General features: G+C 42.3%; 7 protein-coding genes across 10 annotated transcripts in view; 1 reads left to right on the top strand and 6 right to left on the bottom strand.

Annotated features, from left to right (window-relative positions):
• LOC105006587 (protein FAM181B) overlaps nucleotides 1-602 on the bottom strand; it is a 3,758-nt gene extending 3,156 nt beyond the window's left edge. Inside the window, exon 1 of the mRNA XM_010865204.5 lies at nucleotides 1-602. This exon is cut by the window's left edge and continues 3,156 nt beyond it. The gene's annotated coding sequence lies outside the window, so the exon portion shown is untranslated.
• A 6,838-nt stretch (nucleotides 603-7,440) lies between these two features.
• Nucleotides 7,441-20,167, bottom strand: prcp (prolylcarboxypeptidase (angiotensinase C)). 2 transcript variants are annotated; one of them, XM_010865206.3, is made up of 10 exons: nucleotides 19,989-20,167; nucleotides 19,648-19,855; nucleotides 16,586-16,726; nucleotides 15,792-15,893; nucleotides 15,464-15,645; nucleotides 15,062-15,219; nucleotides 14,621-14,790; nucleotides 9,820-9,990; nucleotides 8,943-9,130; nucleotides 7,441-8,522 (listed from the first exon to the last, which is right to left on the bottom strand). In XM_010865206.3, the coding sequence occupies exons 2-10, from the start codon at nucleotides 19,828-19,830 to the stop codon at nucleotides 8,318-8,320; spliced, it is 1,500 nt and encodes a 499-aa protein (XP_010863508.2). In that variant the 5' UTR covers nucleotides 19,831-19,855; nucleotides 19,989-20,167; the 3' UTR covers nucleotides 7,441-8,317. The 2 variants fall into 2 exon arrangements, with proteins under 2 accessions (XP_010863508.2, XP_019906271.2); XM_020050712.2 differs by lacking the exon at nucleotides 19,989-20,167 and having other exon boundaries at nucleotides 19,648-19,977.
• Nucleotides 20,168-21,463: 1,296 nt separating this feature from the next.
• Nucleotides 21,464-30,080, bottom strand: rab30 (RAB30, member RAS oncogene family). Of its 3 annotated transcripts, none has more exons than XM_020045975.2 (6): nucleotides 29,922-30,080; nucleotides 29,368-29,412; nucleotides 28,443-28,541; nucleotides 28,270-28,353; nucleotides 27,772-27,955; nucleotides 21,464-23,896 (listed from the first exon to the last, which is right to left on the bottom strand). In XM_020045975.2, exons 2-6 carry the CDS (start codon nucleotides 29,404-29,406, stop codon nucleotides 23,643-23,645), a joined length of 660 nt encoding a protein of 219 aa, XP_019901534.1. In that variant the 5' UTR covers nucleotides 29,407-29,412; nucleotides 29,922-30,080; the 3' UTR covers nucleotides 21,464-23,642. The 3 variants fall into 3 exon arrangements, with proteins under 3 accessions (XP_019901534.1, XP_019901588.1, XP_010863509.1); XM_020046029.2 differs by lacking the exon at nucleotides 29,368-29,412 and adding an exon at nucleotides 29,062-29,229; XM_010865207.4 differs by lacking the exon at nucleotides 29,368-29,412 and having other exon boundaries at nucleotides 29,922-30,079.
• Nucleotides 30,081-32,286: 2,206 nt separating this feature from the next.
• Nucleotides 32,287-34,858, top strand: ndufc2 (NADH:ubiquinone oxidoreductase subunit C2). Its single transcript, NM_001304251.1, is given in 3 exon segments — nucleotides 32,287-32,545; nucleotides 33,460-33,603; nucleotides 34,658-34,858. Coding segments are annotated over 3 exon segments (330 nt in total). The 5' UTR covers nucleotides 32,287-32,409; the 3' UTR covers nucleotides 34,708-34,858.
• Nucleotides 34,859-35,305: 447 nt separating this feature from the next.
• thrsp (thyroid hormone responsive) lies at nucleotides 35,306-35,966 on the bottom strand. The gene has a single exon (XM_010865211.4). It carries the CDS (start codon nucleotides 35,874-35,876, stop codon nucleotides 35,436-35,438), a length of 441 nt encoding a protein of 146 aa, XP_010863513.1. The 5' UTR covers nucleotides 35,877-35,966; the 3' UTR covers nucleotides 35,306-35,435.
• A 3,489-nt stretch (nucleotides 35,967-39,455) lies between these two features.
• On the bottom strand, nucleotides 39,456-44,899 carry guca1c (guanylate cyclase activator 1C). Its single transcript, XM_034292616.1, has 4 exons — nucleotides 44,472-44,899; nucleotides 43,881-44,030; nucleotides 42,301-42,388; nucleotides 39,456-41,778 (listed from the first exon to the last, which is right to left on the bottom strand). Exons 1-4 carry the CDS (start codon nucleotides 44,664-44,666, stop codon nucleotides 41,636-41,638), a joined length of 576 nt encoding a protein of 191 aa, XP_034148507.1. The 5' UTR covers nucleotides 44,667-44,899; the 3' UTR covers nucleotides 39,456-41,635.
• Nucleotides 44,900-46,703: 1,804 nt separating this feature from the next.
• LOC105006593 (TPA-induced transmembrane protein) lies at nucleotides 46,704-66,130 on the bottom strand. The gene is made up of 9 exons (XM_029122326.2): nucleotides 65,759-66,130; nucleotides 64,846-64,926; nucleotides 64,552-64,641; nucleotides 59,825-59,957; nucleotides 57,839-57,999; nucleotides 56,170-56,240; nucleotides 51,331-51,512; nucleotides 51,127-51,187; nucleotides 46,704-50,750 (listed from the first exon to the last, which is right to left on the bottom strand). Exons 1-8 carry the CDS (start codon nucleotides 65,837-65,839, stop codon nucleotides 51,144-51,146), a joined length of 843 nt encoding a protein of 280 aa, XP_028978159.1. The 5' UTR covers nucleotides 65,840-66,130; the 3' UTR covers nucleotides 46,704-50,750; nucleotides 51,127-51,143.
• Between the last annotated feature and the right edge of the window lie 1,250 nt (nucleotides 66,131-67,380).

Raw genomic sequence — 67,380 nt, 5'->3', positions numbered from 1 at the left:
CCACCTGCAACTAAGAGGGATTTGTCTGAGCTTCCACGCTGTGTCCCAAGACAATAGCCAGTGGTAGGATCACTGCCTTCCTCCCCCACTCTTCAAATCAACTGTTCATGGGTGCAGTGAACCTAAACCTTTCTAATGAAACGGGAAGATATTAAGCTACTGTGGATGTGGAACTAGAATGTCCCCTCAGTGGCCTGTGAATCTCAACAGAATGCTAAGTGTTATTCTATAAGTTGGTTCGCGTTGGTGTCATTGCTAATGAGAAACCAAAATGGAGATGAAAACAGGGAAAAGCATGTGCCAACTATTGACAATGTAGCTCTTGTTGCCAAAAATGGTTGCCAAACCCAGATTATTTTTTTTACCATCATGCTCAGCACATTAGTGTCCCAAATTGTGCTTTCATCAGGTTTATGATGAGAGCACTGGTAAGAGTTGACACAATGTTGCTGTCACATCTGTTTTCATACCACTTTCATACCACAGTGAAACATGACAACTATACATATGCCACCATCATCTGCCCACATATCTGCCCGTTCCTGCCTTCATTTAATCTACTCGTGGCTGAAAGTTGGAAGTTGATATCTGGTTGTTGCGTGGTGGGTGGGTGGGTGGGGTCGTGCATTCCCAGAGCAGTGGGAATTTCTGCTCGGTCCTGACAACTATTATAGCCTCTCTTTGACGTACAGCCCCACAGAGCCTAAATAGCCTCTATTCTTTCCCTTGCCACTGAAAGGGAGCTTTGTGCCAGGGATTCATTAAAGTGCACCTCACAGCCTCACAGTAAAACAGCCCCCTCAATAATGAACAGTCGATTTAACTGGAAAAGCTGGCAGAGCTGTTAAATTACAGGGAAATAAAGTGTCGGTTCATGTTCAGGTTGCCAGAAGAAATGTTGACCTTAAGAAAAACCAGCCGGCATGATACTGCTCACTGCTTCTGCTTCATGCGGCAAAACAATAATGTGTCAACAGGAAGTTTCTTGGCTAATTGTGAATAGAAAATACCCAGAACATACTGGGCGTCTCGGGCCGGGTATGATTTTCACTGTGCCAAAGCCTGATCCTGATTGAAGTGAAACAGCTGATCAGAGGGTCATGGTTAGCAGGGTGGTGTTTGGGAGAGAGAAGGAAGAAAACTGAGCTGAATGGTTGACAGACAATATAGTAGGAACGCTAATGTAGCCCACATCGATTCTTTTAGTTTTAAGTGCATTTAAGGTGAGGCTGTGAATCACTGAGAGCTACGAGGGAAAGAGAGGGGATAGAGAAGGAAAATAAGGGAGAACAGGGAGGGGGAAGGTGGAGAGAGGAGGGGACAGAGCTCTGAGTGCTTACCGAAAAGAAGGGACTGTAGAGAAATGTATTGTCATGGAAATTCCTACGGAGCGAAAAGGGACAGTGAAACTGATAGTGCTGATCTAATTAGCTGTGGCCTAACACCAGACCCAGCCGCCATGAGACGCTTCCAGTGTTGACATGGAAGCCCAATAAACAAACAGGACAAAGAGAAACGAAGCACTTGGGTAAAAACAGGCTTTTCTCATGCCTTTATGTGTTTTTTTTCTCTCTCTCGCTCTATATGGAAATGCAGGGAATCTCAATGAGATATTCATAGCGTCTTGCACTCCCGTCGTTAAATGTTAACAACAGCAGAGAAGCAAAAGGCATGCAGTGAATATTACATCATAATTACTTCATATTTCAGTGTGTCTCATACAGTATCCACATACAGGCAGGGTCTACATCCCAAATGACACCATAGTCCCTCTGAAGTACACTTCATATTTCAGTGTCTCATACAGTATCCACATACATATAGCATAGGTGTGCTGTTTCTTAAAATGTAATAACAGTCACATTACATTTAAGTGATTTAGCGGACACTCTCAAAGGTAATTTATACATTTCAAGAAGTGGAACAATCACTCAACCCAGTGGTAGTAAGACAGGTGGAACAAACCCACAACCCAGTGGTAGTAAGACAGGTGGAACAAACCCACAACCCAGTGGTAGTAAGACAAGTGGAACAATCACTCAACCCAGTGGTAGTAAGACAGGTGGAACAAACCCACAACCCAGTGGTAGTAAGACAGGTGGAACAAACCCACAACCCAGTGGTAGTAAGACAGGTGGAACAATCAATCAACCAAGAGGTAGTAAGACAGGTGGAACCATCAATCAACCCAGTGGTAGTAAGACAGGTGGAACAAACCCACAACCCAGTGGTAGTAAGACAGATGGAACAAACCCACAACCCAGTGGTAGTAAGACAGGTGGAACAAACCCACAACCCAGTGGTAGTAAGACAAGTGGAACAATCACTCAACCCAGTGGTAGTAAGACAAGTGGAACAATCACTCAACCCAGTGGTAGTAAGACAGGTGGAACAAACCCACAACCCAGTGGTAGTAAGACAGGTGGAACAAACCCACAACCCAGTGGTAGTAAGACAAGTGGAACAATCACTCAACCCAGTGGTAGTAAGACAGGTGGAACAAACCCACAACCCAGTGGTAGTAAGACAGGTGGAACAAACCCACAACCCAGTGGTAGTAAGACAAGTGGAACAATCACTCAACCCAGTGGTAGTAAGACAGGTGGAACAAACCCACAACCCAGTGGTAGTAAGACAGGTGGAACAAACCCACAACCCAGTGGTAGTAAGACAGGTGGAACAATCAATCAACCAAGAGGTAGTAAGACAGGTGGAACCATCAATCAACCCAGTGGTAGTAAGACAGGTGGAACAAACCCACAACCCAGTGGTAGTAAGACAGATGGAACAAACCCACAACCCAGTGGTAGTAAGACAGGTGGAACAAACCCACAACCCAGTGGTAGTAAGACAAGTGGAACAATCACTCAACCCAGTGGTAGTAAGACAAGTGGAACAATCACTCAACCCAGTGGTAGTAAGACATGTGGAACAAACCCACAACCCAGTGGTAGTAAGACAGGTGGAACAAACCCACAACCCAGTGGTAGTAAGACAAGTGGAACAATCACTCAACCCAGTGGTAGTAAGACAGGTGGAACAAACCCACAACCCAGTGGTAGTAAGACAGGTGGAACAAACCCACAACCCAGTGGCAGTAAGACAGGTGGAACAAACCCACAACCCAGTAGTAGTAAGACAAGTGGAACAATCACTCAACCCAGTGGTAGTAAGACAAGTGGAACAAACCCACAACCCAGTGGTAGTAAGACAGGTGGAACAATCAATCAACCAAGAGGTAGTAAGACAGGTGGAACCATCAATCAACCCAGTGGTAGTAAGACAGGTGGAACAAACCCACAACCCAGCGGTAGTAAAACCGGTGGAACAAACCCACAACCCAGTGGTAGTAAGACAAGTGGAACAAACCCACAACCCAGTGGTAGTAAGACAGGTGGAACAAACCCACAACCAAGAGATAGTAAGACAGGTGGAACCATCAATCAACCCAGTGGTAGTAAGACAGGTGGAACAAACCCACAACCCAGTGGTAGTAAGACAGGTGGAACAAACCCACAACCCAGTGGTAGTAAGACAGGTGGAACAAACCCACAACCCAGTGGTAGTAAGACAAGTGGAACAATCACTCAACCCAGTGGTAGTAAGACAGGTGGAACAAACCCACAACCCAGTGGTAGTAAGACAGGTGGAACAAACCCACAACCCAGTGGCAGTAAGACAGGTGGAACAAACCCACAACCCAGCGGTAGTAAAACCGGTGGAACAAACCCACAACCAAGAGATAGTAAGACAGGTGGAACCATCAATCAACCCAGTGGTAGTAAGACAGGTGGAACAAACCCACAACCCAGTGGTAGTAAGACAAGTGGAACAAACCCACAACCCAGTGGTAGTAAGACAAGTGGAACAAACCCACAACCCAGTGGTAGTAAGACAGGTGGAACAAACCCACAACCCAGTGGCAGTAAGACAGGTGAAACAAACCCACAACCCAGTGGTAGTAAGACAAGTGGAACAATCACTCAACCCAGTGGTAGTAAGACAGGTGGAACAAACCCACACCCCAGTGGTAGTAAGACAGGTGGAACAAACCCACACCCCAGTGGTAGTAAGACAGGTGGAACAAACCCACAACCCAGCGGTAGTAAAACCGGTGGAACAAACCCACAACCCAGTGGCAGTAAGACAGGTGAAACAAACCCACAACCCAGTGGTAGTAAGACAAGTGGAACAATCACTCAACCCAGTGGTAGTAAGACAGGTGGAACAAACCCACAACCCAGTGGTAGTAAGACACGTGGAACAATAACACAACCCAGTGGTAGTAAGACAGGTGGAACAAACCCACAACCCAGTGGTAGTAAGACAGGTGGAACAAACCCACAACCCAGTGGTAGTAAGACAAGTGGAACAAACCCACAACCCAGTGGTAGTAAGACAAGTGGAACAAACCCACAACCCAGTGGTAGTAAGACAGGTGGAACAAACCCACAACCCAGTGGCAGTAAGACAGGTGGAACAAACCCACACCCCAGTGGTAGTAAGACAGGTGGAACAAACCCACAACCCAGCGGTAGTAAAACCGGTGGAACAAACCCACAACCCAGTGGCAGTAAGACAGGTGAAACAAACCCACAACCCAGTGGTAGTAAGACAAGTGGAACAATCACTCAACCCAGTGGTAGTAAGACAGGTGGAACAAACCCACAACTCAGTGGTAGTAAGACAAGTGGAACAATAACACAACCCAGTGGTAGTAAGACAGGTGGAACAAACCCACAACCCAGTGGTAGTAAGACAGGTGGAACAAACCCACAACCCAGTGGTAGTAAGACAGGTGGAACAAACCAACAACCCAGTGGTAGTTAGACAGGTGGAACAATCAATCAACCCAGTTTGCAAGATGGCAAATGTCAGAAGAAGACAATACAAATAATAAACATAACAAACAAGTCTTCGTTTCTGTATGTCCTCATATGCCTATAATACAATTTCATACAAGACTACAATGTCAGTCATACATTGAAACCTGTGAACTCATATGATTAAATGTAAGGCTGTAAATCCCTTCCATGATGTCACAGTCTGGGTGTGTTGGACATCTAGTCAATGACTTCACTCTTTTCCTGTCTTTCTATCTCTCCCTCGCTCCAAATATTTTGCTCCATCTTTCCCTCTATCAGCCCCCCCCCCCTCAGTCGCTCACTCACACCCCACCTCTGCCTTTCTATTCTAGCAGCTCGGTTTTGGCTCAGTGACATCATCACACGCAAGGCCTGCTTCCCAAACGGCACGCAATTCCCTCTGAAGACCACTACTCTTATACCAGTGAGCTACTTTTGAATCAAGGCACATGGGGGCTCTGGTGTAAAATAGGGCACTATGTAAGGTATAGGGTACGGTTTGGAACACGCGCCCAGAGCAAAGGGAGGATCCTCTCCCCTCGTCTGACTGAAAGACTTTGGCTTTTGTGCCGCCTGCTCATTCAGAGCTTTGAGCCTGACGCTCTGATTCCGGAAACCCTGGTCTATAGTCCCATAGAGAGAGAGAATGGGAGGGGTGGGCTGAGTGAGAATCAAGTCACATTAAAGAAACACACCAACAAGACTTTTCTGGGCTCCATTGGATGTTCCCGAGTTACAGGACTGGTATCACATCTACAGTAACTGGTCATTTTGTTGCCCAGTCGCCTTTAACAATAATTACACGGGAACAACTATCGAATCCAAATCAGCTGCGGTCATAAATCTCAATGGTGCTAAACTACACAAGGTCAAATAAAGGTGAACAACGTCAAACCCTGGGAAGAAAACTGTCAATGGACAAAGAGAAGCGTCTGACGCATTTAGACTTTTGCTGTGGACAGTCCTCATCTGCTTTCCCGGAGTGCAAACACCCATATTGTTGGGATGTTGTTGAACATTGGGCACCACGCCCGCCTCTTCTCAAGAATTTACTCACTCAGCACCCGTCCTCGTCACCGCCCCCTACCCCCAGGGTCCCCACACCCTCCAGGACCCCCGTGCCCCCCACCACACCCTCCAGGACCCCCGTGCCCCCCACCACACCCTCCTCGGTCGGGGCAACACGATGTGACACCCAGAGCCCTAATCTCTTTCCAGCAGTGTGTGGTCCCTCTCTGTCCCCTGACTCCCTCAGCCCGGGGGTCAGAACCTCACCATGGACACAGCTGATTGATGGAAGTGTCAGGGACACAGAAGGGGTCAGCCAAATGAATGACTGTGAGATGTCGTTCAGAGGCCTGAGAAAAGTTCAGATGCTTGGAGGTTTGAAGACCTCCTTCACCATGGTAAGTTAAGGAGCGAGGGGAGTTGGGAGACCTCCTCCATCATGGTAAGTTAAGGAGCGAGGGGAGTTGGGAGACCTCCTACACAATGGAAAGTAAAGGAGCCAGAGGAGTAAGGAAACCTGGTCTTTAGGTTATTTTTGAATACCTAGGAGGGACCTCTGGGATTTGACAGCCTTTTGAAAACATCCTCAATGCTGTGTTGAGCATTCCACACATGCGGTAAAAAAGGGGACAGAACCAACAGAGCCAGTGGCAAGATATTAAATGTCGGTTAAACAAAATGTTGAACTTTCACCAAACCAACTACAAGCAACGGACATCTGGAGGTCCTGAATGGACGACAGCAAAAAAATAACGATCCAGAACCCTAACAAGGCAGCATCCTTCCCGCTCACGGAGAAGGTCGTCCAGGATCTACAGACCCCAGGAACATACTTTAGTAACATCCCTCCAACTCAGGGAGCAGTGACTTTATGTTGAACCACAAAAAACAATCAACTCTCTGTATCCCTGTGCCCTCCTCCCCATAACCTTCCATCAACCCCAACCAACGCCTCCTCCCTCCCGTGCAGGAGCCCACGCCTCCTGTGTCCAGTATTAATAACAGTGCTAGCTGGAGTCAGCTGACGGGGACATGGCCCGCCGAGATACAGCAATTTAAAAAGCTTCTGAGGTTCTCAGCTGATTAAATCCAAGCCGGGGGAAATCCCACAGGCTGGTTGGCATGGGGTTAGGGTCAGCACCCCCACTGGTCACCACGGAGGCGTCCCGAAGGGCACCCGATTACCTACATTGTGCAGAGCCCTGGTTGAAAATAGTGCTCCACCTAGGGAATGGGGCGTCATTGGGGACGCAAGACGGGACTTCGCCGCACAACCCTCTATCACCTCCCACCAGGGCCAATATTGGCCTCCTCTGATTGGCTTTTTGTGTTTCTTATTAAATCACAGCCACATGCTACTGATGTGACTCAGTGGGCACAGGATGGATACAGACAGGAGAACCATTTCTCTGCCTTTCAACTTTAATAAGCATGACTACAGAAGGCCAGGGGTGAGGAGTTGGACTGCAGAGACTGGTCTGTCAAATGGACGAGTCTCTCGATGCAGGACATTATTTCTGTAGCGTATATTCTGTCTGTGAGTTTGCAGTTAAACGAAAAGACCATAACAGAATAAACTGGCTTTAATCTGGGGCTCACAGGTCAATGGTTTAATAGTGCAGTGATGAGACAGGAGGGTGCAGACAGAAATTAGAGTCAACAAACAAAATCCTACAGAGATGAAACAAGCAAAACAGCATGCTAAAACCACACAGGAGACGATGCTGAGGAGAGCCCTTGTGTAGGTAGACATGGGGAAATTAAGGAGCAAATTGAAATCATGCTGTAGCATAAAAACTGCAAACTGCAAAGTTATGTTATCAACAGTGAAACATTTCTTCAAGAAATGCAGAATATAGTTTGGCAACATGGTCAATAACAAACTGTAAACAAATACAAAAAAATCATTTCCTGAGAGTTGTTAAATCCTTTTTGCACTAATGATCCCATAAACAACATCCCATAAACAACACAGTTTTACTAGTATTTGAATCAGATTATATTAACTAAACACAACAGTTGCCAAAAACAAATACTTCCACCAAATTATATAATGTGGTGATTGTGAAAGTTACATAAAAAAAATTCAAGTATTTTATTATTAGATGTTGTTTTTGTAATTTTTCTAGCCCTTATTGACAGTGATTGAAAAGGTTACTCCCAAACCTGACTGTGGCACACAGTGAACAAATCATTCCATAATCATTCCAATCACTGAATTCAAATGGAAACAGTTACCCAACTAAACAGACAGTTGAGACTGTTGGAAAGGCGGGAACTGCATCCAAAATGGAACCCTAACCCCATGCATAGAACCCTACACGGACCCTGACCATAACCAGAGCAGGATGTAGGAAGGAGGGAACCCTTTCAGGAGCATCCTGGGAGTTCATCTGTGCAGAGTGATGCGGCCTGGTAGTTGCAGCAGAAGGTCATTCAGCATGTCAGAGTTGTTTCTTGGCCTGCCTGATCCACAGTTTGAAGTACTCCACCTCCTGGGCGCGGGCTGACAGCACACTGTGGGGGTCGTACTCGTTGTTGTAGCGCAGGTCGAGGTGGTGCGCTCCGTCCGGTATCACTATGGCAACCATGGAGTCCGAGATGTTGCGGGTCACCCCGCCACCTGACCAGGGGTCCAGACCTCCATTACTGCAGAGAGATCAGAGCGGACGGGTCAATAATCAACGTGATTGGTCATTACGTCCATGTGGTTGTTTGTCCAGAAGGAGGGTTAGAGGGCGAAGCACAGGACATGAAAGATGAGATAAAAAGACTGAACATCTACCAGGACAGACTGAACCTGGAAGGGAACTGCTTAATTATCCTGAATATCTGTTAGATATCTGCGGGACAATATCTGCGAGACAAATCTGTTTTCATCAGAAAGATAAGCACCTCACAATTAGATAATATCATTCATACAATATTAATCATGTAATATTAATAGTGAAAAAATAGTAGCCATGTAATAGTCATAATATTACTCGCACAACAGTTCTCAGATAATAGTAGTCGTTTGATAGTAATAGTGTAATATAATCAGTGACATTGTGAAGGTTGTAACATCACCTGAAGACGATGTTACTGTGTGAGGCAATGTCCAGTCCTCCATAGAAAATGCCAGCCCAGTCGGCCCGCGGTCGCACCCCAAACAGGGCATGGCACTCGTCTGAGAAGGCCTGGAAGTTCCACTCCTGGGGCTCAAACATGTCCTGGACCCCGTCTGTACACATGGGCATGACCATCTCGGTACAAGCCTGGAAACCAGACGGAACAAGACCAGACGGAAGATCACAGCAGACGTTCATTATTACGCCCATTTTATATCTGTGGGCATTTCACAGCACTAAACGAAACACCTTGAAAATAAGTCAAGCTGATAAATTAATCGCGTCACCTGCCCAGCCAGGGAATGTCATTGACACATATTACCACCAAATACCAGGCTAGAGGGCCTATGTCATCAATATTTCTTAAAATGACAACAGCACATCTTGCCACTGAATACCAGGCTAGAAGCTCTCTGTCATCAACACATTCTGTATTTTACATTTGGATACCAGTTTGGATACCAGTTTGTTCAGAATCAACAACAGCCTTCAATGTGATGAAGACTGAGTCAGAAACAGGCACCCTATTCTTTCTGTAGTGCGCACTACATGTAATTAGTCTAATGGGCAGGGGCCAACATAGTGAAATCTAAAGGAGGACAACTCCTAAGGGCCGTTGGAGAAAATGGAACCCAACACCAGGGAACACATGGGCATTAGGCCCCACCCCCACACAGGGAACACATGGGCATTAGGCCCCACCCACACACAGGGAACACATGGGCATTAGGCCCCACCCCCACACAGGGAACACATGGGCATTAGGCCCCACCCACACACAGGGAACACATGGGCATTAGGCCCCACCCACACACAGGGAACGGGGTCGGTTTGACCTGGTAATACCAGCCGATGTAGCCCAGGCTGCCCGTGGCCGTGGAGGACGTGTTGAGACAGGGAGCACTTCCTGTGTAGTTGTAGTAGACCCGGACTGCCTCAGAGATAGCGCTTAACATCTGGTAGTCCGAGACGCTGTAGGGGTCGAAGCCGAGGTACTTGCACACCACCTGGGAACAAACAGGGGAAACGCGGCACTCACAATCCATCAGAAAACAAACAGTTTGAGCCGGCGTGACAGTCTGCATACTAAACACAGACGGCAGAGGGAATATACATTATCCACTAATGAGTATTAAGCTTCTTATAATCAGGTAACCTTTTAAACATTGTGTTTAGAAACAAACTAGTTTAATTTCAGTCCATCTCCAACTGGCTGAGCATAAAAAGAGTCCAGCTCCCCCTTGTCCCTGGGTTGTCTACATGGGGTTTCATCATGGGCTCCATAAACACTGTCTCTCTTAGAAATGTGGTGGTGGAGTCTGATTTGCATGTGAAATTGGGTGGAATGGAACCGAGGCTTAACTTGAATTTATAGCTTTGCGCTTGGCAAGAGAGGGGGCATATTTAGTTCAGTCATGCATGATAATGTGGAAAGATTTAAGGACCGAGCTATGGTTCTCCCCCGGCCCTGTCATGATAATGTGGAAATATTTAAAACCCCAGACATGGTTCTCCCCCGGCCCTGTCATGATAATGTGGAAATATTTAAAACCCCAGACATGGTTCTCCCCCAGCCCCGTCATGATAATGTGGAAATATTTAAAACCCCAGACATGGTTCTCCCCCGGCCCCGTCATGATAATGTGGTAATATTTAAAACCCCAGACATGGTTCTCCCCCGGCCCTGTCATGATAATGTGGTAATATTTAAAACCCCAGATATGGTTCTCCCCCAGCCCCGTCATGATAATGTGGAAAGATTTAAAACCCCAGATATAGTTCTCCCCCAGCCCCGTCATGATAATTTGGAAAGACTGTTTTGGTTATTTCTGACAGACAAAAATATATATATATATTTTACCTTAATGTTGGTTTGTTAATACGTGGTAAAATGTGTTAATACTGGAAAAAGAAAAGGTATTTTTATATAATGGTCGACAAAAAAGAAAAAGGGTAACTCAACAGTAAAAACGTTTGGATAAAAGCACCATATTTGTATGGATTAGGGTAATTTAGATGTTTTTGTTATCTTGATTGCTGGTTGCTCCCGTGCACCTGGGGTTGGCACATGGGAGCCAGCTGCAAACAAAATAACAAAAACATCAAAATATCTATTTTGCCTCAAGGTAATATCTATTTAAGGTCCAAATGTGTGCCATCATAACATCTGATGGCATAATTGGTCTGAAGAAAGGAAAGGCATCCTGGGAAATATGGAAATTAGAATTCACACCTAACAGTGTTAAGACAACACATTCAATGTTAACTACTAACACTGTATCTGGAATATGCTCGAAATATGAACACTGTCAAGATGTGTATTTGGTGTGTAAATCTGATGGTTTATCGGTCTACCCTGGGCCGTGTTGAATAAATCAACAGTATGAAGTGTTGATTTTATGTTTTAGGAGGGAACTTTTGCCTCCAAGGTTGCAAAGAATTAGTAAAAAAATATTTGAACAAACATTTCTTTGCAATCATTTAAAATTACAGTAAAAAACCCCAAAAAAAGTTTTGGGTTATGTTTACTATTTAATCTGACAACCATTACTGTAATCAAGATTTAAGAATAATAATTTGCCGTTTGCTTCCTGACGCAGCACGGCGGTAGTTGTTATGGCAGCATCAGCTTGCTGCCCATCCTGCCCTCCGCCGGGCTGTTGCTAGCTGTTGTTCAGCCAGTCTTTGTGAGGTTGGACAGAGAAGACTGGGCCTGTTTGTTGGGACGTTGGAGTGGAGCTCTGGCAGACTGGAGGCTACTAAGGCTTTTGTCCACAGGCGGGTCGAGGAGAAGGAGGAGGTGGTGGGGGTTCGTGGAAGAAGGAGGAGGACTGGTGAAGGGGAGAGGAGCTACAGACATGTCCAAACCACAGATTTATACCATGGAAGGAAAAAAAGAAAAACTCCAGCGATTGCTCTAAAGCATCTTCTCTCCACTTTTCAGATGGGATTAGTCGCCTACATTCATCTCTGCCAACCGATTTCCCCCCTCTAAGCCTTGAATACCCCCTTCCCACAGTCACTCACATAATCACATTAGCTTTGTCATTAAAAAAGCTCAGCAGCTAAACCGCTTAAACCACCCATAGAGGTCGCATACATTATCGGCACCGAGGCACGGCAGCTCCAAATGACCTGGTCTGGACGTCCTCTAACCCACTGCAGTCGAGGATTCAGGACGTACATACCGATAAGAGTCATGCCTCCATACACATCGGTGGAGCTGAAGTGGACAGAGCATCTGAATTCATCAAAGATGATCTCAGACAAGCGAGCTCGGCAGTGAAAACTGCCCAAGATATTTGACATGTCGGTAAAAACTCTCACTAACTTCTACAGGTGCACCATTGAAAGCATCCTTGCAGGCTGCATTACTGCCTGGTATGACAGCTGCACCGCTGTGGATCGCATGTCTCTCCAGAGTGTGATAGTCTGCAGAGCGTGTCATTGGCTGCCATCTCCCCTCCGTGCAAGGCATCTACCATACATGATGCCTTAGGGAAGCATGGAACATCATCAAAGACTACAGCCACCCAGGCTATGGTCTGTTCACACTGCTGCCGTCTGGTAGATGTGACCGGAGCACGCACTTCCAGACTCACAAACAGTTTTTCCCTCAGGCCATAAGGCTCCTCAACCACACACAAACATTCTAAATGTTCTGATATCTTTCCATGTACATTAGAACAGGGATGCACCGATACAGATACCAGTAGCATAGTGCAACCTCTCTGCTAAAATGTCAAGAGGAAGAAAGGAAACACACAAATTTAACACAAGTAATTTGATCAAACATCTTTAGACACAACACAGCGCAGAGCTCAACGAGTACGCTAATGCTAGAAGCACAGAACCACAACAACAGCTAACTTTGCAGCAAACACTGGAGAAGCGAAATAAAATGTCCCGAAACAGCCTGCAGGCAGAAAAAAATCAAAGAGCAGAGGCTCTTGCGGAGTTCATTGCACTTGATGACCAGCCATTGTCATTTGTGGATAATGTGGGATTTTGATGGTAATAGACATTTTTATGGGGGAATACTGCCTTATTATAGCTGCACTAGATAGGATATTTTCAGTAAAAAACGATTATAGCATTTTGCGATTACTCACCGGTTAGAAAGCGGTTCCGCACCAATGCCAGAGAGAATGAAGTTCATAACAATAACAACAATAATAATATGAATAGAAAAATAGAATTACCGGTTCCAAAAAACAGCTCTAACTCAGTTTGACATTATTTTTAGCCTTGCTCATTTTAGTTTAGGGTTCCTGGTTGCTAGCTATAGATAGTTAGTCAAAGTCTTTTGCTTCTTTGTAGTTTTCATACTGTATGTGGTAGAAGACAAGGGAGGAATTGACAGTTTGCCATCCTGGTCTCTAGCTGCTCCCAATTGCTTACTAATGCTATATATATATATATATATAAATCTCAAATCGCATACTAAGTACTACAAGTACATACTTTGTGGGTAATGAAGTACGTACCGTTTAGTGTATAGTAAGCTAGTAAGCCAGTATTGGGACACACTAACTTGGCATACATTTGTATCTCAACATTAGATCATTTTGTCAGGCATTAACATCATGCCAAGTTTTAATATTTAGCTATTCACCACTAATCATTGTGTTAAACTGACTAACATTTCTTATGAAGTTTACTTCCACCACAAATAGCATCTATGACCTGTATGGTTTGAAATAGGCCTACTAGTATCTTACTACTTGGAATAGTCATAAGAATTGAGCAATTGCTAGTGAGACTGAAAACAAACTTTACACTGACAAAGCAATTTCATTTCATGGCACAACGTTTGTTTTCTTTCATTTGTGAATGACATTGATGCAATAACAATCAATGTAGGTGATGATAACTGACATTTTCGTTAAGTGAAAAGACGAAAGAATCGTGGAAAAGCCAGAACATTATTGCTATATTTTTTCTTTAAATATTACTTTATTCTTACTACGAAGATGTCGTGTGACCTGTCACAAGAATTTCATTTTGCAGGATGATGCTGTGTTATTCTGTGCATTTGATAAATAAACTTTGAACTTAGATTCCCCTACAGTTTCAAGAAAAACGAAATGATGAGAGCTAGCAATAAATAAATAACATATCTGTGATTCTATCATTGAGCAAGTTTGGAGGTGTTGGCTTATAAGCAAAATACCAATTGGACATAGGAGTTCAATTGACGGTCAAGTGAATTACATCTTTAATCTTGCTGCATGCATATTCTGTAAAATAAGTCAACTTGTGAAGACACAGTACTCGGTCAGTTAGAATTAACTTCCAAAAGAGTATCTGCTGATACAAACACATTCAATTCTACTGTTAGTTTGTTACATGGCTCTAGCCTTGTGCGTCAAGTTACTACTTTAGACAAATGAGTGAAGTGGAGCAGAAACATTAAATGTATTTCCTGTTAATAGGCCCGCCAGCTCAAATGTCCCCTACACCCTAATTATCAGTCATTCCCTCATACATGCACTCCGCCCATTTCCTCTCCCCCACTCTCTGTATCGCTCTGTCATTCACTCCCTCCATCCTTCACCCACTCCCTTTCTTTTACTCCCTCACTCACTTCATTATACCTCCCTTCTCTCTAAACAACTCTTATTATGAAATATGTACCTGTACTGGCCAGCGTGGGAGAGGCTGAAGGAAATTGGCCTCGTAGGGATAGTCGACCATGGCCAGATTGACCCAGGTCTCCTGCAGCCAGGCCTTGAAACCAGCCACGTCGGTCTTCTTGAGAGGGGAGCATAAACTGAACTCACTGGACAGCCAACGAAGACCACTGTCTGTAGGAGAGGGCCATTCATAGAACATTGTCCCCATAAACATGCAGACTAGATTTATTTGTGGCCATTGCAAAACATCATTGACAGAGAACTGGGACAAATTTAAACTCATTCTACAGCAGCTTAAACCACTGGGCAAAAGATGGCTAAAAATTAGATGCATTTAAAGCTTTTCAGATACAATTACCTTGCTAAAAGTTGCTACGGTGTGACCACTTTCATTAGCAACACTCCGTTTGTTTGCATTCAACAGTATTCTCTTTCCTCCTACCTGTTGCTGCGACATTGTCGACGGCCTTCCAGGACTTCCTGATGTTAACGTCACAGTTCAGGCCACCCTCGGCGAAGTCCTGGGTGACTATCTTGTAGAAGTCTCCGCAGGGAGCCATGTCTGGGAACTGCCAAATGGGAGCAGAGGCAGCCAGAGCTCTGGAAGACACACAGAGGAGAATACTTCACAGTTAGGACACCGAGACACACATTTACAATTCATTGGGGCATATTTATCTCTTAGAAACACAGTAATGTCGTAAATAGCCCCAGCATATAACGGCGACTATGTTTCGGTCTGAGTGGCATCTGCCGGGCACCCTATTCCCTATCTAGCACACTACCTTTAACCAGAGCCCTATGGGGAATAGGCTGCCATTGACATGCATCCGCTATGTCTTACCCAACCACCACGTTGGGATATTTCATTCTCATCCAGGCAGAGAGCATCCCTCCATAGGAGCCCCCAATGGCAATCACAGGGCTGAGCTGGGATCCAGGCACCGTTCGCTTCAGCTCTTTGATCAGCACAGCGAAGTCAGCTAGCGCTTGCTCTGAACTCAGGTAGTTCAGGTGTTTGGTGTCCTGTTGGGGAACACAAAACATTAGCATCCATTTCTTTGTGCACCGTTTGCCGCTTTGGCAGAGTTCCAAATGACAGTGTATTAAATGAGGTACAGGGACAGTTGAATTAGGGGGACACGTCTGAGGGTTAGGGTTTCTCTACGTACGCTGTAAGAGTCTTTTCCAAACGGCAGGGACTCCCCATAGTAACGGTGTTCTGCAAACACCAACATGGCCTTTAACTCCTCTGCAATGTCCCACATGAACCCCTAAAGAAAAGAGGACAGGTTAGGACACATGAACCCCTAAAGACAAGAGGACAGGTTAGGGCACATGAACCCCCTCAAGACAAGTGGACAGGTTAGGACACATGAACCCCTCAAGACAAGTGGACAGGTTAGGACACATGAACCCCTAAAGACAAGTGGACAGGTTAGGACACATGAACCCCTAAAGACAAGTGGACAGGTTAGGACACATGAACCCCTAAAGACAAGTGGACAGGTTAGGACACATGAACCCCTAAAGACAAGTGGACAGGTTAGGACACATGAACCCCTAAAGACAAGTGGACAGGTTAGGACACATGAACCCCTAAAGACAAGTGGACAGGTTAGGACACATGCTAAATACCATTTCAAACATAACAGCAAAGGATATCAGGGATAACTGCAGAGGAGGTAAGCAAGGCAGAGGAGAGAGACAGAGACAGACAGAGGAGAGAGACAGAGGAGAGAGACAGAGGAGAGAGACAGAGACAGACAGAGGAGACAAACAGAGACAGACAGAGGAGAGAGACAGAGACAGACAGAGGAGAGAGACAGAGACAGACAGAGGAGACAAACAGAGACAGACAGAGGAGACAAACAGAGACAGACAGAGAAGAGAGACAGAGACAGACAGAGAAGAGAGACAGAGACAGACAGAGAAGAGAGACAGAGACAGAGGTGCATATTTTTACTGTGTTATTGCAGAACCAGGTGATGTCTCCCTCGTTTCCAGTGTAGAAGAGGATTGGACCTCCCTTTTGGTGCCAGTGTTCATCATTAACCAGGTACCGCTGCTTAAAGGTGCCATCCTCAAGGAAACCAAAGTGATCGATCTGTAGGACAGGGACACAGATCTGTAAAACAAACTCCTTTTCTGTCATACCTCAAGCATTCTCCTCAAAGAAATCCTGACTCAATCAGAATGATGGCTAAAACGTGACATGCTCACCCTTCTAATTGAATCTAGTTCATATTCAACAAAAGTTGAGATTGAGAATCAAGAGAATGATTCAAACCAAAATGTTAATGTTCATTTCACAGGCTCTATCACCAATCGGAATGTACTGTAGCCCTGTTTTAGGTGCCAATGGAAACTCTACTGAAGCTGAGTGAGAGAAATGAGTAAAAACCTAGTAAAGGTAAGAGTCAAAATGCAGTATGTTGTCCTCATCTCCTAGCCTGTGAACTGTGTAGTTCTCAATGCGGTGCAGCGAGGCGAAGATAACCCAAATACAGGATGCTACAACAATTAGCCTCAATTTGTATTAAAGCTAACGAGAGCCAGTTACAGGGAGGCCACATCAGTTCCACTTCAGCACGTCTCTCTCTCTCTCTCTCTGATGTCCTTTTGTGTCAGACCTCAGGGAATCTGCCCTGTCCGCCCAACATGGGTTCAAAACCTATCCCAAATAATTTATAATTATGTATTTGTCATTGTATGCGCTGGCCTGGCTGAATGGACCAATAGAATAGTACAGAGCCAGTAACCCCCACCCATTCGGCGATCCAGACAGGCTAGATCAACCGCTCAAAGTATTTGATGGAATTCAAATAGTATTTGAAGCCTGGTATCCTTTTAGACTGTCTTCTTTCCATCTAAACACATGAACCAGATCATTTGATAGAGACCAGCCAAGCCCTGAAGCCCCTACTGTGAGGCCCAGAGGAGTTGTCCCCGACTTGAAACCGACCCAACACTTGACAAAGAAGGTTTCTGTTACGGGTTTCACCCTTCCCAGTGGACACGAAAGAAGACAGCAATTTTATGAGCCAATGACAGGGAGGAGAATCTCAGGCTCTGGATGTGTTCATTCATCCAGCAGGGAGCCCCTTTCCATCTTGGCATTTGGTTTAGTGTCACATAAACTAGGCTGCTATCCGCACTGAAGATGTTTTATTCATTTCAACCGCAAGTAGTAAATACAGAGTAGTGGTTACTTCATGAGTTAATAACACCAACGCTACTTGATTCATCCCCTCAAAAAAGTGTAACTCTTTGCAACGGTCTCCCCTGGAAGATAAACATGATCAGATTAGGCTTCAAGACTAACAAAGTGAGTGCAAAGGTCTAAAAGTTGGACCAAACTGGTCTCCAGCCTTTCCCCGTCCCTCCAGTGAGCACTTGGCTTTGGGTTGACAGTTTCATCAGCCATCTTGTTACAAAACGAGATACTGCCCCCGTGTGGTAAAGACTGGCTGCTTATAAAAACTCAAAAGGTGCCTCTGACGGACCCATTTGAAATCCACTGGAAGGCCTAAACTGTAGGATACTATTTACTGGAAACACTTCAGCTTCTTAAAAGGAGAATGGGCATCTGGGTAAATGTGATTGTTTTAAAAAGAATTTCCCAAATTATTTACTACATATTTACACCAGAAGAGGAACAAATTATTTACATGAAGTAGTACAGAATGCTCTGCTCCCATACAGGAGAGTTCAAAGTGATGCTAAAACAGGACTTCCATTTGTCATCCTGTTTGGACAAGACAAGAGACAAGCCCAACGGATTTCCTCAGGACAGGATGGGTGTCTGCTGGAGCACTTTGCGCTTCTCAAATGCGGGGTGTGAGATTGCATACCAGTAAGATTCTGCTGTTTATGCACAGAAGAATCTTTATGTTTCAGCAGGATACTTTTGGGGAAATAAGCCATAAGAAGACAAAGAGCAGGAAATTAGCTCTGTCTAATTCCTCAGATTCATGAAAGTTTTCCATACTGGGATGATTCTGAACAGACAGGCAGCAGACAGAAAGGCAGACAACGGCAGACAACGGCAGAGTCTAGGTGTGTGTGTTTCTAGGTCTGGTATGTGTGTGTATTTCAAGGTGTGGATGTGTTTGTGTGTAAGTGTGTGTGTGGAATACCTGATTGTGTCCTAAATGGCACTATTTCCTAAGTCTACTTAGAACAGGGCCATGTGAAATAGTGTCCCGGTTTGGGATACCTCCACCACAATCAGGGAAAAAGCTTCTGGCAACTGTTAGTTGGATTCACATTAAATACGTTGATTCACATTGTGTACACGACAAGTATCCAATATCAAACCAAAACTTTTGCTGCTTATATTAGCCTACTTCAAATTCACTTTTGAATAGGGACAATGCACAGTTCCTCTTGGCAAGGTGCCAGCAGATGTGCTGACTGGAATCCAGCCAAGTACGGTGATGGCTTTTCCATCCTACCAGGAAGCAAAGTGGATACACTGATTGTCTGCAAGCACAATACATGAACAGTTTCGAAGTGATTTAAAGTACAAGATCGAAAATTAAGGAAATCCTGAAAGGAAGGCCAGCAATGCAGTAATGAGTTCACCGCAAACAAATAAAACATTTATAGACAATTATGAAACAATAATTGAATTAAAACAGTGCCATATAGCCATACTGAAAATAGAGGGTTTACTATTTTTCCTAAATGAATATAGCCTATAAACATATAGCATGATAAGGAAAATAAAATACTATTAAGTCTTTGTAACTGTGCACAAATATATCTATCCACCCCTTACATGGACATAATTACATTAGAACTTATAAAGTTGAGCTAAATTAATCTTGCAGACGACCAACACGTTTGTTTAGACTTCTAGGCTAATCTAGAAAGCAGACTAGTCTAAATCTGAAATCCCTTGTCTAGACGGTGATAGGTAACAAAGATAATGACAGGCGTCACTCACTTCATCAGCAAATAACTTTGCAATACCATAATAAAATATACAAATATAAATGGGTATGTAAACAAGAGGGAACTTACCTTTTGGTTAAAATAGAGTGTTTTATAGCTAATGACGGAGTCCTTGGCATTGGAATCTACTAAAACGCCATGCCTCGTCAAAAGTTGGGATTTGAGAGCGAACACGTGAAAACAACAGAGCGTCACGATGAGAACGATGCCCGTTATGGAAGATCTTGATACTGATCCGAATCCTGACCTCATTGCTGCCGTGGCCAGGAGAACGACTCTAAATAAAAAAACATCAATAAGTCCCTATATAAATTGTTCTCTTACAGTCCGCAGTCGCATGATTCATGCAGCCGCGAATGGAACTGTTTAAAGACGTGTTGATGTTTCACTTCTAGAGGAAGTCAACTTGCCTGTCAGCAAATCACAAGGCACAGTAAACACAGTAAGACTGTCATGTGACGTGCCATGGTCCACAAACTTGCCACTGAAATGTTGGGCATAGATTACTAAGTAAGACTTGATGGTGGAACGGTTTTCAAGTCAAATGTAGCCATGATCAGAGTTTCGAAAATGCTTGTACAAACTGTGATATTCAAGCAACACTTTACGATTGTCGTAAATGCTGCAACTCATTGGCCTTGTTCGAGGGGATCAAAACCACCGCCAACGACCAGTCTACATACCATAACTAACGTTTTAACGTTCAAAATGCTTAAAAATAACCCCAAATGGAAAATGTACAAATCTCCAATGTAAAGGACAAATTGCTTGAATGATGTTAATTCATGTCCAAAGAGGTTAACATCTATCTAGGAATTATTCGATCGCCTGACGTTTTTTAAAAAAAACTAACATTACTGTAGCCTACTTGAAAAATGCTTGTGGAAACAAAGAAGTGGTCTCACCACGATTTATTGGTATGCAAACTTAAGTGAATTAATGTTCACATTCTCGGCAAACAATCGTACCTTAAAAAATAATCTTAAAAAATAATGGAATGTAGGACCCAAATGAACAGCTCCCTTTACCAATGCCATTCGTTTCCCAACGTTAAAAAAAAAAGCAGTTCGATCACGAACGACCCATCAGTAGTGCTATATTAGCAGGCGGCAGGACGGTTGTGGGCAGTGTTGCCAGATCTGGGGATTTCCAACCAAAATCGGCTATGTTTAGGACAATGTGTAGGCAAAAATGAGCCGGGGCGGGTCGACTTATAGATAGGGTTGTATAGAAAAAGTTCGGGCGTCTTTTTTGTAGTTGTGTGATTTACAGTCACAGAAATCTGGCAACAGTGGTTGTGGGTTAGTTTCGCCATCTTCTCGCTTACATTTTGGTGTTGCGTTATCCATGGATCGGCTGGGCAGTCTACCCATTTTCTACCTGAATTTCCGGAGGCAATTATATGGGCGTCGCCTTCATTCACAACATGGTCTTTGGTAGTTCTTAGCTGTGGGGTTTCTCCTTTTCCTCCACTGGCATGCCGCTATATTGTAGGCCTGGCACAGGTGGTGCAAGTGGAGTAACTAATAAGATCGACGTGGAAGCGTGGGTCACAGGATTCACAAGTAGAGGTGGAGCAGTAGATTCAACAACTGGAGCTTGGGTCATAGGTTTCCCTAGTGGAGGTTTAGTAGTAGATTCAACAGCTCAAGCTTGGTTCAGGAGGAAGTGTGAGCTTCACTGGCAATTGTTATTTAAAAGTCAGCAGTGGGCGGAATTGATGGATATTAAATTAATTCATTAAAAATGTACAATACAATTTAAAAATGAAAAATCTATAACAAACGTTGAAATTGTGCACATTTAAGAAGCTTCATCACATTAAGCAATAATCACATTAAAGTTTAACATTTAAATCACAAGTCATTGATTCAAAAACGTGAGAGATGTTTAGTGTGATTATTTAATGTACAGAGTAACTTTAGGTATTATTTTGTACACATCAAGGCAAAACATTCAGATACAAATAAAATGTAACAAAATCCTTAAGCTTCTCTTTCTCTGGAGAGGTAATTTAACTCAGTTGCTCCCTAGAAGATAAAAACTTGGCTCAATACTGCTGACCAATGTGGAACAACTGGAACAGCCAACAGGAAATAATACCAGCTATATTAACATTACTTGAACATATTCATGTTTAGGAGGGAACAAATGTAAATAAAAGCGGTTATTTCAAGGCAAAGGGTCACGTTAAAATACAGACATAAAACGTAAACAAGAAATTGCCATATTCAACTAGTCTCAATATACAGAACATGGCAATGATGTCTATGACAATAAAGCTAGAAGGAAACTCCGTCTGAAAGGAGCATGTTGTAGACGCCAACAAGAAACCTCACTGAAAGCATAACAATGAATACAGCTAAGCTATAAACTAGCCTGGAATCCTATTTTTTGTGCTAACATTCTACTCATCCTCTTCCTGTATGTGGCATTTAACATACAAATATGGTTGAAAATGTCAGTACAAACACACACTTGTACACAGGCTGCAAATTATAAGTATACAAACAAACTTAAGAGAAAGTGCTGATGTAAAATGCATTACAGTTTGAAATCATGGCTAAAAAACTGGGCATCAATCATGAAAGACAAGTGCACACTTTTGGAACTATGACAAACTGGAACATGTCTTCAGGAATGTAGAAAACATAGTAAATCCAGAATAACAATATATAACATGGGATGAGTCTTAAAATCTCTGTTGACGGCTGAAAACAATCTGACAAACTGCATTTGTTGAAATATTTTTGCAGCGAAGTAAAAGCTGACTAATGACTATGTATTTGAACTCAACAGTTATAACAATGCATTATACCAATAAAGTATGTAATTGGCACTACAGAAACCTATTAAGCTTAAGAATAAATATAATCTATTCTTGAGTATAGGTTGGATTCATATTACACAACATAAACATATAGTTTAGCAGCAGGTAAAATGTTGAGAATGTACTTAAGAAAACAAGATATTCACAGTTCAGGTGCAAAAAACACATTCAGGTTATTGTAACAGTTGATCAAAAACACTAGTCCATTATCTGCAATGAATATCATAATTCATGGAAAAGGCAGACAAAAAACAAAGCTCTGACTGTTTTAGTTTACCATGCAATACTGCATTGCAAATCAGATGTGTCATGAACGTTCACACACCAATAAACACTTCGGTAAACGGAGCTGAGAAACAAAACTGTGCAATTGATTTCTTGTAGACGAGGTTGAAATAAGTAAAACGATCCCACTATCACTAGAATAGTTTAGCGTTACCATGAGATCTTGGATTTGAAGATTTATAATGAAACAAACAAAAACAAAAAAAAATCTGATCTTGTATATTGGCATTATTTTTTTTTTTTCAATACTGTAATAATGTCACCAAAAATAATCAATAGCTGTGCTAATAAAGTCTTAGGGTATATTATATAAATATATCAAAGTCATGTATTACAGCTGAGTCTTAGAAGGGAAATACTGACAAAGTAATTATAGTGCGTTAAAACCAAGCGAATCACGGCTAGGTAATTCTTTTGAATTAAAATCTAAACATGACCCAGATACAACAACAATTGTTTTTGCTCAAATAAATGAGGGTGCTTGAATGAACTCCTCAAACCGGTATCACCTTCCTTGAATGTCCTTTGAAAACTCCACATATTAAAGACAGATTGCATGAAGGCCGTACAGTTTGTTCTCCCCGTTGTATCAGGGATAATGGGATTTGCACCTCTAGTGGCAGTAGTCGGTATTACACACACTTATATTCCCAGGAAGGACAGGACTAGCAGGTTATTATACAACATGTGGTCCCTTGTTGAGAGAAACGGCTTGGAGGGACTAGACTGGGACAGACAGGCATGTCCGGTCACTTCCGATGTTCTGCACCGAGGCCACACCATGCCCCAGGGTCGCGTTCAGTCGGCACCAAATGGAAAGATGATGTCCCGAAACATAGTAAGACAGGCTGGTACTGATCTGAATCCCTCCAACAAGAACCGCCCATTTCCATTTTCTGCTCCTTCTGAGGAGAAGTGAACAGGATCCAGCTCACTCTGCAAGATCCGACTAGTTTGTGTTGCAGCAACCCAGGTAGCTGATGGCTTTGCCCTCGCCGGGCATGGAGTGGGCCGTGTCATTGTTGTCCAGCGTGTTCCGTTTGGCCTCACGGATCAGCTTGCAGGCCAGATCCAGGAAGAGCTTCTCCACATTGTCAGACTCTTTAGCGGAGGTCTCCAGGTAGAGCATGCTCTGAGAGTCTGCAAACTCCTCAGCTCTCTGCCTCAGGACCTCTCTCTTCTCAGCCAGGTCAATCTTATTCCCTGAGAAACAATGGAAATGTTCACATTATTATTCTTATTCTTATTATTTTAAATGTGTATTACTACAACAGATGTTGGTTACACTTTGCTTGTTGAGTTCCAATGTCCATCTGTAGCTCTACAAATATTCAGTGTCAACAAACTTTGTTGATAAGCAATTAATTGTTAGGGTCAGGGTTATGTTTAGGGTAAGGTTTAGGGTTAAGGTGAGGGTTAGAACAAACATTAGGAGACAGATGGATTATTGGGACTGTAAATAAATAAAGTGTAACCCAGATAAAGCAGAGACTGTTATCCAAAGAGACTCAAAGCCCTGCGTGCCTCCATTCTTAGTCCCAGGGGCTTTTCCACATTAAAGGTCAGACACACAGATGTGTCTAGGTGTGTGGCTTAAAGCTTTAGTGACACTGAACAATACTGTTTGTTTCATAAGGCCAATAACAAACCAACACGCCAAAAGTGCTTTCCTCTTGAATACATTTGTGTACAATAACTGATAGTATGGAATGCCTCCAATTACATCATTCATTTTGTATTAAGCGTTTCCCTCCATAGTGGAGGCTTTGCAACCTAACCTTAATCACCCTGTAGAACAATTGCATCTAATATTAGCTTGTAGGACATTGTCTCAAAGAAACAGATTACGTAAACCAGTCTTTAATCTGGACCCTCCCATAATAGAGATGCAATCTACTATAAAGTATCTGCACCATTGTTTTCGGGGGAAGTGGTAACATGACCTGATACCTAGTCCTTCCACTGGTAACGCTAGATTTTTAGGGACTTTTATCTTCAGCGTGTTGATAACCACACTCCTTCAGTGGGATGATTCACTTTGCTGGCTAAAGGAATTTCCATGAAAATGGGCAATGAAGTACATTTTATCTAATCATTTGGTTTGCAAATCCAGTACTCCCAGCCCCCAAAGGTAAAACCTATGTACCAGTGTTTCCTACAGTATTATATGGGGGGGCTCCCTAGCTAATGTTTTCCCTCTTTATGTCATTGTAATTACATCAATAAACTCTTCCTAATCCACTTTTCCTACCTAGCCAAAACCTTGCCAGTTTGATGCCAGAAATGATCTGCAGACACATTTTATGTATGAAAAATACCCCAAAACATGGTGGCAACCAAGCCCAAATCATTGTTTTTTCAGAAAAGGAACTAGATTAGATTCAACTTTGTCATTGAACAGTTCAAGTACAATGAAATGTAGTTTGCGTCTAACCAGAAATGCAAATAGAGTAATACGTTTATGTATTTACAAGTGGAATGTATGAACTACTCTGAAGAGAAACAATCACAGCAAGTAGTAGCCAGTGTTGCCAGATGGGGAGTTTCCCGCATAATTGGGAAATGTTTAATGACTGTGTGTGGGCAAAAATGGGCTTGGGCGGGTCGATTTACAGATAGGGTTGTATTGTGAAAATGACGTTTGGGCAGGTTTTCTGGTGAGTGCTTGTGTGTTTGGGCCACATACTGTCAATAAAATCTGGCAACCCTGGTAGTAGCCCAGATGTACAGTAGGCACCAGGGCTAGACAGTAGATGGGAACACTACAGCTTTTATTTAAACTCGCTCTCAGTTTTCGTGTGCCTCATGGTCAAAACTATACACAAGCCCAAATAGCATTTTTGGAAACAAGCCAATATTATCTTAGTCGTATACTTATAATCAAACTCACGTCTGGTCAGAGACTGTGTAAACAAACGTCATAGAATAAGATCAGGCTTGATTACCAATAAGACCATTATCACAAAAAATAACAATCGTAACAGCCTCCGTAACCACGACCACAATTAAGATTATCATAATAATAATAATAATACTAGGTAGGCCTGATATAAAATAAGATGACGATGAATAACACACACAAACGTACCACAATACTAAATATTGTATCACCACCACAGGCTATAATTGTATTATTTATTTACATTTATTCTGCATTTTCTCTCTTATTTCTGATGTTCATGCGTTTGTATGGTTTGAAATGCCTTTGTGTATGTAATGCAGTAGACAAATAAACTTGCTTTGCCTTGCTTTTCCTAAGTCACTCAGGTCGTATCGACATACTTGGAGATCATAAATGGTCGTCATAATTTCAGTGGCTGGCATCATGATTATCTAATAGGGCTTTAAGTGACTAGTGAGAGGATAAACAAACCAGTGGTTCTGGTTCGAGCAGTAACCCAAACGATGGCAGAGCTTGCTCTTTCAAAGGACTTTGGCTCTGGGCTTTTGTCATGGAGAAAAATTAATCATTTATGTTGAAATCTGTCAATTCATCGGCTGCTGATCATATGTAAATAAGGACAGGTGCAGGGGTTCTCGCATCCACAGCTTTATCCGATTCATTTTGACCAGGTGCGACGGTTTCATCACAGAGATGATCATAAGTCTCTCACAACGTTCGAATCTGAGATATTTTCTGAGGTTTCATCTGTAATGTTGCATAATGTCAGGTCATGTTAGATGTTCAGTGATGCTTTCACTACTCACTCTTTCATATTGTCAGGCTTGAGTACTAACAACTAGGGTTGGGTAACATTTCAATTTCCACAGCAAATTGAACGCTTCTGTTCCTCACTCAAAACTTTCCTTTTCAACTTTTTTGGGAAAGGAAAGAAAAGTGCAGTGGTCTTGTAACGAGGACGCGCATGGAGGACGCGCATGGAGGACGCGCGCCACCCCTCCCGACGTGGTGTTCGGTGCGCGTCATCGCCGGCCTTCTAGCCACGCCGCTCCTCCTCCCACGGCACTGTCCTGTCTTGTTATTGCACACACCTGGTGTCCATTCCCTCATTAGGTTGCCTATATTAGTTCCCTTGTTTCTGGGCGTCTTTGTGTGGTATTGTTCTATGTTCAGTGTTCTGTATTTGCCTTGTGCTGTGGGTTTTTGCGCTTGTGCGTTATTTGAGTTTTGCGTGCCTTGTATTCTGAAGAACGCAATACAATTACTTTCCCTGCATTCGACTCCTTTTCTACACACCTCTAGACACACTGCTACAGGTCTCTTGATATTTTCCAGAGCTGTATTCTTGATCACTGCTTTGATAAGCGGGCTTTCTAGTTTTAAAGAAAGTACAAGCAAGCTGGGTAGATGACATTAATTTACCCACATACCAGCTGGTAGGTTATATATAATAATAATTATGATATATATTATTGAAAACTAGGTAGCTTGGTGTCCATGAATGTTAGTATAGTCTGCTCACATTTGCTAGATAGCCAAGTTAATTCGTGAAATTACGTGACATTAAGTCCGCCTTCCGCATAGCAGGTGATGGCAGATAAGTGCACATTTTATGGACTGCATTATGCCCAACTGAATTGCAAGCATTAGGAACCGAAGCAGAATCGAAATGCACAACTCTTTTCGAATCAACGGCCATTGGAAATTTGGAACCGGTTCCAACTCGGAACTGGTTCTTGATACCCAACCCTACTAGCAATGCTCAATAGAAGTAGTCAAGCGATACTCGTTTTGCCGTCATAGTAGCTAGCGCTCTCTGGCACCGCACATCCGACCCAGGTTACCTTGGCAACATCAAATGTCCGTCAAGTGAATCCCAACAATAAGAGATTCATTCAAAATGCACGCACCCATTTCAGACAATACATAACATTATTTTGCTGTGGCGTAGCACCCCCCCGGCGTTAGTAAAGCGTTCCAGGAAACACTTAAGTATGCATAACTTAAACATTCTTTGGATACAAGTCTCTAATTGCTATATGGCATATTATCATTACTGTTATTATAGTCAAGTGCACTACATTAGGGCTACACTGAGCTCAGGTCAAACATACTACAGTATTGAAGAAGAAAACTGCAATTTAGGATAACCCATAACTAGTACATTGAATCTCACCAACTAAGATGGTCACCACTGTAGTGTTGGCATACTGTTCAATCTCCCTCAGCCACTCCGGAAGGCACCGGAAAGAATCCTCACATGTGATGTCATAGGTTAGGATGAGAGCATTGGCACTACGATAGTAACTCTGGGTTATAGAACGGAAACGTTCCTGGCCTGCCGTGTCCCAGATCTGAAGCTGGAGAAAAACAAGGTAAAAAACTGATTTAAGTAACTATACATTTGGGTAATTCAGACCTAGCAGAAGCTCTTTAGAAAGGGCATTTAACTAAAGTGGATAAGACACATCATGGTCATTGTTTAGGTCAGCTCTTTGGTTCTCATTGTAGAAGTTTTGTGGTGATGAAAAGAAAATTATCCCACTTCAAATGAATGACAGCTTAGTTATGAAGGCTTTGAAGATAATTCCTTAGGCTTTCATAAGCACTACATAAATGCTTAACAAATCCTTTAATACAAAATAAATGATACATTATGTGAGATTTGACAGACCTTTACTTTTTCCCCTTTGATCTCCACAGTTTTTATCATAAAATCCACTCCAATGGTGGCCCCTTGTCCTGGCGGAAACAGACCCTGGAAAACAAGGAGGGAAACAACACAATTTGAAGCAGTTGTTTTGTAACAGGCCATGATGAGGTTCAGTGCATGCTGAAAACACTAACCTGTGTGAAGCGTCTCACTAGGCAGGTTTTCCCAACACCAGCATTTCCTATTAGTACAATTTTGAACAGGTAGTCATAATCCTCCATGTTCACCCTAATCTGTTGTGAAAGGAAAAAAAAATAAAAGTGTGAAAGTGAGAAAGGAGAGAGGGGGAGTGTGAAAGAGAGCAGAAAAAGGAGTGAGCCAGAGGGGAGAACATGGAGTGAATTGTGTAACAGAACAGGTAAGACTGCAGAGAGGAACCACATTCATCTGGCATAGACATCTATTAACCCTAATACAAAACAGGAGTTGCATTCAAATGACCATTTAACATCCCTAATGCAGGCTGAAAATAAGCGAAAGAGCTGAACTAAATCAATATTATTATTTGTAGGTTTTATTCCGCACTGCTTGGCTGCACTATTTGTTTTTCATGTAGTCCTCCTTCCTAGTTTGCGTAATGTTAGGCCTACATCTGTGACGGTCATTTGAGCAGAGATTGGTAAACAAATGTTTTAAGTAGCTCTGCATTTTTAGCCACAGTAGCAATAGATGCTCAAGCTTCTTTTGATATTCTACAAGTGAGAGGAATTACAACTGTTGACATTTAGTCTGTGTCTGACAGTAAGCATTTACTTCCAAACACAGCCTTTATGCATGACATCAAAAGACCCATTGTGCTTCCTTGAAGCACATTCAGTGTTTTTCCTCTTGAAGGATCCAAGACGTTGCTATGGCAGGGCCCACTGTGCATGTGCCTTTACAGACTGGTTGCCAAGGACTCAGGGTGGGATGTTGGGAGGACTGCAATGAGAAGTCCACACACACACACACACACACACACACACACACACACAGCCAAAAAACCCTATAGACACTACTACTGAGTTAAAGACTCACAACATTATCTGTCCATCTGTCCACTGTATTTGATTATCATACCATTATAGATAGCCATGTATTGCCTGGGTATGTGTCCATCCAAACCTATAGAGAGAGAAATTGCATAATGCAACTAGCTAATTGTTTGTAAACGCCTACTTTCAAAAATGTAAATGACATAAATCAAGAATACACAAAAAAATATATATATAAGGCTGTCCATATGGTATCCCCAAAATACCCTTAAAATAATAAGCATCTCTAATACAGAGGGTGAATGACCATTGGCTAGCCTCTGCATAGCTACCTTGCTGGTTGAATTGATTACAGCAACTTCGCAATTTCTTAGATGGTAGTTAGCAAGAGCTCTTGTTTAGTTAGCAAATAAACACAGGTCACCTAAACAACTATCTCAGCACTAGTAGTTATCTATAAACGAACAAGTTGCGGGGATTCTCAAAATCAAACAAGCTAGCTGTTATATCCATCTGTTTCCTACCCAAAAAAAGCTAACGTTAGCTTGTTAGCTTGCTACCCAGTTTTCTGGCAAAGGTGTCCATAATGGCAAGTCGCAAGATAAATATTCGTGCCATTAAAATAATAATTACACTTACCACAACGTGGGGATACCCCCGGCTTTAAAGTATGTAGATATGCATTCAGTCTGCTCAGCAAAATTGACAACAGATCTTTTTGACCACCAGTGCTGTTCACTCCTGACCGTCCCCTTCTCTCACTCAGCCTCAGCAACAGCAGCAGACCGCCAGCCAGTCAGCAGAACGCAGCCGTATCACTCTACGTATAAGAGCTAGCCACACCAGTTCCTGTCTTCAAAATAAAAGTCCCTCGCTTAAAGGGATACTTGGTCCAAAAATCATATTTCGGTGACAGTCCCTTGTCACATGTCTATCTATAATGGTATGATAGTCAAATACAGTGGACAGATGGACAGATAATGTTATGAGTCTCTAACTCAGTAGTAGTGTCTATATGTTTTTTAGTCCAGGCTTGGCTTGGTGTGTGTGTGTGTGTGTGTGTGTGTGTGTGTGTGTGTGTGTGTGTGTGTGTGTGTGTGTGTGTGTGTGTGTGTGTGTGTGTGTGTGTGTGTGTGTGTGTGTGGACTTCTCATTGCAGTCCTCCCAACATACCACCTCGAGTCCCTGGCAACCAGTCCTTCAGGCACATACAGTATTATTTTTAAAAACAATCCATTATTCAGCTCTGTCACAGTAAATAATTAGCATTGTACAAATTCATGAATTAAATCGTATGTACCCCTATCGCAAAGCTGCATTGCAAGCGGAAAATTTGTCTAAAACACACATTTTACACTAAGTAGGACACGGGTTGTTGATTACCTCAAAGAACATGACAATGTTGTATTCCTCGAAATAAAGTTTACATTTTGGTGATATAATTTTCATTTCAAATAAATAGGAACTTCCTGTGTTTACTGGTCAGTTTTGTTCACAATCGTATCAATCCACGTGTTCATTCAGGAAGAGTCAGAAAACAAAAGTTAGTATTCACTATCTAGAAAGCAGGTCACCTATTTCGTCTTTGATATTCACATCTGACAGTCAAACTTAATTTGCTTGAGAGAGTAACGAAAATACATATATATTATGTCTGACTCTGAATATGAGCAGGAAGAAATTTTTTCGAGGAATAGAGCCTTACTTGTTCTTACCATAATACACATATGATGAATTGACCGGATAGAAGATTGAAGAGCAGCTAAAGGGGGCGATGGTGATCACTTAATCCTCAACCTTTGCCCAGAATATCCAGAGGCAATGTGTACTTTGTGTATTATAACATAGTAATCAGAAGTATTACTTACAATCTGTCTGGTCTCCACGAGTTAAACTGGGTAACTTTATGGAATTGCATTAGCCTTTAGTCTTATTCTAAGTGAACGTGAGGCACGATCCTCTGTATTAAAATGTTTCTCGCAAAAATTGTCTCGTTAGCAAAGTTGCTCCATTGATTCTCCCACGACTCGGGAGAGGCAGAGGAACTGTCCCAATTGCAGAGTGGGTAGAATATAAATAACTCAAGATCCACAAGCAGGCAGAAGTTGACATCGATACTTACAAAGGAAACAAAGTTAAAAGTTTATTTATCAATAGTAGCAGCAATAGTAGGATGGGTAGGTGTGTAAACTAACAGCAATTTTAAAAAGCTAGGCGAAGCAACATTTCTTCACATAGCTTTGAGGTTAAATTTCACGCTCACCTCAATGACATCACTGCCGAAGAACAGAAGCTGTTGATGGTGGCTTTAGGAAATAGTTTGCGAGTGCCAGTTTGAATTCAGCCAATGCCCCCAGCTGTTTCGTCAGTGTACAGTTTTAAAAAATCAATGCTACAGAGACAGATTACTGAAGTGTTTGAGTTGTTTTCCGCTTGCAATGCAGCTTTGCGATAGTGGTACAAAACATTTCCATTTTCGAATTTTGACGATGCTATTAACGCAAATTAGAGACTGGAACATAGCGGAATAATGGATTGTTGGAAAAAAATTACTCTATGTGCCTTCTGGAATATCTTTTGGTAAGTAAACTTTGAGAAAAATATAAATTTTGGACGAGCTATCCCTTTAAAATAATGAAAATGAATTGTAAAAAGTAATGTCTGATGTTTTCTGATACATTTTCAATACTTAGAAAATATTTTATTTTGAAGGTAAAACCTTATTCAAGTCACATTATTCAATTCTGGGGAGAAAAAAACCTACAGGACAGTAGATCTCCAGGAACAGGGTTGGGCAGCCCTGGTGTATACAGTTTACTGGTTAGATATTTGAACACATTTGCAATGTTATCTATTAAGTGTTACATATAAATATCTTTATAAATTTCGGAGTGAAACCTTTCAATAATAATGACGAGGACGAGCTGGTGAAATTAATGTCTGCCAGAAAAGGGAATTCGTAGAATTCCAGACTTTAGTTCCTTCACGGACTGGTTCCACGGTTACACTGGTCCGGCTAATAAACATGCCCTTCCTCTGTCTTTGAGGGAGTTGAAATGCTATAACAGACTAGTGAGCACGGTGAGTTGTTTAATAATTCGTAGTTTTAATCAGTACGTTTGCCGACATGAAATTTCCAGATGAAGCGAAAAACCTCCCGCCTCCAGGAATAATAAACCGAAGCTCCGTCTGGCTTGGTTTTGTGGGCTGGTGTACAGCGATGCTACACAATGCCGTCAACCGCAGGCCGGCCTTTAAATCAGGTACGGTTTGTTATTTGGTTATTTATTATTCCATGTTGGTTAAACAATATTAACTAGCTACCGTACGTTGAACTCACTCGAGAGCCATTTAAAACCGCATCAGTACCTGAGCATAAGAGGGGAGTATTTCATACTGCAGTAAAGTCAATTCTTGTCCTTTAAGCTTAGCTTTGTACTGAGTCAAAGTCAAGCTATTTTTGATCAAATGAAATTACTACTTATATAGTTAACTGTTTATTGTTAAAAAATTAATTAATTAACTGCGTAGTCGATGTCTAAACTAGCAATCAGGCAACGTTGTCTAATTTAAATACATCACCCGTAACTAACAAGTTTAGCTTGACAGCTAACTAACTAGCTTAGCATAGTACTGTACTGCAGCTTCCTGCAGAAACAGTACTGTTGTTTACCTGCCTGCTTTAGTTCCATACATATTAACGTTTTTTTACTGCTTAATCGTTCTTGTCCGGTTTGTAAATTAATTCGCAAAAAGCTACTCAATAATGCAAAGTGTACATGTAATAACAGCGAAAGAATTGAATTGAGTCTAGTTTAATTTCACATTTCTAATAGTTGAGTGACATGTCAGTGTCTTATTCATTGCAAGAAGGTTGGCTCCTGTCTGCCAAGCAACTGTTACATTTAAGCATAATAAAGGTGAATTGACTGTTGAGTTGATGTCATCTCTAGGTTTTTGAATATTACATAAATTACACTACCCGGCCATTCTAGGCTGTCAATATAAAAACATTTGCTGTTTGGAAACTACAGTAACGAACGGTTCTGTAACTCTATAATTGCAGTCAACTGTGACATTGTGGAAACAGAAAATATTTGACAATGTTTTAAATTTGTTACATTGCGAAGTTCTGTATGTACATTCATACCAAATTATCTTATCATTGCCTCTTCAGGTCTTCACCGGCAAGCCTTGGCGGTTTCCATTGGTTGGTTCTTTGGTTACTATCTTACCAAATACGAGAACTACACATATGCCAGGCTAGACCGGGACATGGATGAATATGTACGACTACACCCAGAGCACTTCACTGACAAAGGTAGGGCTAAATGGGACAGGGGTTTTAGGCCTAAATGGGACAGGGGTTTTAGGCCTAAATGGGACAGGGGTTTTAGGCCTAAATGGGACAGGGGTTTTAGGCCTAAATGGGACAGGGGTTTTAGGCCTAAATGGGACAGGGGTTTTAGGCCTAAATGGGACAGGGGTTTTAGGCCTAAATGGGACAGGGGTTTTAGGCCTAAATGGGACAGGGGTTTTAGGCCTAAATGGGACAGGGGTTTTAGGCCTAAATGGGACAGGGGTTTTAGGCCTAAATGGGACAGGGGTTTTAGGCCTAAATGGGACAGGGGTTTTAGGCCTAAATGGGATAGGGGTTTTAGGCCTAAATGGGACAGGGGTTTTAGGCCTAAATGGGACAGGGGTTTTAGGCCTGACCCCATTTCATTGACTGGTTTAATTTACGACTGGATTGTTTCACCCCAACAAACTGATTGTGTGTGAGACAGGCAGTCAAAAGTTGGATTTCACACACAAACTACAGTTTACCAAACAACTGTGTTTTTCATGTTCCCCTTGTCTATGGAAAACCCCAATGCTTTAAATATTAAGGAATGATGAAAGATAAATATTCAGGTTTACCTACGCTATATTATTTTCTGTTCACTTTAAAACCTCTGCTGTACTAACTAGGCCAAATGTGTCTGATAGTTCTGGACTCCCTAGATGACAGCTGCTGAACGTGATTGAAATGCTTGTCTAAAACACATGTGATGTGTTATGAAAATGCCATGATCAAAGATTCATATTTTTGTCTGGGATTTGCCTTAATAATGTTCTCTTGGACCATCCTATATTAAACTGCCGTTGTTTCTTCTAGTTCAGGCTGTAGTTAAGACCCCAAAACGAGGAGCTACCATTCACCATTTGAAATCTCTTTGGCATATGTTACGTAATATATTTCCTGAATTGATATGGCATGTGTATTCATAAAGCAATTAACTAGACTTGTTTCACGAAACCTGGGCAAGCAATATATTTCCCTACTGTTTTTAAATTCAGAATGTAATCAATTGTTTCTGTCTTCATGTTCACAGAGAAGAAGACATTTGCTGAGATTGTGGAGCCGTTCACCCCAATTCGCTGAGTGTAGGAGACTGGCTGGCAGAAGGAGAGAACATGTTTAACAGAATGCCACCTGTCAATGTAGGGGCCTGTGTTGGTGTAAAGTTATCACCCTCTACCAGATCTGAAATCTTAGTCTTGTATATAATAAAAAAAATCCTACGAAAAACATGCTTATGGCTACATACTATTCCTTTCTAATTTAGGTGGTGTCATTATGTTTTAGGTCATATATTTTCTATTTAATTATTGCCTAGATTACATATTTTCGAGGAACTAAACAACCACACACCTAAATGGGCAGGGACCATTCTGAATTTACAAAGTTACAAAACGTTTTCATACCGTATTGGGCATTGTGACTTAGTGTGCTGTTCATAGTAGGGTATCTCATTTACTCAGTATGACAGATGTCCTGAAACAGACAATTCTGAACTTTTCCTAATTTACTTTTATTTAGATGTTATACTATTATTGTAAGTAATACTGATCTTTATTAAAATAACATTACTGCCAACATGAAATCAAGTAGCTGCTGAAAGTGCTCTTATGGCTGAATGTTTGGTCATTCCTGTGATGTGATTTGTCTAATCAAAGGAAGGAAAAATGACACTCAGAAGTCAAAACCGACACACCGTTTTATTTAGGTTTACCACAGGCTATTCACTGTATATGTAAACAGCCTGAACTTTTATCTTCTGTTCAAAAGTCAAACGTTAACCTTGTTTTGTTGAAGGATGTCGTCATGTGCTAATTCATTATTCCAATGATGTCCATGTACTTGGCCGTTAGACCCTGGGACTTCTTTGTGAGGTTCGCCATGATTGAGAACAGGCCCCGGAGGTGGAAGTGAAAGAGAGCCTCAGGATCGGCCTCCATCAGGCAGTCCAAGGTGTTGTTCAGGGCCTGGCGGGTCTGGGTTTTTGTGCTGCGGTCATCTGGCGGCATCATTCCACTTTCCACCGTGTTTCTGATGGATTTCAGCATCAAGTAGGAATCGTAGAGGTCTTTAGCTGGGCTTTCAGCTGCAGAGATGCAGTCCTGGAAACAGTCTTCCTCAGAGTATGACTCTACATCCCTCAGTAGGCTGGGCAGAAGAACAGTCTGCTCCATTTCATGGACAACGGCACTGTAGCGCCTGAGGGCCAGGAGCAGGCAGCCCCTGTGGAGCCTGTTCTCGGCTGTCTGCATAGTAGTGGTCCTCAGAGGATCGCTGAACCTGCTGACAGCTGGTTCCTCGGCTGGAAGCGTGCATGCAAGGCAAGCATGTGGGAGAGCTTTGGGACTTTATAGGCTATATGCTAAGCCTGCCCGAGATAGGCAAACAAATGACCGTGAGGTGGGTCGGGCTGGGCTGGCCTGATCTGAGTGTCTTACACAACGGGATGAGGTGATTTGTTGAGGAACATTGAGTTTTGAGGCCAATAGGTCATAGTTTGATTTTCACAAGCTTTTCTCTGGCAGTATGGACACTGCCACAACAGTGATGAAATATTTTTTCCCAAGCAGCACCAGCTTTCTCAGGAGTGGGGAGTGGGTTAGCATATACGTTTCTGTTAGTAGAAAGTGAACTTGGGGGTCTGAAACCAGCCTTACATTCTATAGGCTATTTATAACGACTTCACCAGATAAGGGAAACATTTCTGTTGTTGGAACAGTTTATTTTACTTACTGAAAAAGTGGTTGCAATTTTGCATTTGACTACGGTTGTTTACCGTGCAAGCTCCCAGAATGACATCAAGCAAGGTTTGATATTAATACGGGATCAGAATTACTTTATGTAATACATTTAAATCCAAGGCCATCAGTGTTTGAGATGTCAGGTCACTTGCGTACATAGGTGTGTGTACTTAGTTATCAACGGTCCCCTCTCAGCGCAACCTCCTAAACAGAGAAAAGTAAACATTGGTACATTAGGACAATGTATGATGTAAAACTGACTATAATGTTTGGATGTCCTTGCATGGTTTTCCATTGAGAATTCATGCATCAGTTATGGTCTGTTAATTTGTAATGATAATAATGCAAAATACAGTCACTCGTTAAACTATAAACATGTGAAAAACACAAGAGGAGAGTTGAATTATTATAACAAAGATGCAGCCAATGGGAAATCAAATGGCAGGCTGGTCCTCCAGTGGGAGGTCTGCCACACGATGCATTCCAGAGAGAAACAGATGGGATCCTTTTGCAGGTGAAAGTGTCTCAGGATACGTTTTAGTTTAAAACATTTATAACATTTTAGAGATTCAAAGATAGTAAATGTCTCCTCGAGTTACTGCTACAGGCATATTTAAACAGAACCTTATCTCATCCCGAAATAGCAAACTGCTGAAGTTTCACACACCTTCAGGATGGAGTTTGTTCATTTTAAATAGGTCTCTGGACTGTATACAGGTTCCGAAAATGATGGAAATAATATGCGGCATCCAGATCAACATAAAAACACCATCCCAAGAATAAAATGTGAATAGAACAGTAGTGCCCTGCAGTTCACAACGATTCGTTCTAATTGAACGACTCTTCACTGACTCGAGAGTAACTGGACTGTATTGTCCAATCGAACGTTTGGCGGCGGATTACTAGCACATCCAGACATGGGCATCGTTTTTCTTCTTCAATGAAACAAGTCGGTGCATAACGAGAAAGAAATCAGGCGGCCCAAGCTTTGAGGGAACCAATTGGAAGAGGGGGAGGGTATTCTCTATCGGCGGATCTTCCCTGCGGTGGCTGCAGGCAGGGGCGCCGCCAGGAGTTTTGGGCCCCATGACAAAAAATCTAATCAGGCCCCCTCTGCACAGCTGTTACCTATTTTTTGGGGCCCTTGTCAGTCATGGGTCCTTGGAATTGTCCTAACATTCCCCCCCTATACGGCGCCCCTGGCCGCAGGTGATCATGTGGTTCACAGTCAATGAAATCTGGCAACCCTGAACACATCTTTGGATTCATATGCAGCCCTCCAGTTGTATGACCAACGTCTCTTTAGGTTGTATGACTAACGTCTCTTTAGGTTGTATGACTAACGTCTCTTTAGGTTGTATGACTAACGTCTCTTTAGGTTGTATGACTAACGTCTCTTTAGGTTGTATGACTAACGTCTCTTTAGGTTGTATGACTAACGTCTCTTTAGGTTGTATGACTAACGTCTCTTTAGGTTGTATGACTAACGTCTCTTTAGGTTGTATGACTAACGTCTCTTTAGGTTGTATGACTAACGTCTCTTTAGGTTGTATGACTAACGTCTCTTGCCATTAGTGCAAGATAGTGATGGGAATGTCGAGTCTTTTCAGTGATCCGGCTCGCTTGGACCAGTTCATTTAAAAGAGATGCTTCATTTTGGCTCTCAAAACAGCTCCTTGTTCAGTAAATATTTTTTTAATCACCCTTTTTTTAATCACTCTAATTTGCAAATATGATTATGCAAATTTTTCTAATCAACCCATAATAACATGTGCTGGCCCTAGTAACGCTGTGGAAAGTATTTGTTAATTAATCTTTAACTGAAATTATGCATGTTAATCCTAGCAGGTTCCATGCATTAAAAGAATAAGTGTAAAATCTTGTTAACAAGGCCTTAACTCTTCATTGTGTTGAAACGTTTTTAATAGTGAAAGAACAGCCGAACGGATCACAATAGAACACAATAACAAAACATTGCAACACACTGTGGCACTGTCCCGCACAAGTTTGGTCCTCTGCACAGCTTGTGTTTCAGTTCTCTCGACTCTATCTTGTGTCATGGTGCGTTTTCAGACTGATGTGACGCCATGAAGTCGAATCGCAAGTAGCCAGGGCCGTGTATGAGCAGCGAGTCTAAGAATACAATGACCGGCTGGCGTGCAGAACAGTGGTCGGATCGTTAAATTAAACAAAACATTTCTATGCACATGATCATTCTCAATTCCTCCTGTAAATACAAATGTAGAATTGTTTCTACCCACACTTGATAAATGCCCAAGATTGATTGAGTGCTGCAAAGATTGGATACTTCTGGAATGTTCTCCTATTTCTGCAGAGAAACTGAAGTTTTGTTAGAGAGGCAATTGGGACTGGTCACAACCATGGCCCTACTTGTATGGTTAGTTAGTTTGATCAGACAACAAGTTACAGGAAGTCTTAATGGTGTCAAACTTTTTCCATTTCAGTCATGAAGCTCAATATGCTTCAGGAAACTTTAAATGCTTCCCTAGATCCATGCCTTGACACAATTCTATCTCATAGGTCTATGGAATTTCTTGAACATCACGGCTTGGTTTTTGCTTTGACATGAACTGTGAAGTGTACAATCTTATATAGACTGCTGTGTGCCTTTCTAAATAATGTCCAATCAATAAAGATTGCCAAAGATGGACTCCAAGTTCAAGAGACATCTCAGTGTTTAGTAGAAGATTTGACTGTAGTTGTAGAAAAAGCTGTAAGTACTTTTTAGCATCAATTGTATAACGGTTACATTTCATTTCCATTGGAGGTTTTATCCCAATATCCTTCTGTCCTGTAGGTCTTAGTGGCTCAATCGGTCCTGTCCTGCTGAAGTATGGTTTCAACTTACTACCACTGGAAGTAGACTGCTGTAGTGTTAATTATATCTTCAAATGAAGTATCCTAATCATTGGTCCAAGTCTTAATGCATCAAGTGCATGATTATATTGTTGCTATAGACAAGACAAGTCCTTTCAAGACAACAGAGAGAATGGCATGTCTTTTTAGTCTTTCTGATGGCTGTATATGCAGGCAGTGTATAGAAAATATGTGAATCATTCAAGACAATGAAATATGTAATACCTGGGATTTTATCAAATTTAAACAGGTTTTAATGATTAAATTAAGGCAACCTAAATGCTTGTTTAAAATACACACACAAGCTTTAAAATGTCATTCACGTTACATAGAACATTTGTATATCAATCATTCAATCAAAACAGACAGTGCAGTTTCATCATACAGTAGTCGCATGGACACAGTCTTCAAGAGATAAATCAGTCTAAAACCAAAGACTTTCAGACACTTTTAGACCCTCAAAAGTGGTGTGACGTTCAGATGTAGGGTCTCAGCTCAGATGAACCAAACAAAGCTGAACCAAAAAACATCTTCACTCAATTGTGATGAAAATTATATGTTTATTTCTTGAAATGAAAATTGTTTTATGTTTATAAAATGTTTGTGACCTTTGGATAAATACATTACCATTCAAAAGTTAGGTGCGCAATTACCCATTCAGTGTGGGTGTGTCCAAAATTCACATGGGTGGGTGTTATTCAAATTAGTGTGTCTAATTTGGACTGGTACTGTACAATACCAGCTTCTTGAAATATTGTATCCTTAATACTAATAATATAATTAGAATTCAAGACCCCAACTATGCAGCAACCCTAGTTTAAACCCTAAGTTTAAAATGTGTCAATTCGTTCTCGGTTCTTGGGCTTCCTCCTGGTGCTTTAATTGAGACCAAGCTCATTATGGCATTTAAGGCTCAAAGAGCTGCCAAAATGTATATAATTAGGCCAACCCCTAAATGAGTCTCTGGCTCTGTGGGTAGGTCATTTATGTGTTACATAATAGGGGTGTTGTGATATACCGGTATTGATGATAACCTTGATATTTAAAAAATAAAATATTGATATCATGTTAATAATACACATATGATAATATCGTATTGCAAAAATTGAGGTGTATTTTTCCAAAAACGAGCTTATTCATGTCACCTATAGACAAACGATACATGTTCTTACATTACGAGTCTGGACCCATACACTGGTGTTGAAACCAACTTGTTAGCCCCACTAGAACCCCCAGGAGAGATCCGCAAATACGTGTTGTTTTGTAGCCTATTCACCTGGAGAAAATGACGTATTCTTTCACACACTCCTCTCGGTTTCTCTATACCTCATTCATGTCACCTACAAACGATGCATGTTCTTAAACAACAAGTCTGGCCCCATACAGTGGCATTGAAATCATTGGCCCCATTAGGGAAATCATATATAATAGTTATGTTTACAGATTCTCTCTCCACCTCCCCATACTCTTATTTTGAGTGCAATTTGTTTGCCAAAAAAGAGAAAAAACACACAGTTCAAGATTAATTTGACCGATTATTACTGAACATAATTTTTCTCTTCAAATATTCTATAGATATTGCGATAATATTGTTATAGTGAATTATTTTGGCCTTGAAAATCATGTAGTGAAAATATATATAATGTATTCCACGGATTACTTTGACAGCAGTTATCATGGGATGACAGATACACAGAAAAAACATTTTTACTAGGTGATTTTAAACAGATCAGACCAGACCAAGCCTTCCTGTGTGACAGCTGTTGAGCGTCTGAAGAAAATGACCATTGGCAAGGCATACTGGATTGGCAGACATTGGTCTTTACTTATATAGATATCCACCAAAAGACATTCTGGGACATGGGGAAGTCTCAAATTTAAAACTGTAGTGCAACGTACAAAACAAATGTGAAAACAACTTCTCCATGGGAGCTCCTTTCCCACGGCTTGTTTCATGAAGCCAGTGTTTAGTGCCAGTTCATAACATGGAGAACACATGCTTCCACAGTGGCTCCCTCTTCCCTACCACAACACTCTAGGGAATAGGGAATAAGGAATAGGGAATAGGAGGTCATTTTGGAAGCCAGCATTATAGGCAAGATGTGTCACAGGGCCTCCTGGTGTGGCTCTTCCAGACCTCAACTCAGTGATCCTGATCAATGAAGATTTAGGACATGGATCCTTCTACTCACGTATGTCCACCTTATCCTCAAGCTGCTTGGTTTTGTTGGGGCTTTTTTGTATACTTCTATTTTATATATAATATAAAACATTCCACCATCATTACTGTCCCTGCCAGATCACTGCAGAAAATCACTGCAGCTGTTCTCAACAACCTCATCAGCCATCTACTCCGTATAGTCTCACAGTCAGTGCAACAGGAAGTGATGTCGTCACTGTGGTGGTTTGACACGCTTCTTCTGTCCATTGACGATAATCTCCAGGACGTTGGTGAGGTCCATCATCTTGCCCAACATCTCCATGATGTCAGTGTGATCCTTCGCTCCCTCAATGAACTCCTCAAGAGTCAACTCACCTGGTGGGTTCAATACAACAACACGCTATTGCCAGGTTGCCATGCAACAAATATTATATGTAATATATATTGGTGATTTAAGGTACTGAGAAGCAGTGGGCATTAGCAAATTAATTAGACAAAATATACTTTCTGGGGCTTGAAAGTCAACAATATAACATTAAAATGAAAGAAATCTTGAGTAAGGACAAATGACATATTTTTCAAATCAGCATCACTGTTAAAGTCTCCCATTTCTATAATTTCCATCTTAGGAGAAAATGTTTTACACATTTGATTTTCATACTTTAAGGTTAGAAAATTACAGTGAAATGATGATACATCTCTCTTATTCAGCGGCTGACCCACCCCCCAAACAGTCTTTGTAAAAATCCTGCTTGAGAAATTGACCTTAGCTCGGAATCTCTTTTTTTGTAATCATTTTAATTGAAAACAATCACAATTCTATGTCATTCCCCCCAGAAATGATTTAATGCTGAGACAAGAAAAGGCACTGGACCTTTAAATATTGATCATTCTTACCTTCATTATTGATATCCACCTTCTCATAGATGAGAGCAACAATCTCCTCTGTCGGGGGGTCATAACATCTGGTGATGTCTTGGATGGCCTGGAAAAACAAATAACAGTAGAAAGGAGAACCACTGAATGTCACAGGGGAACCCTTTCATCCGTCAAGCTTTTAACTGTACAAATAGTTTTCCCCCAGAATTAGTCTGGTGTGTCAAACATACACCACCCACAGTGGGGAGAACAAGTATTTCATACACTGCCGATTTTGCAGGCTTTCCTGCTTACAAAGCATGTGTGCAAACCTGGTCAAGAACTACAGGAAACGTGTGATCTCTGTAATGGAAAACAAAGGTTTCTGTACCAAATATTAAGTTCTGCTTTTCTGATGTATCAAAGACTTATGTCATGCAATAAAATGCAAATTAATTACTTAAAAATCATACAATGTGATTTTCTGGATTTTTGTTTTAGATTCCGTCACTCACAGTTGAAGTGTACCTATGATAAAAATGACAGACTTCTACATGCTTTGTAGGTGGGAAAACCTGCAAAATTGGCAGTGTATCAAATACTTGTTAACCCCACTGTATCTTGTTCTTAGTGAGGTCATCACAGTGTTTTATTTCATTCCGCTTAAGATAGCTTACTGGGATTTTTCAGATGATTGCGTAACTCCCTCAGTCCTGGAGTAATATTACAGCCCCCCCCTCCTTCTCTTTTTTTGAAAAGCAAAAGATTAGAAGAATGCGTTCACAGCACGTTCGATTGCACAAGACAAAAGGTTCGATTGCACAAGACAAAAGGTTCCATGTGATTCACATGGCGCATTGAATATACACATATTTAGTTCTCTGTCATAAAAGACATATTTCTCAGTAGTCACATCTACTCTGAGATGTGAAACATGATATTTTTTTATTGCACTATACCTTTCATAGTTTAGATATTTTTAAACTACTTTTTCCATCTTTCTTTGTATTGTGGGAAATGCTTCCTTTAAACAACATGAAAAAAATAGTAGCACACTGTCATGGTGCGGTGAGCAGCAGCGCCACCGTGCCATATTTTCACAAGTTCCCATATTCTCACGAACACATCCCGGACTGTCACATGTTTTCAATCCTTCACACCAGGTCCCAATTTGAATCGTTTGTATGTGTATATATGTTTCCCCTCTGCTCCCCACATTGTGGCTCATTGTTCTTGTCATGTTTGGATGTCGTGTGTGTGTTGCCGTTATTGTAAGTACTTGTACCATTTCTTATTGTCGTTTTTGCTGCTTTAGTCAGCCCTTTGTTTTGTGTGTTTTGTGCTCGGTGTTTGTTTATTTCTTATAATTAAAGAATCCACACCGACTACCCCTGCCTGCACCTGGTTCCTTGCTCGTGCAACACTGCACTACACCACCTGCTTGTGACACACACTATTGAGGCCCCTTAAACTTTCTTTGAAGAGTAGTAGTTCACGTTTAATCTTTTAAAACTTTATAAGGCACTTTGACAAAAATTCATTTTTGATTGGACTGGTTTTCAATCACATCAACTACAGAAGAACAGAATACTGAAAAATAATTAAAATAATGGAGTCACCTTGAATATTGTGCCCATTTCATCTTGGTCAATTTTCCCGTTTCCATCCTGATCAAAGAGTTTGAAGTACCACTTCAGTTTCTGGTTGATTTCCCCTTTCAGCAACAAACTGACAGCTGCGATGTATTCCACAAAGTCTATATATCCATCCTGGAAGGGAGATGATATTCTGATTAATGTCAATTACCAGCTACTATGACATCCCAGTCCCAGAGTCAAGTCAACCATGGAGTAAACCGCATTTAAACAACATGGAGGTTACTCTTTTTAGTGGCGATAGATGACAAACGGTCACAGTAAGTAGAACACTGTCTGTTACATTGCTTAAATGAAGTTTGTCAACCAGAGTGATGCGCTTAGAGAGGTCATGGCCAGAATCACCGGCAGATTGCCTCAGGTACGTTTCCACTCTTAACTATACGCCTAAGCACTGTGAACGTCTGGACATATGCTGTATTCACAAAAATAAATCTAATGATAATAATGAATTTGTTAATGAGGCGTCTGTCAGTGGTTTGGAAAACCAGTCAAGTTTCTACATTCATCATGGAACCGTATCAGTGAAAGAAAAGCTGAGGTGTTTCTTCTTACCCCGTCCATATCGAAGGTGAAGAAGACCTGGTCTACATAGCTGCTGGCCTCCTCCGTCATGCCCTGCATCTCCAGCATGGTCTTCAGCTCGAACAGCGTGATCAGGCCGGACGGAGACTCCTTCATGAACTTGTTGTACCAGTGGTGCATGTCCTCCGCCAGGATGTCGTCCAGGTTGGACTCGTAGGCGCCCATGATCTACCGACACACACCTGCTCCTGCCTGCACTGCGGGGTTCAGATAGGTGGTCCGGGCCTGGAGGCCTACAGGAGCTAAGAGCAGTGGAGCAAGAGGGAGGAAAAGCGACTAGGAGTGGAGATGCAACCCTGCGACTGACTTTTGCTTCGTTGACTCTGTCCTAATCTGCTGGAATAAAGCCCCCGGGCTAATAAAGAAAGAGACATAACCCTATAAAGGGATAACTGGACATCTCTTCTGAGAACACTGGGACATCTTGGCACTCCAGCCTGATTGGCACATTGGGATGACATTTCCCAATCAGCGATGAGCGAGGGGGCGGGGCATGCTGTATCCATGACCGCTGCGATGTAGCTATAGGCAGAACACCAGAGACCTGGGGCTCGGGGATTACACTCTGCAGAGGAATCTCTAATTCGACGAGACCAAATGAAGTCAAGAAGCCTTTAAGCTGTGGTGACTGGCGGTCATTTAGCCATTGGATTCATACCTGCCATAAAGTCAGCCAGTCAGTCATAGACCATTCGTCTTTCCCGGGGGTTCCCATGGGTGTGAGACAGAGACAGTAGACCACCCTCACTGACCACGGTAGTGACAGAGAGGGATTCCCCATCAGGTCTCATATTGCTGGTGTCTTGCAGGCTGTTCACAGCATATCGCCCATAAGCCTGAGATGGTGTGAATAGAAACCAATTGTCACTTCAGCTGTAATCATACAATAGTTTTTACAGACAGGGTTTCTCTCATTCCAGAGTTCTGGTATGGCAAGGAGGGCATGCAGTTTCTAGGTACCTTCATTAACAGTGTTTCTGAGGAGTTGAATGACAGCGCCGGACTAACGTAAACTTAATCCTAATTCAGTGACCTTGACTGCTTCCTGAAGTCTGCCAGGTATCGAGTGCCACAGTATGAGTTGACACTGAGTTGACACACCAGGGCAGGGTGGTGACCCCTCCGGTACCTGTCAGGCTGAACCTCCGGTGACCTTTGCTTTGCAGCATGATGCCAAATTATCTGTAGTGACAGGTTGTCCCAATAAAGAAGAAACAGGAAAATCAGACAATCAAAGCCCAGCACTCCACTTATGGTAAATCTGCCTTTAGCAGATTGACCTGGATGAAAACAGGATTAACAGGCCTGGGGAGGCACAGAGGGAGGCAGACAGAGGCACAGATGACCAACCCTGCAGGCTCTGAGGAGGGGCTGCTGCTGGAGTAGCTAGTAGGCCCAACCTCCAGGGAATCCCTGCCTCACGGCAACAGTGAAAACTGCCTTTACTGTTGTATGAATGGACAAAGAAAGAAAAGCAGAATGAGATGGAAAGGAAACAATATCTATAATGCAGGAACATTCGGACATTCGTGTTACAACCTACCAGCAGTAAAACAGGTCAGAGTCCGACTTGGAGGGAGTTTGGCTGTTCATCAGCCTCCTCTTTCTGTCAATCGATCCAGAAGAGGTCTCCAGCATGAGATTTAACCAGGAACAACATGACATCACAGTGTAGGCTAAATAACAACACCAAGGTCTTAATAAAGCCCTCTAAGGGAATCCACATCTATTTATATTTTGCTAAGCCATACAAACCTATTAGAGCCATACCATGGCAGAACTTACTGATGGGCACAGACAGGTAACCTCCAAATAGCACTTGATTTTAAGGTAGCATTTCAATTGGTATTTACTAGGTATACACCGATAGTTGCTTATTTGTCGTAACAAAAACGGTACTTTCTGGTTCTTACCATAAAAATGATTTTGTTAACTCAATAAATGTTTATTTATCCTATACTATTTGTGGCATGAAAAAATTGAACTTCCATGTAAACAAAAAGAGAGGTCTCCTGGCAGAGAATGTCATCATCCTCATCTTCAGGCCGAGTTTATCGCCAAGACGATATACATCCTGCCTATAACATTCGGTAGTTTGGGTAAGTCCACAACTTTATATATATATATATATAAAAAAAAAAGTTATACTAATTTCCATTTTTGAAAGTGAAAAACAATTGTATTTATATTGTGATTAATGAGGTTGTACAGATATGGGGAAACAAGTCATATGCTTAGTATACAAGTCAAACTGCGTGTTCCTCTTAGGAATATAGAGCCTCTTAGGTGGCACAGTGGTGGGAGGCTGTTTTCACAGCATCAAGCTAACCACCACAGGCTAGTTGAGTCAGCAGGGGTTTCCTAGTGTCACTGCGCTCCTGCACCTCCTTCTGGTGGTATCAGCTCCTGCTAAGGTGTCTGAGCAAATATCTGGCTTCAGAAATAGAATTTAAGATGTTTTAAAAAATAGGTTACATGGTTAATTCGGGAAAAAAAAGTGATTTCTTGCAGATTCAGTGTCTGATAGTTATGTTCATCCATATAATTCACCAATCAGGATTTCTCCAATTGTTTTGCAGGTGTATCAACATGCTTTTTACTAGACAATTTCTGCAAACTTAAAGCTGTTGTGTTACTAACAAATCTATCGACTCTCCTGCTTTCTTCCTCAGCCATCCATCCTCACTGGGTATGGACTATAAGGCTGCTCAACACTTGAGTCAGCTTAACTTTTACTTTAGGTTTAAGTGACACGTCATTGTCGGTATCTGTGTCAGGGAGGCGCAGAGATGCTGAAAGAGGAATTACCAATAAAAATCACTTCTTTTTTTATAGCGAAACATATATTCTGGTCTCTATTTTTATACTAATGTGAAAGTGAAGGTCTTTGGTAGTAAATCGAGCTCTATTTGGTTCTTAACGTTTCAACTCTGCCTTTGAAATGTGCAAATGTGGCTGATTCTGCATCTCAATGGAGGGGTTCAGGTTACAGCAAGACGGTGGTCCAGTCGTGCATCTTTCTCTTGGCACAAAATAATGTATCCCTCTCATTCCTGTCTCACTTAACCTGCCCCAACCCATCGATTTTGACCTGAACGCATTTCATATTTATTTTAAATATGTAAGGGAGGGGGCAAACCCAAAAACTGGGTTGCGAGGTACCCTTCAACGAAGTGGTGAATGTTTCCTAGAAATACAAAGCTGATTAAAAAAGAGAGATAGATGCATCCTTCTTTCCTGGCTGCTTAATGAACACAGAGCAGCTTAATAAACCAAAGGAGGTCAACAACAAGGAGGACAGGATGAGGAGGAAGACGAGAAAGAGGAAGGGAAGATCGGAGAACGAGAGGTAAAAAATAAAGAGGATGAGAAGACAGATGGAAATAACACAAGGAAGCTGAAGAAGCGGAAGGCAAGGAAAGAGAAAAGGCTGTGAGGATAAGAGGACGAAGGGGAGACAAAGAGGGGGAGGAAGATGAGGAAAAGAAAGATGAGGAAGGGGGAGAACGAGGAGACGGTCTGAGTAGGTGAAGGAGGGAAAGAAAGGGGAGGAGGCAAATAAGTGATAGAAAGAGAAAAAGAAGAGTAGTTTGTCCTCCTGCAAAACCTCCGGAAATATATTTTTTATGTTGTACATGTCTTTTTAGCATTCCAGAGCTCATTCTGCAGAGTACTCCACTACTGCAGGGCAAACATTAAGGGTATTTTCAGTACTTTCATACTAGACACTAGGCTATAGCATGGAAACAGCACTGCTACCTCATGTTCTGCCAGCATCTTATTAACCAGCAGCCACTGCAGTCATCTAGTCACTAATCTGATTAAAGAACATATGATTCATCTTTGCATCATTCCTACCAGATCAGCATGGGCAAAAAGGGTGACACAATGTTGCCACAAAGATCCACCAAGCAGATTAAGAATTAGGATTCAAGGAGAGCCACTGGATTAATTTCATTAAAATAATAGCAGTATGCGTGAAGGAACATAATGTTACAGTTCTAAACTGTATCATTGTCTAGTTACAATGTAACATTTACGAGACGGTTGACTTATCAGAGGTGAGAAAAGGCACATGCTTGTCCAAAAACAGGGCAGATGTCGGTACCAGAGAAACAGTTGATCAGACAAAATAAAAACTTGAAGCCAATGTTTATCAGGTCAGCTTTCACCCTAGGGTCAAAACAATCGTTATACTGCTACAATACAAAAACACACATGGGAGAGTATAATAATGTGCCAAGTCATGTTCTGCTAATCTAGTCCCCAATAAATGCAAGGCACTTCAAAATACACAGACTGGATTTAATTTGTTTTACTGAAGTATCACGGAGGATCTGCATTAAAGCTTTATTTAATTTGAAGACAATGATCCCTCATTTTCAGAGACTGTTTTCCCAGGAAACACTGCAAATTTTGGCATAGTCTCAAAATACCTGATCTCACACATGATGACATTCAGCACTCCCAACCTTTTGTTTACTCTACATGAGGACACACATTTTCACAGCCCACAGGTTTGCCAATATTTCTTCAGGTTTTTGATTACCTGGCAGACAATTTAATTTTGCATGCAAAGCTAATTCCTAGAAAAATATTTCACCCACTACAAAAACATAGGCTTTTACCAAATTAAGGAGTTTCATGATCTATCTTTCTGTGAGTGGATTATCCTTTTACTTCTCTTAATTGTGTTAATTGTGTAAATCAGAAACTGTCCATTCAGCAGCCCTGGTTGATCTCTGGTTAAGTCTGAGAAACCTAGAGATAGTAATAGGTCCATAATGACCGCTATGTTTTACATTCATGCTAATCTGTAACAACAATATTATGTTAGCAGGAAGCTAATAAGAGCCTATTAGCTAACTTGTTCATTCTGCAATAAAGTTTATGTACATTATAGTTAAAATTACATTATAGGAAGCCCACAATATCTAACGTTACAGCAGAGACATACAGCAAAATCATAACAGGAATATATACTTTTATTTTACACAGTGAATTAATATAAATTGTAAATAAAGTACTTTTATTTATATTTTTGAACAAAAGCTAACATTCCATCTCAATATCAGTTTGAGAGTGTTCACAGACAAAAAGATCTGCAGAGGATCCAGACACAATCAACCCACATACAGAAAAACTGTCAATTAGCACCTCCTAGTGGACACTGACAGTAATGTTGAAGAGAAACAGACATTAGTGCCTCTTAGCGCATAGTCACGTGAAGCATAGCCATAGCCAGAATCACCAGCTGAAAATAACTTAACATAACAAAAAATTATTGGCTTGCAGGTTAACAGTTTGTTCATCTACTGAATTACTAAGGAATAAATTGTAAGTAAGTAGGTTTGAGTACCACAGTAGGACTGGTAGCGATAGGGAGAGATCTTAACCGACTAGGGAGAAACCAGAGCACCAAAACATTACATTTTAAGTCACAAGATTAAAATACAGTTCCACTTATTACTGCTTAAATTAACAAAAAAGACATTCAAAACTGCGGTTTTAACATAGTACTCATGTTAGACAAGTTGATACATACACTAAAAAGACAGATTCTTCACAGGTTTTTTATGGTTCTACAAGACTAATGGTTATTTACAGTTCACAAAAATGTTCTTTGCTAATTTTGTGATATAAACAAACTTACAGGTTGTAATAAGTAATAATTACAGTATCTTGGGGTGAGTTTTTCCATTACTTATGATAAATGACTACAGTCATGAAACAGTAACATATGACCCTATGCCAGTTAGTTCATAATTCTCCCAGGTAACCCCAGCTGCTCAGGAGAAGCCTCAGAGTTCAGTTGTTCATTGGTTAATTGAAATTATGTTCTCCATAAACGTTTTTCATAAAACGTTCTCCATAAAAAATAACTCGAAACAAATAGTGATAGCACAACATCGAATTTTGGTGCAGTGCACACAATGTTTTTATACAGAAAATGGTGAAAAGGCACCATGCAGGTTCCACTTAGATCCTTATGTACATGGCTCTTTACAGAACCTTCAGAAACATTTTCTGAGCCAAAACACATCTATCTACTACTGCTGATTAGAACTTTTTTGTGCACAGCTTATTCAGCTGTATTTTACTATATATACTAGCAACACAAGTTCCACTACCAGACTATCCGGTAAGATTAGATTTCTTCTATTCCTTCTGTTTGTCTGGGTTGGTTCTGCATTTATGTCAGACATCCAGATGAATCATTTGCTCTGCTCGTCCTCGTGCTGTGACATTCTACAGAAACACACCTCTGTTTACTCTACAAATCAAACAGTTTAACTGGTTGTTGCTTTAGCTTCTGGAGAAAAGCCTGACACTTGAAGCAACATTATGTCCTGCTACATTCAGAACGTAAAGAATTAGTTAAAATTCCATGAAATCTTTCTATGTAGCCTGTCTGTCCATCTGGTCACTCATATGATACTTCTTTTGTCAGCAAAATATTTTGACAATCTGAAATCTTTCGGATTGTTTCCCTTATATCCTCGGTATGACCACATCCTCTATGAGAAACATTCTTGTTTACTACTTTAAACTACTTCAGGCAGTCTCATGATAAAACACCACTTGGCGAGGCCAAAACTGACCGTCTATGGGCCCTTATACTCACCAACACAAACTGTCCCTTCAACTACTCGCCGCTGATTCACTGTCACCTGCACCTCTGGCAACTGCAAACAAAGACAGACAAATAAAACACCTTTCACACTATGATCACAGGCACCTATGCACTTCATCCTCGCAGGCAACAGCTGGAATGTTCATACTGGTGGTTAAATCTGAATTCTGACGGCCTTGTTGGTGTGAGCCTCACCCTGCATGTCCAGTGAGGACGGGAGTATGTCCAGGGGGTGCTCTGTCTCAGGCTCCTGGTCATAGACTGACTGTCTGAAGACGTTAAGCACCATCTCTCTACTCAGAGTGAACCGCTGCAACTCAGCATTGTCAACGGGCACAAGGAAGCGAAGCCAGTAGTCCACAATCACAGAACCATTTCTGAGGAAATCATGGGAAGTGAAAAGGGGAAGAAGCAAAACACTTATTGGAAATTCAAAAAAAAAAAACTACAGGGGAACCACTTTAAGTTCCCCTGTAGATCCTTAAGTGCCTTTAGAGGTCAGTGTAGCCCTTGATGTTACCCTGGGGTTCCCAGACTTCGACAAGTATTTTTGGTCAACTCTTGGACTGAATTTGTTGGGATGACCTGTCCTGAGTAGATTGCCAGTGGTCTGGAATGTTCTCAGTTTTACATGATCTGTTGGACAGTGTTGCACTTCAAACTGCTTGGAAATGGCTTTCTAACCCCTCCCAGACTCATGGGCATCGATAATCTTTCTTCTGAGGGTCTCAGACAGGTCTTTTGATCTTTGGCATGATGTGTTGAGATCAAACCAGACAAAGTTTCCAATCTTTAAGGAAGTTACTCCAATGAAGCCCGAACGAGCGACATGGGGCCGCCCTCCCGTGGGCTCACCACCCACAGGAGGGACCATAAGGGGCCGGTGCAGAGAGGATCGGGCGGCAGTCGAAGGCGGGGGCCTAGACAACCCGATCCCTGGACACAGAAACTAGCTCTAGGGACGTGGAACGTCACCTCGCTGGCGGGGAAGGAGCCTGAGATTGTGCGTGAGGTTGAGAGGTTCCGACTAGAGGTAGTCGGGATCACCTCTACGCACGGCTTGGGCTCCGGAACCACACTCCTTGAGAGAGGATGGACTTTTTACCACTCTGGAGTTGCCCATGGTGAGAGACGGCGGGCTGGTGTGGGTTTGCTTATAGCTCCCCAGCTCTGCCGCCGTGTTTTGGTGTTTACCCCGGTGAACGAGTGTCGTTTCCCTGCGCCTACGGGTTGGGGATAGGTCTCTCACTGTTGTTTGTGCCTACGGGCCGAACAGCAGTGCAGAGTACCCGACCTTCTTGGAGTCTCTGGGAGGGGTGCTGGAAAGTGCTCCGACTGGGGACTCTATCGTTCTACTGGGGGACTTCAACGCCCACGTGGGCAACGACAGTGACACCTGGAGGGGCGTGATTGGGAGGAACGGCCCCCCTGATCTGAACCCGAGCGGTGTTCAGTTCTTGGACTTCTGTGCTAGTCACAGTTTGTCCATAACGAACACCATGTACAAGCATAAGGGTGTCCATCAGTGCACGTGGCACCAGGACACCCTAGGCCGCAGGTCGATGATCGACTTTGTTGTCGTTTCATCTGACCTGCGGCCGTGTGTCTTGGACACTCGGGTGAAGAGAGGGGCGGAGCTGTCAACTGATCACCACCTGGTTGTGAGTTGGATCCGATGGCGGGGGAGGAAGCTGGACAGACTCGGCAGGCCCAAGCGTACTGTAAGGGTCTGCTGGGAACGTCTGGCAGAGTCTCCTGTCAGAGAGATCTTTAACTCCCACCTCCGGCAGAGCTTCGACTGGATCCCGAGGGAGGCTGGAGATATTGAGTCCGAGTGGACCATGTTCTCCACCGCCATTGTCGAAGCGGCCGCTCGGAGCTGTGGCCGTAAGGTCTCCGGTGCCTGTCGAGGCGGCAATCCCCGAACCCGGTGGTGGACACCGGAAGTAAGGGATGCCGTCAAGCTGAAGAAGGAGTCCTATCAGGCCTGGTTGGCTTGTGGGACTCCTGAGGCAGCTGACGGGTACCGACAGGCCAAGCGGACTGCAGCCCGGGTGGTTATGGAGGCAAAAACTCGGGCCTGGGAGGAGTTCGGTGAGGCCATGGAGAAGGACTATCAGCTGGCCTCGAAGAGATTCTGGCAAACCATCCGGCGCCTCAGGAGAGGGAAACAGTGCCCTACCAACGCTGTTTACAGTAGAGGTGGGCAGCTGTTGACCTCAACTGGGGATGTCGTCGGGCGGTGGAAGGAGTACTTCGAGGATCTCCTCAATCCCGCCGTCACGTCTTCCATTGAGGAAGCAGAGGATGAGGGTTCAGAGGTGGACTCGTCCATCACCCGGGCTGAAGTCACAGAGGTGGTTAAGAAACTCCTCGGTGGCAAGGCACTGGGGGTGGATGAGATCCGCCCTGAGTACCTCAAGTCTCTGGATGTTGTGGGTCTGTCTTGGCTGACACGCCTGTGCAACATCACGTGGCAGTCGGGGACAGTGCCTCTGGGATGGCAGACCGGGGTGGTGGTCCCTCTTTTTAAGAAGGGGGACCGGAGGGTGTGTTCCAACTATAGGGGGATCACACTTCTCAGCCTCCCCGGGAAAGTCTATGCCAGGGTTCTGGAGAGGAGAATACGGCCGATAGTAGAACCTCGGATTCAGGAGGAACAGTGTGGTTTTCGTCCAGGCCGTGGAACACTGGACCAGCTCTATACCCTCTACAGGGTGATGGAGGGTTCATGGGAGTTTGCCCAACCAATCCACATGTGTTTTGTGGATTTGGAGAAGGCATTCGACTGTGTCCCTCGGTGCATCCTGTGGAGGGTGCTTTGGGAATATGGGGTCCTGGGTCCCTTGCTAAGGGCTGTCAGGTCCCTGTACGACCGAAGCAGGAGCTTGGTCCGCATTGCCGGCAGTAAGTCAGACTTGTTCCCTGTGTTGGACTCCGGCAGGGCTGCCCTTTGTCACCGGTTCTGTTCGTAATTTTTATGGACAGAATTTCTAGGCGCAGCCAGGGGCCGGAGGGTGTCAGGTTTGGGGACCACACGATTTCGTCTCTGCTCTTTGCGGATGATGTTGTCGTGTTGGCCCCTTCAAGCCAGGACCTTCAGCATGCACTTGGACGGTTTGCAGCCGAGTGTGAAGCGGTGGGGATGAAAATCAGTACCTCCAAATCCGAGGCCATGGTCCTCAGTCGGAAAAGGGTGGCTTGCCCACTTCAGGTTGGTGGAGAGTGCCTGCCTCAAGTGGAGGAGTTTAAGTATCTAGGGGTCCTGTTCACGAGTGAGGGAAGGAAGGAACGGGAGATTGACAGACGGATCGGTGCAGCTTCTGCAGTAATGCGGTTGATGTATCGGTCTGTCGTGGTGAAGAAAGAGCTGAACCGCAAGGCGAAGCTCTCGATTTACCGGTCAATCTACGTTCCTACTCTCACCTATGGTCATGAGCTTTGGGTCATGACCAAAAGGACAAGATCCTGGATACAGGCGGCCGAAATGAGCTTTCTCCGCAGGGTGGCTGGACGATCCCTTAGAGATAGGGTGAGAAGCTCGGTCACCCGGGAGGAGCTCAGAGTAGAGCCGCTGCTCCTCCACATCGAGAGGGGTCAGCTGAGGTGGCTTGGGCATCTGTTTCGGATGCCTCCGGAACGCCTTCCTGGGAGGGTGTTCCGGTCCCGTCCCACCGGGAGGAGACCCCGGGGAAGACCTAGGACACGCTGGAGGGACTATGTCTCCCGGCTGGCCTGGGAACACCTCGGGGTCCCCCCGGAAGAGCTGGAGGAAGTGTCTGGGGAGAGGGAAGTCTGGGCATCCCTGCTTAGACTGCTGCCCCCGCGACCCGGCCCCGGATAAGCGGAAGAAGATGGTATGGTATGGTAAGGAAGTTACTCCAATGAAGTTCTAATCATCTGCATCAGGTTTTGTGCAGCCGATTCTAATATGAGCAACCCATAGATTTCACCAGACCCTGGGTATCGTCTCTGGTGATGCTCTGCCAGGCCTGTACTGCAGCCACCTTCAGTTCCTGTTCCTTGTTCCTGTTCTGATGCCTTTGGCCTTCAGTCTTGTCTTCCGCATGTTACAGACACACAGAGTTGGATTCAGATCCACTCTCCACTGTGTGGCCCTGCATAACTCATTGGTGGCTAGGGTCATGTGATTCTGCAGGAGCGACTGTCCAATGTACAGCCATACCCTCCACGTCAGGGTGCCGTTGGCTGGCATGTGGAGGTCTGGATGACCCTCTAAAGATATGGCTCCCCAGACCATCACTGACCCAGCGCCAAACCGCTCATGCTGGATGATGTTGCAGGCAGTTTAACTGACTTGGGTGTTACAGTGTAATTCATCCTTTCTTTTGCTGTCAACAGTTACATCATCAATGAAGAACGTGAGACAGTGGCTTCTATCCAAGGCTAAAACACATCATTCCCTGACCTGTCTGTTTTTCTGTTCATCATTATGGTTAGCAGTATAGTATAGTATAGTGCTCTTCCTTGGTCTATCTGTTCTATTGCCATTGCTGAGTTTAGCAGTGTTTTCTGTCCCCTTCTTAATGTATCAAACAGTTAATTTTGAGATGTCTTAAGATTAGTTTTTTCCTTCAAATGTATTTATTCTGATTCATCTTCCTCACAATGGTCAGCTTGACTTGTATTGACACTTCTTTAGTCACCAGAAACCGACTCCAAATGCAAAGCCTAAAATCAAGACTAGATAATGGCAGCACTGCTGCTACTCCAACTATCCAAGACGCTGACCTAATGTGTGGACTATGTACAATGTGATTATAATTTTTTTAAATGGATGAAGATGGAAATACCCTAAAACTTACAATCTGCATGTCAATCCCATAGTTTGTATCATTTAAATTCCTAAGTGTTGCAGTATAGAGCCAAAACGACCAACATGGGTCGGTGCCCAAATGTAAAATCACTTCTGAGGTAAATGATTAAATATGATTTTTCGGGTTGGCCCAGCGGGCAGAGAACCAGCTACTGGATCTAGGCGGCCTTTCTGACGTGTGTTTGTATGTGTGCTACCTGAAGGAAGAGATTCCAGCGCTGGAGAAGTATCGGCCCAGGGCTGGAGATGAGCTGTAAAGCACTGTCAACTGGGAAGGGGGGATGACCAGGGTGAGATGGAGAGAGAGAGATAAGGGGAGGATGGAAGGATGGAGAGAGAGACAGCAGTTAAACCAATCAAATGTAAAATGTCAACCGAAGTGTCATACAACAACATTGTCAGGAAATCTAGTTTGGACAAAACAGAGAACACGGTTTTCGCGATTATATTGTGCTCAATTAAATAGTTATCAGCAAAGTCAGTGGGTGCCAGGTTAGAGAAAAGCTTTGACTGAGCTGAGTAGGAGCTGCCCTCCCACAGGGGTGAGACGACCAGGAGAACAGAGGTGGGCCGGGCTGAGGAGCCATATGTAACACTGACCACCCAGGAGGTACAGCGGGAGCAAACACGTGTGATGACAAGTGCCTGTATTAAAAAACATGAGCCGCTTCCTGTTAGGGATAAGGTGGCACTCTAGAAATGATGTAGAGCATTAACCTCCAGGATCAACGCTTTGATGTTTGCGGGGAGGGGACAGGCCTAGTCCTGGAATAAGAGCCTTGTTGACTACAGGGCGGTGTGGAACCTCTATTTCCTTCAAACGAGGGAGAGAGAGGATCTGAGCACCAGTGAGAGAGTGGGGAATGTGAAAATGAAAGTGAATGGAGAATGCATGGCAAGAGAGAGAGAGAAAGGTGGAGACAGTGCAAAATAGAGGGCAAAAAGAAAGAGAGCGAAAGAGAGAGAGAGAGCGAGAGAGAGAGGCTCAATGACAGAGTGGAAAGTAATGGGAATCATTCTTGAATTTTTCTGGATCTGAGGTTTTGACTTTAACAAGCATCATGGGGCTGGCTTTTTCAATTTTCATGAGAATTTTTTTTTTTCCATCACACATTTGTGACAGGAATGCATTGGGCAAACAGCGCATGGTGAAGCCGAAACACATGCATCCCATTATCTCGCAAACAGAATTTACAAATGGAAATCAAACATTTGCCAATTTGCCAAGTAAAATTTTTTCTTAATCAACAAACAGCCTTTGATGAGGAAAGTATATCCTACCAACATGAGCTAATGTCAGCCTAGCTAGCTAACTTTGCTGTGCATCAATGAGCCGTATTGCTGAAGTTAGAGTTGTAAATATTAGCTAAGCTAGCTAACGCCTCTTTGAGGTCTGGAAACTTCTGTATTTTAAAAACATTCTCATGTTGGAAAGGGTGCAGCTATAGGCTGTTGATCCTCACAGGCCTGGGGAGTTCTCTCTTCCTTCAGAATCCTTTTACATTCTTCCACAAGAGTCTAAATAAAGTGATGACATCATAATCTGGGCAGCTCTCAACCAAAGAACCGGTAAATTTGACACTGTCTCAAGAAGACATTTAAAGTGCAAGATTTTACAGTCCAATGAAATCACAGCCAAAAAACAGGTGTTGTTGTGGTCTTCCATGTTGAGACAGTTATACAGAATGGTTTTAGTTACAATTACCAGTGAATCAAGGTTGAATTACTGTTTTGTAAAAACATGCATTATTGCTGAGTTCAGGCATTCTAGATGTTTGGATTGAGGCTTGAAGTTGACATTATTGAATGTTAGATTAAAGTCTTAAATTGACCTTCCAAAAGATCAGATTACGGTTTGAGCAGTACCTTCTGTTTTAGTTGGCTGGACAGGAACCTGCTCTGGTTTGATGCTGGGGAGAGCAGTTCCGGCGTGAAGACCTGATTGGTCAGTTGGAAGCTTCCGTTGAAGCAGAGCGGCAGCACAAACAAAGATGAATCATAGGTCTCATCCAAATCTTTATGGATCACTGTTCAGAGGGAGGGAAGTGAGCCAGAAAGTGTCACAACCAGACAGATGGAAAATGATCTACAGTGCCGTTCTCGTTTACTGTGCTTCATCATTCATTAAGTTCTGTTCTGTCCCAATCCATTATTTCAAATTCTGATCCACAACATTCTTATGCTACTAATACCAATAATATAATGTCTTTGTACTCTATTCCATGCAACTAATAATCTCTGTTTTCTACGGATATTGTACTTGGGTCCTCTCTACCTTATTTGACTGATATTCCAGTTTCATTCTGTTATATAGTACTCTAGTGAAGACGTGTCACTGTATCCTGAGGCCTAATTCACATTATATTATATAGTACTCTAGTGAAGACGTGTCACTGTATCCTGAGGCCTAATTCACATTCTATTATATAGTACTCTAGTGAAGGCGTGTCACTGTATCCTGAGGCCTAATTCACATTCTATTATATAGTATTCTAGTACAGGCTTGTCACTGTATCCTGAGGCCTAATTCACATTCTATTATATAGTATTCTAGTACAGGCGTGTCACTGTATCCTGAGGCCTAATTCACATTCTATTATATAGTACTCTAGTGAAGGCATGTCACTGTATCCTGAGGTACTCTAGTGAAGGCATGTCACTGTATCCTGAGGTACTCTAGTGAAGACGTGTCACTGTATCCTGAGGTACTCTAGTGAAGGTGTGTCACTGTATCCTGAGGTACTCTAGTGAAGGCGTGTCACTGTATCCTGAGGTACTCTAGTGAAGACGTGTCACTGTATCCTGAGGTACTCTAGTGAAGGTGTGTCACTGTATCCTGAGGTACTCTAGTGAAGGTGTGTCACTGTATCCTGAGGTACTCTAGTGAAGGTGTGTCACTGTATCCTGAGGTACTCTAGTGAAGGTGTGTCACTGTATCCTGAGGCCTAATTAACATTGGTGACAGTTATCTGGCTCACATTTGAACATAAATGGATATTTAGTTTCTCTTAAATGGATATTTAGATTCTCTTAAATGGATATTTAGATTCTCTTAAATGGATATTTAGTTTCTCTTAAATGGATATTTAGATTCTCTTAAATGGATATTTAGATTCTCTTAAATGGATATTTAGATTCTCTTAAATGGATATTTAGATTCTCTTAAATGGATATTTAGATTCTCTTAAATGGATACTCATTTTCCACTTGCTTTTAGTGCTGAAGCATCACCAAACGGTTTTGTTTGAAGTTCCATTTCAGAGATTTTTTTTTTTTGTCTTTCTATTTTGCACGAGCCACAACACTAAAAGTGAACATTGAGGTGTAACTTGCAAAGAACCCCATATGACATTACATACCCCATATGACCATTACATACCCCATATGACCATTACATACCCCATATGACATTACATACCCCATATGACCATTACATACCCCATATGACATTACATACCCCATATGACCATTACATACCCCATATGACCATTACATACCCCATATGACCATTACATACCCCATATGACCATTACATACCCCATATGACATTACATACCCCATATGACCATTACATACCATATAAGACCATTACATACCATATAAGACCATTACATACCATATATGACCATTACATACCCCATATGACCATTACATACGGTGAATGAGCACCTGAATACGACATCACACTGGCAGTCCAAATGTTGGGTGGCACCTTTGGCAGAACTGTCGCCTCAGGTGGTGACCGTGTATCAGTTCACATTATAGAAACAATGACTGCCGAAGCAAACCTCAATGGAACGCTAGTAGTGTGAACACACCAGCTTGCCACAACGGTGAGCAAAAGGTCTATACCTGAACAGAAAACAATGGAGGCTCCAATCACAGCGGCGATGAGGAAAATGAGGATGAGGATGACACCCCAGAGTCTGAGATTACCCAACACCTTCGCATTCAACCGCTTCCGCAGTCTGTGGGCAGCACAGGTCTACACAACACAACACATGTCAGTCAACATCTACAGTGGGGTTAACAAGTATTTGATACACTGTTTATTTGCAGGTTTTCCTACTTACAAAGCATGTAGAGGTCTGTCATTTTTATCATAGGTACTCTTAAACTGTGAGAGACGGAATCTAAAACAAAAATCCAGAAATTCACATTGTATGATTTTTAAATAATTAATTTTATTGCATGACATAAGTATTTGATTACCTACCAACCAGTAAGATTTCCGGCTCTCACAGACCTGTTAGTTTTTCTTTAAGAAGCCCTCCTGTTCTCCACTCATTACCTGTATTAATTGCACCTGTTTGAACTTATTGCCTGTTTAAAAGACACCTGTCCACACACTCAATTAAACAGACTCCAACCTCTCCACAATGGCCAAGACCAGAGAGCTGTGTAAGGACATCAGGGATATAATTGTAGACCTGCACAAGGCTGGGATGGGTTACAGGACAATAGGCAAGCAGCTTGGTGAGAAGGCAACAACTGTTGGCGCAATTATTAGAAAATGGAAGAAGTTCAAGATGACGGTCAATCTCCCTCGGTCTGGGGCTCCATGCAAGATCTCACCTCGTGGGGCATCAATGATCATGAGGAAGGTGAGGGATCAGCCCAGAACTACACGGCAGGACCTGGTCAATGACCTGAAGAGAGCTGGGACCACAGTCTCAAAGAAAACCATTAGTAACACACTACGCTGTCATGGATTAAAATCCAGCAGCGCACACCAGGTCCCCCTGCTCAAGCCAGCGCATGTCCAGGCCCGTCTGAAGTTTGCCAATGACCATCTGGATGATCCAGAGGAGGAATGGGAGAAGGTCATGTGGTCTGATGAGACAGAAATAGAGCTTTTTGGTCTAAACTCCACTCGCCGTGTTTGGAGGAAGAAGAAGGATGAGTACATCCCCAAGAACACCATCCCAACCATGAAGTATGGAGGTGGAAACATCATTCTTTGGGGATGCTTTTCTGCAAAGGGGACAGGACGACTACATCATATTGAGGGGAGGATGGATGGTGCCAGATCTTGTAAGATCTTGGCCAACAACCTCCTTCCCTCAGTAAGAGCATTGAAGATGGGTCGTGGCTGGGTCTTCCAGCATGACAACGACCCGAAACACACAGTCAGGGAAACTAAGGAGTGGCTCCGTAAGAAGCATCTCAAGGTCCTGGAGTGGCCTAGCCAGTCTCCAGACCTGAACCCAATAGAAAATCTTTGGAGGGAGCTGAAAGTCCGTATTGCCCAGCGACAGCCCCGAAACCTGAAGCATCTGGAGAAGGTCTGTATGGAGGAGTGGGCCAAAATCCCTGCTGCAGTGTGTGCAAACCTGGTCAAGAACTACAGGAAACGTATGATCTCTGTAATTGCAAACAAAGGTTTCTATACAAAATATTAATTTGTGCTTTTCTGATGTATCAAATACTTATGTCATGCAATAAAATGCAAATAAATTACTTACAAATCATACAATGTAATTTTCTGGATTTCTGTTTTAGATTCTGTCACTCACAGTTGAAGAGTACCTATGATAAATATTACAGACTTCTGCATGCTTTGTAAGTGGGAAAACCTGCAAAATCAGCAGTGTATCAAATACTTGTAATCCCCACTGTATGTACACAAGCATGATGGCAAACCTGAACACTGTATCGCCATAATAATTCTCCACATACAGTATTTAACCAAAGCCTAAAAGGAGTGTGTGACTTATGTTATGGAAGGAAGTTGATGCAATTTATGAGGCAACTGTTGCTAGCCTTGACAATCAGGCAATCAATTTGTCGCTTGCTCTTGGTAATCTTTTGGAGAGAACACGTATTTGAGCAAACAATACTTATTGTCAGTTCCCTACTGACAGTGGACATGCAAAGGGCAATAAAGACAATAATAAAGAAAAAAAGCAAACATCAGGCTGAACTACAAATTAATCCAGCATAAAAGACAAAGCATACAATAACAACATCCTTTTCAACAGGGCTAAAAGATAACTTAAATATTAAAGGCAGAAGAAAAAGGGTTTTATCCAAGAATAACAAGTGGTGAATGTGGATTTGTAAGATTCTCTGGAAGTTTGTTCCAACTGTGTGCAGTATAATGCTTTTTTTAAGGTTACAGATGACTTGTTGAATGCTGACCCTCAAGAATGTTTAGTCTTGTTGTTACTGGATTTGAGTGCAGCTTTCAACACCATTGACCACAACCTTTTCATTGACAGTTAGAAATTGGGTTGGGATCTCTGGCATTGCACTAGATTGGTTCAAGTGGTATCTGTCAAATAGAGCAGTTGTAGTGTCCATTAACAATTCTATGTCTTCCTCTGTGCCTGTCATATGTGGTGTTCCACAGGGTTGCATCCTGTGACCAATCCTGTTTTCTCTGTATGTGCTTCCATTGTGTAGTATGGAACATTTTCAATGTCATGCAGATTATACGCAGTTGTATTTGTCAGTTAAGCCAAAGGTCTTGAGCAAGTTGTGTGTTCTGCACAAGTGCCGGGAAGACATTACAAGCTAGATGTCCAATAATCTCTTCAGTTAAACACTGATAAAACCGAAGTTTTAATTATTTGGTTGTTTTCTTTGATCCAGACTTACATTTAGGATATAACAAAATAATTGGTGCAGTCATGCTTTTACCAACTTAGAAACATTGCCAAAATAATATCGGTTTTATCTTTTGAGGACACTGAGAAAATTATTCATGCTTTTATTTCATCTCGCCTAGACTACTGTAATGCTTTGTTTACATGCCTCAACTATAAGTCCCTAGGTAAACTCCAAGTTATACAGAAATCAGCTGCCAGACTTCTTACAAGGACTAAATCTCATATAAACCTGTGTTGGCAGCTCTACATTGGTTACAGGTGAATTTCAGAGTACATTTCTAAATTCTACTTATCACTTTTAAGGAACTACATGGTCTGGCACCTGATTACATTAGTGACATGCTCAACACATACTGCACTGTTAGGCCTCTCAGATCAACTGTAAAGGTCTAGACTGAAAACCAAAGGGAATATTTTGCTTATTATTTTTACTTAATTTTTTATTTATTCATATATATTTATTATTATTTCTATTTATATTCTGTGTAAAGCACTTTGTATAGTTGTACTAGAAAAGCGCTATACAAATAAAGTTGTTATTATTATTCAAGCCATTATAATGACTAAACGGTGCCTCAGCAGCCTTTGTCCTTCCTGTGGGAAAGGTTATCAGACGTGACCCCGATGACCTGATGGGTCATGGGTCATAAGAGAGGTCTGAGTTGTAACTTGGCTCTGAACCATTCAGTGATTTATAGTTTAAACAGGAGAGATCCTGTTATAACTATGTTGTCACAGCGCAACTGTTGTGTCCCTGGCAAAGGTGTAGCAGTAGGAATGTGCATTTTTGTGTCACGGAGGGTCTTCATGAGGCTGCATCGTTCGTGGGGGACGACATGTTTCCTGTTGCCTTGTTTTACATTGTTATACTACAACTCTGTTACCAAACAGTGTAAAATGTAAAGAAAAACAGAGTTCAATGATGGTCAAATCATTTAAACTTTACATTCAATAAAACATACTACAAAGACTGAAAAGTGTCATTGTTTCTTGAAAAATATATATGCATACTTTGAAATTGACCCCAGCTACAATAAAAAAAAAAAAGCTGGGACAGGGGCAACAAAAGTCTGGAAAAGTTGTGTATTGCTAAAAGAAAACCTGGTGGAACATTAACAACTAATTAGTCAGTAACATGACTGGGTACAAAAACCGCATCCCAGAGATGATAAGCCTTTCAGAAGTAAAGATGGGGAGGGGTTCACCACTCTGTGAAAGGGTTGCAACATTTTAAGAACAATGTTTCTCAATGTAAAATTGCAAAGAGTTTGTGAATCTCATCATCTAATAACATCATAAAAAATACGGAGAATCCAGAGAAATCTCTGCATGCAAGGGACAAGGCCGAATACCAATAAGCGATGGCCATGGTCTTTGGGCCCTCAGGTGGCACTGCGTTAAAAACAAGACAAGATTCTGTAGTGGAAATCACTGCTTGGACTCAGGAACACTTCTGAAAACCACTGTCTGTGAACACAATATGTCGCTGCATCCACAAATGCAAGTTAAATCTGTACCATGCAAAGAAGAAACCATATATAAACAAAATCCAGAAACACTGCAAACTTCTCTGGGACCGAGCTCATTTAAGATGGACTGAGGTGAAGTTGAAAACTGTCCTGTGGTTTTTGACAAATCAAAATTTGAATTTTGGGGCTATTCTTTTATTAATTTTTTTGGTCAATTTGAGATCTGGGGCTATTCATAAAAGATCCAGGGCTATAGCCCCGGATTCCCAGGCCTAACGACGCCACTAGAATCAACATTTGATATGTTGTCTTTGTACAATTTTCAATTAAATAAGGGGATAAATGATTTGCACACCTGTGTTCTGTTTTATTTAGCATTTTACACAGCATCCCAACTTCTTTCGAAACGGGATTGCATAATATGACACCTCAGATTCATGACAGACATCTCGTAACAAAAAACTGTGTCTCCGACATCTTGTAAGAAATCATAAAGTACCTTTCCAATGGCAGGCTCCGAACAGACTGTAGTGTTGTCTTGGCGGACCTCTAAGCTAGTGTTGTGATGACCCACTTCAGAAACAGGGTCCTAGAAACACACACACACATTGTATTTTGTTTACAAGGATTTATTTAGGGGAAGAAAAGTCCTATAAAAATCCTCTTTTCCCAAACTCTAACCTGAAAATGGAAACCTAACTTCTAAACTTGAAAGGGTTTTGAACAAGATGCTAGCCATTTTGCCCAGTACTAAGCATTATTGTTCACATGCAACACGTGTGTGACAAATCACCTGTACAGGATTAAGCAAGGGTTGTTCCTCCATTGGCTCATGTGTGTTGTTGGTCAGCCTGTCACTATTGCCTGGACGAATCTGAAATATGGAATTATAAAAACAGTCAAACATTCTGGAACATTAGTATGGTTCCAACAGTGGTTCTCTGTTGAGTGTTCTGTTTAAATAAAGACTTTAAACAGAACATTCCTAACTTAATTTGGCTGTGTGTTAACAGCTGTACAGTAGGTGAAATGCTGTGGTCTAAGGTTATGACTCTAAATGACAACCACGTGACAAATTAAATGTTTGTTCAGTTCCATTGTTTGCAGAGGTCTCTGGTCAAGGTCGGGCTTATTAGCTCCAAGAAAGTATGGTTGCAAAATAAGTGAATGTCAACAGCTTTATGCACCGGACCTCTTCGACGTCTCGCATATTGGACAAATAGGCTACTATTAATGACTGTGTCTTCATTAGGGGGAACATACATCTGAGTGGAGTTTAAACGCATCTTGTTTCTGGGCAAAAAGGTTTGGTTACATTATTATTGGGCAAAATACAGAACGCATGAAACAGCGGGAGTTCAATAAAAGTAGCTTGGATATTCCAGCATTGCCACAGTGAAAGTGGCTTTGCTACCAGTCCTGACATGCCACATTCCAAAAACCGAATAATTTGAAGACATTCGAGACAAGTTAGTTTTAAATGCTTAAGAGAACTGAGGTTACTAGCAATTTAATGAACATATTTTCCTTTAAACACATTCCTTTTAATTTATATACGTACTCGTTATTTTTACGGATTTTAAAAGGTGTATTGCGCTCCCAAACTTACGCAGTTAAGTTTACAATACAAGTGAACCGAAACCTTGCAAGCATTTACACAATTTTGTATCGATTTATTTTATCTCGTTAAATATATTTATTCTGACCTGATCCATGGCATATTCATCGTGGTGGCCGTTGCAGACGGTTTCTTGTACACAGTCCTGTAACTCGATGTCAACGTTCATTTTCCCAGTGGAAATTCCTAAACCCGGAACTACGAAGCCTTTACCTTTTCTGAAGACTGTCGTTTATTGATGAGTATAGTTAATAACACAAACCTATACTGACGTGCATAGCTAGATTTGATCGATAACAACAAAAAAAACGATAGCCTACTCAACGTGTGATCTCAATATTTTTTCCTGACTTGTCCTGCCCAGTGCAGGTGTTCTAAAAGGAAAAGGGCGTAGGCCACTCTTACTCAGACTGGAGGAATAGCAGAAACCAGGCTACGTTTTGAGTTTGACGAGAATCGTGGGAACAGATGTCAATGAATCAAAAGCGGAGATCCCCTTCCACCCCCACCCTCCCCCCACGTACCGGTCATTCAGAGGGCACCAGTGTAGCAAGATGCAAAAGCTCCTGCTGTGAATATGTAATGTTGCGCCGCAGTACAACCTGCCATTACTGCACAACAAATCACACTTGTGTTACTGCACATAAAATGCGGTTTAAAAACTGCGCTCTTTAAAACGGCACATTTGCGGTTTCACTAGTTTTTTTCAGTCAATATATCAGCTTGCAGTAGACATGTACAGTGGAATAAAAAGTCTACACACCCCTGTTAAAATGCCAGGTATTTCTGATGTAAAAGAATGAGACAAAGATAAATCAAGTCAGAACCTTTTCCACCTTTAATGTGACCTATAACGTGAACAATACAATTGAAAAACAAACAGAAATCTTTGAGGGGGAAAAATAAAAAATAAAATCAACATTGGCTAAATATAGGTATCATAGAGCTAACTGTAACAAATATTTTGACAAATGTCACCCTGTCCTGACAAGATTTACACTATTATCGAAACACAGAGCCAGAGAAAGCCTAAATGAAACACAGGCCTTATTTGAAGCCATTCTAAAATTCCTAATGGGATAAATGAATGGTGAAATGAATCAGAATCACATTTTGCTGCCAGGCTGTAGTGGATTATGTGGGATCAACTATTTCAGGGGCTTCTTGTGAGTGTGTTGGCATTACAGTTTGATAGTCAGTCTGTATTCTAGGCCTGCCTCTTAACATATGGTAGTGTGTTCTAAGCATGCTGTGCACGTGTTCTAAGCATGCTGTGTACGTGTTCTAAGCATGCTGTGCACGGGTTCTAAGCATGCTGTGCACATATTCTAAGCATGTTGTGCACTTGTTCTAAGCATGCTGCACATGTGTTCTAAGCATGCTGCACACGTGTTCTAAGCATGCTGTGAACGTGTTCTAAGCATGCTGTGCAGACATGCATCTCCATTATCTAAACTTACGTGTAGAGTGTTGCTGCCTGCTGCTGTTTGATATCTTAGATTTGATTCAACTTTATTGTCATTGTACAAGTAAAGTACAATGAAGTACAAATACAGTACAATTAAGTACAGTACAATGAAGTACAATACAGTACAGTGCAAGTACAAGAAATGCAGTTAGCATCTAACCAATCTAACCAGAAGTGCAAATAGAAGAGATCAGAACATTTACAAGTAAAACAATTAAGAACAATGTATGTTATAGGTGGGA

Source organism: Esox lucius, chromosome 1, assembly GCF_011004845.1.
Source record: "Esox lucius isolate fEsoLuc1 chromosome 1, fEsoLuc1.pri, whole genome shotgun sequence".
NCBI lineage: Eukaryota > Metazoa > Chordata > Actinopteri > Esociformes > Esocidae > Esox > Esox lucius.
Note: the sequence above shows the minus strand (reverse complement) of the source record. Positions and strands in the feature narration are given on the sequence as shown.

Excerpts from the sequence above, each read along its gene's own strand:
- prcp (XM_010865206.3), bottom strand. The coding sequence starts at position 19,830 with ATGAGGTCAGGATTCGGATCAGTATCAAGATCTTCCATAACGGGCATC. Across the intron at positions 15,220-15,463 it reads TATCCCAACGTGGTGGTTGG|AGCTCTGGCTGCCTCTGCTC; the intron begins GTAAGACATAGC and ends TGTGTCTTCCAG. Across the intron at positions 9,131-9,819 it reads ACATCGGCTGGTATTACCAG|GCTTGTACCGAGATGGTCAT; the intron begins GTCAAACCGACC and ends TCTGGTTTCCAG.
- rab30 (XM_020045975.2), bottom strand. The coding sequence starts at position 29,406 with ATGGACACATACCCAGGCAATACATGGCTATCTATAATG. Across the intron at positions 28,542-29,367 it reads ATACATGGCTATCTATAATG|ATTAGGGTGAACATGGAGGA; the intron begins GTATGATAATCA and ends CTTTCACAACAG. Across the intron at positions 23,897-27,771 it reads AGTGGTGACCATCTTAGTTG|GGAATAAGATTGACCTGGCT; the intron begins GTGAGATTCAAT and ends ATTGTTTCTCAG.
- thrsp (XM_010865211.4), bottom strand. The coding sequence starts at position 35,876 with ATGCAGACAGCCGAGAACAGGCTCCACAGGGGCTGCCTGCTCCTGGCC.
- guca1c (XM_034292616.1), bottom strand. The coding sequence starts at position 44,666 with ATGGGCGCCTACGAGTCCAACCTGGACGACATCCTGGCGGAGGACATG. Across the intron at positions 42,389-43,880 it reads AAATGGGCACAATATTCAAG|GCCATCCAAGACATCACCAG; the intron begins GTGACTCCATTA and ends TTGTTTTTCCAG. Across the intron at positions 41,779-42,300 it reads GGTGGATATCAATAATGAAG|GTGAGTTGACTCTTGAGGAG; the intron begins GTAAGAATGATC and ends TGAACCCACCAG.
- LOC105006593 (XM_029122326.2), bottom strand. The coding sequence starts at position 65,839 with ATGAACGTTGACATCGAGTTACAGGACTGTGTACAAGAAACCGTCTGC. Across the intron at positions 64,642-64,845 it reads CCTTGCTTAATCCTGTACAG|GACCCTGTTTCTGAAGTGGG; the intron begins GTGATTTGTCAC and ends GTGTGTTTCTAG. Across the intron at positions 56,241-57,838 it reads CCAGCCAACTAAAACAGAAG|TTGACAGTGCTTTACAGCTC; the intron begins GTACTGCTCAAA and ends CCCCCTTCCCAG.